The 61,710-nt window shown below is 36.5% G+C and overlaps 7 protein-coding genes and 2 long non-coding RNA genes across 12 annotated transcripts in view; 1 reads left to right on the forward strand and 8 right to left on the reverse strand.

The window, feature by feature from the left end:
- Positions 1-2,462, forward strand: part of LOC104815727 (CDPK-related kinase 1) — a 3,723-nt gene extending 1,261 nt beyond the window's left edge. Inside the window, exons 4-11 of the mRNA XM_010544302.2 lie at positions 1-23; positions 223-301; positions 401-697; positions 882-994; positions 1,085-1,192; positions 1,291-1,353; positions 1,448-1,615; positions 1,858-2,462. The exon at positions 1-23 is cut by the window's left edge and continues 86 nt beyond it. Of these exons, the coding sequence (XP_010542604.1) occupies positions 1-23; positions 223-301; positions 401-697; positions 882-994; positions 1,085-1,192; positions 1,291-1,353; positions 1,448-1,615; positions 1,858-1,995 (989 nt within the window). The 3' untranslated portion in view covers positions 1,996-2,462. The remainder of the gene's footprint in view (positions 24-222; positions 302-400; positions 698-881; positions 995-1,084; positions 1,193-1,290; positions 1,354-1,447; positions 1,616-1,857) is intronic.
- Positions 2,463-2,543: 81 nt separating this feature from the next.
- Positions 2,544-3,723, reverse strand: LOC104815815. 2 transcript variants are annotated; one of them, XR_772199.1, is made up of 4 exons: positions 3,628-3,723; positions 3,420-3,535; positions 3,181-3,286; positions 2,544-3,079 (listed from the first exon to the last, which is right to left on the reverse strand). It is a non-coding gene; the product is annotated as an uncharacterized LOC104815815 (long non-coding RNA). The 2 variants fall into 2 exon arrangements; XR_772193.1 differs by having other exon boundaries at positions 2,544-3,286.
- A 6,440-nt stretch (positions 3,724-10,163) lies between these two features.
- LOC104815890 (arginine/serine-rich coiled-coil protein 2) lies at positions 10,164-12,994 on the reverse strand. 2 transcript variants are annotated; one of them, XM_010544526.2, is made up of 7 exons: positions 12,827-12,994; positions 12,499-12,646; positions 11,500-12,207; positions 11,233-11,376; positions 10,923-11,014; positions 10,740-10,808; positions 10,164-10,530 (listed from the first exon to the last, which is right to left on the reverse strand). In XM_010544526.2, the coding sequence occupies exons 2-7, from the start codon at positions 12,632-12,634 to the stop codon at positions 10,204-10,206; spliced, it is 1,476 nt and encodes a 491-aa protein (XP_010542828.1). In that variant the 5' UTR covers positions 12,635-12,646; positions 12,827-12,994; the 3' UTR covers positions 10,164-10,203. The 2 variants fall into 2 exon arrangements, with proteins under 2 accessions (XP_010542828.1, XP_010542901.1); XM_010544599.2 differs by having other exon boundaries at positions 10,253-10,493; positions 12,827-12,993.
- A 6,096-nt stretch (positions 12,995-19,090) lies between these two features.
- LOC104816020 (sigma factor binding protein 2, chloroplastic-like) lies at positions 19,091-19,947 on the reverse strand. The gene has a single exon (XM_010544716.2). The coding sequence runs from the start codon at positions 19,762-19,764 to the stop codon at positions 19,327-19,329; it is 438 nt and encodes a 145-aa protein (XP_010543018.1). The 5' UTR covers positions 19,765-19,947; the 3' UTR covers positions 19,091-19,326.
- A 14,069-nt stretch (positions 19,948-34,016) lies between these two features.
- Positions 34,017-35,583, reverse strand: LOC104816108 (transcription factor ORG3-like). 2 transcript variants are annotated; one of them, XM_010544862.1, is made up of 2 exons: positions 35,230-35,583; positions 34,017-34,557 (listed from the first exon to the last, which is right to left on the reverse strand). In XM_010544862.1, exons 1-2 carry the CDS (start codon positions 35,515-35,517, stop codon positions 34,078-34,080), a joined length of 768 nt encoding a protein of 255 aa, XP_010543164.1. In that variant the 5' UTR covers positions 35,518-35,583; the 3' UTR covers positions 34,017-34,077. The 2 variants fall into 2 exon arrangements, with proteins under 2 accessions (XP_010543164.1, XP_010543098.1); XM_010544796.1 differs by having other exon boundaries at positions 34,017-34,560.
- Positions 35,584-37,071: 1,488 nt separating this feature from the next.
- On the reverse strand, positions 37,072-39,094 carry LOC104816223 (haloacid dehalogenase-like hydrolase domain-containing protein 3). The gene is made up of 6 exons (XM_010544971.2): positions 38,715-39,094; positions 38,249-38,355; positions 37,919-38,027; positions 37,652-37,813; positions 37,372-37,545; positions 37,072-37,285 (listed from the first exon to the last, which is right to left on the reverse strand). The coding sequence occupies exons 1-6, from the start codon at positions 39,018-39,020 to the stop codon at positions 37,256-37,258; spliced, it is 888 nt and encodes a 295-aa protein (XP_010543273.1). The 5' UTR covers positions 39,021-39,094; the 3' UTR covers positions 37,072-37,255.
- Positions 39,095-42,633: 3,539 nt separating this feature from the next.
- On the reverse strand, positions 42,634-43,740 carry LOC104816308 (keratin-associated protein 5-9). The gene is made up of 2 exons (XM_010545090.1): positions 43,554-43,740; positions 42,634-43,065 (listed from the first exon to the last, which is right to left on the reverse strand). The coding sequence occupies exons 1-2, from the start codon at positions 43,642-43,644 to the stop codon at positions 42,824-42,826; spliced, it is 333 nt and encodes a 110-aa protein (XP_010543392.1). The 5' UTR covers positions 43,645-43,740; the 3' UTR covers positions 42,634-42,823.
- A 9,367-nt stretch (positions 43,741-53,107) lies between these two features.
- Positions 53,108-53,886, reverse strand: LOC104816379. The gene is made up of 2 exons (XM_010545215.2): positions 53,703-53,886; positions 53,108-53,559 (listed from the first exon to the last, which is right to left on the reverse strand). Exons 1-2 carry the CDS (start codon positions 53,791-53,793, stop codon positions 53,345-53,347), a joined length of 306 nt encoding a protein of 101 aa, XP_010543517.1. The 5' UTR covers positions 53,794-53,886; the 3' UTR covers positions 53,108-53,344.
- Positions 53,887-60,378: 6,492 nt separating this feature from the next.
- On the reverse strand, positions 60,379-60,720 carry LOC109116794. The gene is made up of 2 exons (XR_002024357.1): positions 60,571-60,720; positions 60,379-60,463 (listed from the first exon to the last, which is right to left on the reverse strand). It is a non-coding gene; the product is annotated as an uncharacterized LOC109116794 (long non-coding RNA).
- Positions 60,721-61,710: the final 990 nt, after the last annotated feature.

Below are 61,710 nucleotides of genomic sequence, written 5' to 3' on the forward strand. Positions count from 1 at the left end.
TTCACCGTGACCTTAAGCCCGAGGTAATGTCCCATTCCAGATTGTTCTCTCACTGGTTTTGTTGCTTCCATCCCTGCTTTTGATGACCCTTCTCTTTCTTAGGGGCCCCATCACATTTTCAGAGCCTTGTGTGCACAAAATGAGTTCCACTAACTTGTGAAAAAAATGCTTCTTTTTTTGTGATAGGGATGTTCATGTTGCTATTATCTTCTTCTTTTGCAGAATTTTCTGTTCACTACTAAAGATGAAGGTTCTCCTTTGAAGGCGATTGATTTTGGTCTCTCCGACTATGTGAAGCCAGGTCAGAGACTGTTATGTTAATTTACCCAAGTTTTCTCCTCTGTATCCCCATCCCGATGTTAGGAAAAAAAAAAGTTGACATTTTTACACGTTTGTGCAGATGAGAGGTTGAATGATATTGTAGGAAGCGCTTATTATGTGGCACCGGAGGTTCTACACCGGACATATGGGACTGAGGCGGATATGTGGAGTATTGGAGTGATAGCTTATATTCTTCTCTGTGGCAGCCGACCCTTCTGGGCCCGCACTGAATCCGGAATCTTCCGAGCTGTCCTTAAAGCAGAACCTAATTTCGAAGAAGCTCCTTGGCCATCACTCTCACCTGATGCCATAGATTTTGTGAAAAGATTGTTGAACAAAGATTACCGGAAAAGACTAACTGCCGCCCAGGCTTTATGTAAGTCTCTATAACATTCTTGATCTTTCCTTTTCTTCAAGCCGGGGGAAACTTTATTTTTAATGTAATGTGAAAGTTCCAGCTATATCCGCTTTTTCTTTGCTTCTGAATTCGTGATATATGAATATGAGTTATTATTTGCTCCTTTTTTGACATATATGGCAATGATTGTTCTTATGGTTAGGTCACCCCTGGCTGGTTGGTTCCCATGATGTAAAGATACCATCCGATATGATCATATACAAGCTCGTTAAGGCATACATAATGTCGTCTTCTTTAAGGAAATCGGCTTTACAGGTGAGTTGGATTCCACATTAGCTACCATATAGAATATAACTTTGATGCTATTTTCGAGATAATTACAATGACTTTGTTATGTTGTTCCAGGCTCTTGCCAAAACGTTAACTGTACCACAGCTGGCTTATCTCCGGGAGCAATTCACATTACTGGGACCGAGCAAAAATGGATATATCTCAATGCAGAACTACAAAACTGTAAGCACTCTGCTTTATTCTCCCGGTTTCCACATTATTTGGAATTTCCTACGATTCTGATAGAATCCACTCATCTCTTAATGTCACGGGATTTTCAGGCGGTCTTGAAGAGCTCTACTGAGGCTACGAAGGATTCACGGGTCTTGGATTATGTAAACATGGTAATAATGGATGTGACATTGTTATATGATGAGATATCCATATCATTATGGCTGGTGATTTGATGTATGCTAAGCTTTGTTTTTGGATGCACAGATTAGTTGCCTTCAATACAAGAAATTGGACTTTGAAGAGTTTTGTGCTTCGGCCTTGAGTGTTTATCAGCTGGAAGCCATGGAAACATGGGAACAGCATGCACGGCGTGCTTATGAGTTGTTTGAGAAGGATGGCAATAGGCCTATTATGATCGAGGAACTTGCATCGGTATGCTCTGCCTCTTTCCCATGGATCTACATGCATGGAGCTGTGATATTTACATGAATAGGGCCGAAAAATAGAATCACGGGGAGGGGTTTTGGTTTCAGTTTTTCACAGGATGCCTGAGGCATTGAGTCCTAATAAGGGATTATTGTGAGAAAAAAGCAGTTCTTCATAGTGCTGATCGATTTTCATTATTCAAGTGAGAACAGGTCTTGTAAAAATGTTGTTTCTGATGTTGTTGGCAGGAACTTGGACTCGGACCATCAGTCCCGGTTCACGTGGTGCTACAGGACTGGATAAGACATTCCGACGGTAAGCTTAGTTTCTTGGGTTTCGTCAGACTCCTCCATGGCGTGTCCTCCCGGACACTTCATAAAGCTTAGAGAGCTCTCTCTCTCTATCTATCATCAGTTACAGTTCAGACACAGGCTGAAACCTTTTGTCATCTACTTCCTCGGTGCAAAAGGACAAGAACCCTGCTTCTCAAAAGCCCTTTCGATTCTGAAACGCCTAAGGAAACCGTTAGACAAACTTATCATCACATTGTTAGATGAAAGCTCTGAGACTTATGGCAGGAAAAAATCGGGTTCTGTCTGGGTTTCCCGTGGTTTGCTTTTTCTTTTCTAGTTTTGTTTTTTCCTTTTTATGTTCTCTTAATGATCAGCAAGAGTTGAGTCTGTGGAGATGAGAGAAGAAAGGGAGGGAGAGGGGAAGTTTCAAGAGCTGATTTGTACAGAAGAGACATAATCCATAACAAGGAAGAAGACAGACATTCCCTTGTGAATGCTGTCAGTGATGATGTTTTAATTTCCCTGTTGTAATAATAAACGCAAACACCCACTTCCTGTTCTCTCCTTAGTGTGATAACTGAGTGGCGATACATCTGTGTGTATGCATATCTATGTGTTCCATGTGTGTGACCACAGCAGAGTTACAGAATCCAGAGCATCGTAGTGTAAGATTCGATCACAGTATAAGATTCACAATCTATCTTCCAACTCCGAAGGGGAAGACTCTGAACAATGTGGCTACACAAGCTATACACTCTGTCCAAACACTTAAGAAGACAAAAGGAAGAGAGACCGCAAATCATTTGCCCCGGATCATATATGGTGTGGACATATCAGCTTTTCATTGATGCAGAACCATGTGGGTCGGTGGTAGATCATCAGTCTTCGTTGCTCTCGCATCAGAAATATTCCATACCAGATAGTAGAACAGTCCCTTTCATTGGATTCTTTGGCATTGAAGTTAGATCCACCTTTCTAGTTAGTGGGACTGTGCTTCGAGGAGGATGTTGGTGGCTGCATTGATATTGTTTCTGGCGTGAACCAGAGCCTGTCTAGCTGCATTCAGGTCGAAACCCATTGAGACCAGCGTGTTTATGGCTTCCTCGGATGGCTCGACACTTGATGGCATTGGGGCCGGGGCTGGGGCTGGGGCCAGGGCTGGGGCTGGGTAAGATCTCTGAAACTCAAAAAACATTGAAGGCCAATGACGAAGAGGCGGTGAGGATATAAGAGCCGAAAACAGATGGCAGCAGTGGAAAGGAGAGCAACGAGACTTACCTCTGGCTGGCGATGGGTTGACGAATTTCCGAGGACATTCCCGCTAGGAGCTGGAGGAGAGCTCCCAATGGATGAGGTAAAGAATGAAGTCAATAAACTCAGGAAACTGAAACATAATTCAGAGAAGCTTGTTTAGTTTTTGGATTGGAATGTCACTTTGAAGATTATAAGCTAAGATGTTCAGACTTGAGAGTTGATATCCCAAACAAAAGTCACAAAGGTGTGTATATATATATAACCTTTGCCTTGCGGATGCCAAGGATATTCAGCCAAGGATATTCAACCGATATAAAGAACCAGCAAGTATGCCACAAAGGCCTGGAAATATGGATATTTTCCAAGATGATAGTAGAAGCTGCACATCGGAACCATGACAATTACGTCTCTTGGACTGAAAAAGATTCTACGTGCAAGTAACAGACAACTAAACACGCGGATTTTTTTTACCTGGAGACCTGACAGGTATATGAAGGACTTGTTGAAAACTTGTTGAAGCAAATATGAGGCCATATGGTCCACAGGTAAGTAGGTTTGGTGTCGGATCTGCAAATATTAAAAAACAAATTACTACAACCTCAGAAACTTAAAAACCAAAAAACAATACTTGTAAGCTAATTTAAGCTAAATGACATTTTATAATCTCTTACAATGGCTGACCCTAGAGGAGAACAGAAGAACCAGCAAAAAAAAGCATAGATTTTGAAGAGGCCCTATGGTAAAAATAAGATGTATTACCTTTAAGCAGATATAACAAAAGGGTTTCCAGTAGTAGTGAAAAAGTCACTAAGAACAAAGATAAAGACCTGCAGAGAAAGCCCTTTCGAATTACCCTCACATAAGCAGAGTAAGAGAACTGAAAACCTATAAGAAATGCTCACTAACAATGTGCAGAAATAATATCAGGTGGACCTTCCTCGTCACCCATTTACCAAGATGATTATAAGAATGGAAAACTTGGAAGAAACGATGGCGAATAGAAACATAGTGGCCACCACAAGGAAAGAACCGAGCTTAACCATAACTTACCCAGTATTCATTTGGACCTATCTGTCTCTCAAAAACCCGGAAGTACTGTACTAAATATAATCCGAACATCAGCTCTGGAGTGGAAGAGAATGCAGAAACCAAAACGATTAACTTCCAGATCCGAAACTTCTCAAAAATATCCTGCAATGAGTTTTGAAAAAAGGATTATATAACGGTATCCATTGACCCTACCTCAGACAGGTTCCTAAGGCTTTTACCATCACTTCATACAATCAAACATCTTTCAGGTGCATCGAAAAAGAGATGATTTGGAAGTGAGATACGGCATGACTCAGCTGATAAACAATCACAAGCATAAGCTTGGCAGAGCACTAACTAAGACTGAAAGCATTTAGCTTTAGCTGCTTCATTTCGATCAAACAAGACAAGACCCAGATTGCGTCTGAGGAAGAAGATTACTGCTTAATCACACGGGAGAATCAAACATTGCCCACATTGAGAAACCCACGGAAAACCAATTCTGCAAGCCAAAGTTGGCGACTTCAACACAGTAAGGCAGATCCTAGAACGGAAAACCTAACAGTTCACCATAATCGAATCCTAATTTCAACCCGAATTTTCCTGAATACAGAGGAACCGAACTAAAAAACAAAGCGGGAAATTACACAATAACGCATCAAATGGGAGTACCTGGTAAGACAATCCGAGCTTGGAAGAACGGCCTCGGATCCCGAAGAAGACGGTGAAAAGGGCATACGCGATGACGAAGGCTTTCGTGGCCGGAGCATTATCTGCGGCATCGGTAACTCACACACATCAATCAAATGCAAATCGAGAGAGCGAGAGGAATTCAGAAACCGATACACCATGACGGGGGGAAACCGAACAGAATTCAAAAAATGCTCGATCAAAGGGGACGATGATGGGTATGTATACGTACTAAAACCGGAGGGACCGCCGTTCATCTTCCTCGGATGAACAGAGGGAGCAGAGCAATCAGAGAGCTGAGTTCTTGAACGATTCAATCAGGGAAATCGAGATCGATAAGACACCCTTTTCTGTCTTTGAAGTCAAGAAGTGTTTTTTTTTTTTTGCTGCTTAAACCTTTTTTTTTACGCGTCTCGAATTTCAATTCTTCTTTCCTTTTTGCGAATGCAAAACTGTCAGCCATGAGATTGATGCGGAATGAGAAGATGTATATTCACAAGTGTTGAATCTTTCATGTTTTACTTGTTCATGAGGGGGATTATCTCTTTTACCCTCAATGTGCTAAATGGACTTCTACATCTACCCTCCTCCTATCCAAAAAAAAAATTTACTTCCAAAATACCCTCTCAAATGTACATTGACCAAAATAACCTTATAATATTATTTTATATTTATTTTTTAAAATAAAAATCAGTATTCTCTCTCCTCAAAACTAGGATTTCTCTCTCCTCCATTCTTCTCTTTCGATTGAAGCTTTCTCTCTCTACATTATTTTCTCTCTCCTCTGAAATTGGGATTTTTTCCTCAAATTTTGACAAAATCATAGCAAAATCTGTATGAAATCAAACATAAACTTAGAAATATATAAGCGGCAGTCGAAAATCCCCGTCTTTTTATGAATATTGATGGTTTTAACGTTTTTTTGTATATATTTTTTTTATTATTTACTAAGCTTTGTCATAGATCCATATCAAATCTGTGTTTAAGTGTTTTTAGAATATAATTGAGTCATGGATCACACAGTTATCTATCACAATAGTCAAAGTGGACATATAGAGCACAAAGGTAACAATGTGCATATCGTTCATGGATTACAACAATAATACGGATCACAATAGATAGGTCATAAAGGTTACATACGGGCACATAGTCATATGGGTCACGAGCCATTAGGATAATGATTGACATAGATCATTAGGGTGATAAGGTCATATGGTCACACGGTCCCATGGTCACGTGGTCACACGGTCTCATGGTCACATAGTCACATAGTCACATGGTCTTTAAAGCCTAACATCGTATATTGACAAAGTGTTACGTGAATGGTAGGAGAACGTCTACAACAGGAGGAGAGAGAAACCGCAAAATGATAACGGTTGTGAATGTGGTATTTTTGCAATAAAGTATATTGATGCAATTTATCTTGGTAAACAACAAACGTTATGTCCCTTGATATGTGCGATAATGTCTCCATGATTCATGAGTAGTTGGCAGCCACAATATTTGTTCATGGCAAGGTGACGAAAAAAAGGGAGTCATAGTTAATGTCCAAACACAAAAAATAAGTCACTTGGTAAAAAAAAAATTCACGTTTTTTTCGTCACCTTGCCATGAACAAATATTGTGGCTGCCAACTACTCATGAATCATGGAGACATTATCGCACATATCAAGGGACATAACGTTTGTTGTTTACCAAGATAAATTGCATCAATATACTTTATTGCAAAAATACCACATTCACAACCGTTATCATTTTGCGGTTTCTCTCTCCTCCTGTTGTAGACGTTCTCCTACCATTCACGTAACACTTTGTCAATATACGATGTTAGGCTTTAAAGACCATGTGACTATGTGACTATGTGACCATGAGACCGTGTGACCACGTGACCATGGGACCGTGTGACCATATGACCTTATCACCCTAATGATCTATGTCAATCATTATCCTAATGGCTCGTGACCCATATGACTATGTGCCCGTATGTAACCTTTATGACCTATCTATTGTGATCCGTATTATTGTTGTAATCCATGAACGATATGCACATTGTTACCTTTGTTCTATGAATTCATTTCCAATGATCATAATATAGAAATAGTAATGTGTGTGTATATATATATATTTAGAGTTATAACTATCTATAAATATATTTGTAATTCATTAAAATACTAATCCACCAAGTTTTTCTCTATAAAAAAATGTAATATAAAAGTCACTTTATTTGCTGTCATTTCGACCCTATAAAAAAAGAAAATATTAAATTAGCTCTGCAATATACACATATATATACTTAAACCAAAAAAAAAATATACACATATATAATATATCTATATCATGTCATGTTCATGTTTATTTCCGCTAGACATGCCTCCCCTGTCCAGCTGGGGAAATAGCTGATATACCCTCTTGTTGCTATTTGTACTTCTGATGATACCCTCAAAACAAAAAATTAAACAAAAAACACTCTTTCACATGTCAAAGACACAAACACCCTCAAATATTTATGAAAAGACCAAAAACCCTTCTTTTTTTTAATTTAAAAAATTCAAAATAAAAAAATAAAAGTAACAACTTCATTATCTTCTCTCGTGGTTCTTCTCTCTCTCCTACCTTTCACCATTTTTATTCTCTCTCTAAAAAAATCACAGATTTTTATTGTTAAATCTCAATTTTCCTTCAGTTTTCTTTAAAAAATTTCGTTTTCTCTTTAAATCTTAAACTAGATTTGAGATTCAAAGAAGAAAAAATGACGATAACAAAGAACGTAACTTCAAAATCATCTTTATTTTATTTCACTTTTATCATCTTCATCCGTTCCCTCTCTTATTTTCATTTTTTTTTTCAATTTTTCTTTCGTTCTCTCTCTCAAAATCGTCGAACTCTCCTCCCTCTCTCGTCGATTTGTGCCTTAAATCTCGATTTCTCTCATAAATTTCGTTTACCCATCAAAATCTTAGGTTACATCAGAGATTGAAAGAAGAAGTAACGACGAGAGCAAAGAACATGATTCAAGTTCATCTTCCTCGTAATCTTCGAACGAGAATGAGAATTGTATGGTAATTAAATTTTGATTTTTTTTCAGATTTGTTTGATTTTAGATTTCTTTCAATTGAATTGAAGGTGGCTTCGAGATTGATCGATAAAAGTATTAAAGTTTTGGATATTTTTGAAAATTTCGAGATTTTGAAATAAAATGTTGTGTTTGTGGTCAAAATTGAGTGAAATTGATGAATTTCGATCACATGAGGATTCGAAGGATAAGGTCACACGGTCAGAGTCATAAAGCATTTGAGAAAGTCAGGACTGGATACATAAAAAAAATCATAATTAGGGTTCAAAACAAAATAAACAAAGCACTTGGTAAAATAAAAGTTAACACTCTGAACTTTACCACGGATAAATATTGTAGCCATCACCTGCTCACGGATCAGGATGACGTTGTCGTCCCCTAGCAAGGGGCCCCACGTATGTTCTTTACCTCTATAAATCGCTTCAACATAGTTGATTGCAAAAACACTATATTCACAATCGTTATCATTTTGCGGTAGTCCCTCCATATACTAAATGTCGAGTACATCACCATCAGATAAAGATTTTGATCCACCCAAGAGACACGCCGTCGGAACGAGATGACATAACATATGTCAGCAATATTATCCAGATATCACTGTGTGACATTGTGACCATGTGACCGTGTGACCGTGTGACCGTGTGACCATGTGACTATGTGACTGTGTGATCATGTGACCGTGTGACCATGTGACCGTATAAACTTACAATATTTGTAATCCATATTCCGTGTGACAAAAGCTCTTTCTCGAAACTTGGACTCCGTAATGTATCCAGTCCTGACTTTCTCAAATGCTTTATGGTCTGACCGTGTGACCTTATCCTTCGAATCCTCATGTGATCGAAATTCATCAATTTCACTCAATTTTGACCACAAACACAACATTTTATTTCAAAATCTCGAAATTTTCAAAAATATCCAAAACTTTAATACTTTTATCGATCAATCTCGAAGCCACCTTCAATTCAATTGAAAGAAATCTAAAATCAAACAAATCTGAAAAAAAATCAAAATTTAATTACCATACAATTCTCATTCTCGTTCGAAGATTACGAGGAAGATGAACTTGAATCATGTTCTTTGCTCTCGTCGTTACTTCTTCTTTCAATCTCTGATGTAACCTAAGATTTTGATGGGTAAACGAAATTTATGAGAGAAATCGAGATTTAAGGCACAAATCGACGAGAGAGGGAGGAGAGTTCGACGATTTTGAGAGAGAGAACGAAAGAAAAATTGAAAAAAAAAATGAAAATAAGAGAGGGAACGGATGAAGATGATAAAAGTGAAATAAAATAAAGATGATTTTGAAGTTACGTTCTTTGTTATCGTCATTTTTTCTTCTTTGAATCTCAAATCTAGTTTAAGATTTAAAGAGAAAACGAAATTTTTTAAAGAAAACTGAAGGAAAATTGAGATTTAACAATAAAAATCTGTGATTTTTTTAGAGAGAGAATAAAAATGGTGAAAGGTAGGAGAGAGAGAAGAACCACGAGAGAAGATAATGAAGTTGTTACTTTTATTTTTTATTTTGAATTTTTTAAATTAAAAAAAAAAAAGAAGGGTTTTTGGTCTTTTCATAAATATTTGAGGGTTTTTGTGTTTTAACTGTCGACAAAGAGTGTTTTTTGTTTAATTTTTTGTTTTGAGGGTATCATCAGAAGTACAAATAGCAGCAAGAGGGTATATCAGCTATTTCCCCTGTTCATGACCTCGCACAGTACTTACTACTGACTCACGCTGTTAAATCATCCGAATTTTGGCTAAGGGTTCTCTACCCATTGCGCAGAATTATCCAAACCCAATTTCAAAATATGCATTCATTACAAAAACAAGAGACCATTAGCAGTATCCATTGAAGCCCGAATCCAAACCCAAAAATCGAGTTTTTGCTCGTCACTTGTACTATCGATAGGCGGATACCCGAATTAGAATACCCGATCTGCGAATCAAGTACTGGAAATTTCGGAATCACATTCCCATCCCTACATTATTGGGGGGAGAGATAAGGAAATGGTGAAACTCCAAAGGTTAAAAGACAAGAGATCTGAGTCCGTTTGGTTTGGTTTGGTTCGAGAGTTCCATCAAAAGCAAAACGCCCTAAAAACAAGGTCCCCCCTATTAACTTATGTCGCCTCCCCGACCAACCTTATTATGCCCACATCCCAAAAACGTGTTCAATCCAATCCAAGACTAATCAAAACCCGACAAGAGGGCAAAGCACAAAATCATCGACACGAAAAAACATACCGTGAATATCATACCGAGATAAATGGCAAACTGAGTTTCTCAAACCACGGTTGGTTACTTGTTACACGCATCGAGTGTAGAGTTATGGTAATTAAGGGCTTAGCGAAAAACCCGTTACGTAAAAAACAAGAGGAGAGTGGTTTAAGGATCAAAGACCTAATCCGACAGTACGTCCATCTCTTCGGCGAAGTCCAGCTGTGTACTGCTTCTCCAGATCCATCTGCATTTCCTTCTGCTTCTCTGCACGGACTCCGTGCTCGTTCGGGTCCTCCTCTGTTTTTGTGTTGCCCTTCACACCCTACAATTGGCCATATGTACCAAGGCAACCTCAGGCTCTAAAAAATGTGTTAGTATGATGTTTTAATGGGGGAATCTTTAATCAAATTGTACAAATCTGTGACAGAGAAGAGTTTGAAATTCAGTAATATGCCTTATTAGAGATGCCCTTTCATCGGTTTGTGGTCGAAAAAGGGAAAAGGGCCATCAATGTAGCACATGGAGAGGCAATACAAATGAAGCATGGAAGGGGAGATGAGAGATTTACCATTAGCTTGTTGAACTTCTCTTGCCGTTCTCGATCACCGATTAGTGCAGAATCCCAACGATGCGCAGTCTAACCGGAAAAAAGAACAAAAGTACAAATAAGCCAAACAAATAAGGCTTTTATATATACCTTTATTAGGCTATTAGCTAAATTCTAGTAATCCCCAAAGTTCATTACAGTTACCTCTTCTGCAGCCTCGCTTTTCTTATTTCCCCACAACAGCTTCTTCTTTTGATCTGTGGTTAGGTAACCCGTCCCAACAAGGTTTTTATTCACTGCATAATAAAGGAAAAACCGTAAACTAAAAAAAAAACAGAAGCAGACATGATGGAACTTTGATCTCTAACTATACTTTCTTAACAGCAGAATGCTTGCATGTCCATACCAGAACATGAAGCATGACAATGAATTTCTTGACAAAACTAATTGAAACGATAAACAGATCATAAGAAATTAGAGGAAGCCATAAACCAAGGGCATATTTGATAATTACCCATTTCAGCAGCTTTCATCGCGGCAACTTTAGCAGCATCTATGTCACCAGAAAGTCCAGGTTCTTTAGAAGATGATTGCCCGGTCGATTTCTTCTCACAAACAACTATAGCTGGCTTTGAGCTTGGCAGCAGTTTTTCTTCAGCTGCAGCAATAAATCTATCAGCATGGAGCTTAAAAATGGTAATGTGTAGAACACAGAAATTGAATAAGCATAGAATATAACAGCGAGTCACAAAGAACAGGACAAAAACAAAAGAAGAATCACCGTCAGACTTTCCATCAGCAAACTTTTCAGAACAAAAACCCTTCAGTTTCTTAGACTGCGTATCTAATTTCTCACTTGCAAAACCACTTTTATCTTCAAAGCGATCTCTTGGACTTTTGAAACGAGTGTCCTTCTCCTTGTTCATGTCAGAGTCCTCATATTTTCTTTTGTCATCACGGAATTGGCGATCACTGGAACTCCGAAGGTAATCTCTTTTCTCGTTCAAACGATCTCTGCTCCCTGCATAATCCTTCTCTTTCTCTGAGGATCTTGAGTCTGCATGTTTCCTACCAGATCCTGCCCTATTGGATGATTGCTCTTCACCTTTCTCGAGATCCTTGCTTCTATGTCCAGAGCTGCTATACTTGTCTCGAGAATGGCGATCCGAATCACTTCTTGACCTGCTATGTTCAGGTTCTACTCTTCTACGATCAGAGTGATGGCCACCCCTCGAATCACGGCTGGAGCGAGAAGGTGATGATCGATACTTTCTACTGTTTTCATCTGCATCCTTCTCATGTTTGTTATCCTCATGCTTAGAGTACCTGTCATGTCTATATGAGTCATCGCCTCTACCATGACGAGTACGGCCATAATCCCTGTCTGACTCTCTCCTATCATCTTTCCTTGCATTATTTGGCTCAGACACTTTTCTAACATCTCCCCTAGAATGGTTCGGGCTAGAGTTCCGATACCACTCAGGGCTTCCTACAAAAAGGAAGCAACAGATCTATCTCAGTCATGGCAAGGAACGGAACAAAGGTTTTGGTGACTCGAGGATACGTACGTCAAAAGGAAACCACAAATAAGCATCATACTGTAAACTTTTACTTGTTGGATAATCATGAGATAAGGCTACTTTCTCTCAGTTAACTCAGAGCATAAGTGTTGATACTAACCCATCATTCTACAAGGCTTACTATCCAATCCATATACTTAGATCCTCGGATATGCTACAATCTCAAGCTAGACATTGAAGACCAAAAGATACGAACTAACCATCAGATGAAGTGGACCCATCATTAACTTGAGAACGGCGACGATACTTCCTGTTAGCTGAATCGTTCGAAGGCTTACGAAACGCAGTTCTACTATCGCCAATATCATGCGCGGGAGAATCCATTTCGGTGTCCATGAAGGATGGCAACTGAAACGCAGCCAAAATAAACTACAAAAGGTCAATTTTCGAAAATGGTGTGAGCAAATGAATCCCAGAAAGTATGCCCAGATAAGACAACGCCTACAAGCGAACCAAATCCATGGCCTCGCAAAAACAAGTAAAATGTGTAAAAATCGAAATCGAAATGAACAGATGATATTCGCTCACCGTCGCGTGAACGACCACTCGAGGAGATTCAGCCAGTAAAATAGCTTCACCAAAAAAAAAAACGGATTTGGAAATCGATTCCAGAATCAGGAACCAGTGTCAAACAAGGGAAGCGTTTGATGTATTCTATCAGACCCTCTACGAAAAATTTCCCCCCTTCTTAGAAATTAGGGTTCGTAGGAAGATATTTTTCTGTGCGGCTTTCTCCATTGAGGACAGCTTAGATGGGCTTCAAAAGCCCAACTAGATGCCTGCTTTGGCCCAATGAGCTTCTCTCGAAGAATATGAATATTCGCCCGTTATTTACGGTTTTATTTTTAAGCAGATGGAAAAATATATTCTGCAAAAATTAATAATTAAAGAATTAGAGAAAGATAACAAGAAATCCATACAAACTCTGTGGTGATTTGGAAAAATAATAATTGCTTGACTTACAAATGAGAGAGTACATGGTGCTATATACAGTTTACGTGAGAGGAGAAATAGGAAATAGAATGATACACCAAATCACAATTATGAAAGTATCCCTGATTATATGCTAACTGCTAACATGCCCCCGCAAGATCGGTGGCGGTGGCGAGTCCGATCTTGTTCCGAAGATCTTCGAAGCGTCCCCGAGGTAGAGGCTTGGTTAGAGCATCGGCTAGCTGGTCCATGGAGGAAACATGCGAAACACGGAGCTTTCGAGCTTGGACAAGACCACGGATATAGTGGTAGTCAATTGCAACGTGTTTCATTCGCGAATGAAAGACCGGATTGGCCGCAAGATAGGTGGCTCCGACGTTGTCGCAATAGATGACCGGTATAGAGGGGAGTGTGATGCCAAGTTCCATGAGCAAGGATGTGAGCCATTGTACTTCAGATGCAGTGGATGAGACCGACTTATACTCAGCTTCCGTTGATGATTTAGCCGCAAACCTTTGCTTCTTTGACGACCAAGAGATTGGATTGCGACCGAGGTAAACAATATGTGCTCCCGTAGACGTGAAGTCATCGGGATCGCCTCCCCAGTCGGCATCCGAAAATGCATGTAGTGTCAGAGGAGATGATATGGATAAAAGTGTACCGTGAGATCTCGTGCCATTGAGGTATCGAAGGATACGCTTCAATGCTTGCCAATGATCTGTGGTGGGGCTATGCATGTATTGAGACAACTTGTTAACCGCATAAGCAAGGTCGGGTCGAGTAAAGAGCAAATATTGGAGGCTCCCCAAGACTTGTCGGAACTCCGATGGATCATCTAGTGTTGATCCCGAGGTACGGCTCAGCTTTGATGATGATGGCAGCGGTGTGGTCACTGGTTTCGCTGCGGACATAGAGTGACGAGAGAGAATGTCGGAGATGTACCTCTTTTGTGTAAGGAGAATTCCACTCTTTGTCCGAGTTACTTCCACTCCAAGGAAGTAAGTTAGTGTCCCAAGATCCTTGATAGAAAACCGGCGAGCAAGAGCATCAATAACAGTTTGAACAACCGTCGTGTTGTTCCCTGTGACGATGATATCGTCAACGTAGACCAAAACATATATGGTTACTCCATCACGGTTGAGAATGAATAAGGACGTGTCGGATAAGGCATTGATGAATCCTGAGTTAAGGAGAAATCGGCAAAGTTCATTGTACCACGCCCTTGGAGCTTGTTTGAGTCCATAGAGTGCTTTGTGAAGTTTGCACACATATGACGGTTTATCCCGATCAACGAAGCCTGGCGGTTGAGAGAGATAGACATCCTCATCGAGCGTTCCTTGTAAGAAGGCATTGTTGACGTCAAGTTGACGGAGGGTCCATCCTCGGGTTACTGCAATGCTAAGGACAACACGTATAGTAGCATGCTTGATGACGGGGCTGAATGTGTCGTTGTAATCGATGCCCGGACGTTGATGGAATCCCTTTGCAACAAGCCTCGCTTTATACCTGTCAAGAGAACCATCAGGTAAGCGTTTAATTCGGTACACCCATTTGCATCCGATAACGTTATAGGATGTGTCCGGTGGCACAAGACTCCATGTCCCATTGCGTATGAGAGCGTTAAACTCATCAGCCATTGCACTCCGCCATTTTGGATTTTTCAGGGCTTGAGAGACACACGTCGGTTCCAAGTTGGTGGTTGGGTCAATTATGGCCGAGAGGTTGAATTTGGTGGTTGGTTTCGAAATCTGATTTTTCGATCTCGTAACCATAGGATGTGTGTTTCGGTTAGGTTGTGTGGATTGTGTTTCGGTAGTGGTTGATGGGGAATGCAATGTGGTAGGTGAGGGATCAGGTGATGGGTTCGGTAGTGATGCAGCCGAAAGAGGAGAATGTTGCTGTGGAACCTCATCGCTTATTGGTGTTGAATCACAACGGGGGTGCAACTCCGGTGTGGGCGTGGTGTGATGAATGGCGGGTTGATATGGTATACATGTTGATAATGGTGGTGATGGAGAAGTGTTTTCGGAGGAAGAGGAAGAGTCCAAGAGATGACATGAGTATGGGAATTTGTTTTCAATGAATTCGACATGTCGAGAAACATACACACGAGATGTGGGTACATGGAGACAAAGAAAGGCACTTTGGGTAAGTGAGTACCCAACGAATACACACGCAGCCGACCGAGAATGAAGTTTGTGTGGTGAATAAGGGCGTAGCCAAGGGAAGCACAAACAACCGAAAGTTCTAAGCTTGGAATAGTTGGGACTTTCGGTAAACAGAGATTCATAGGGTGACCGATTTTGGGTAGTAGGTGACGGTAGACGATTTATGAGGTAAACCGCCGTTGGTAAGGCAAAGGTCCAAAGTTCGGTGGGCATGGATGCTTTTGTAAGAAGAGTGAGTCCGGTTTCCACAATGTGTCGGTGTTTGCGTTCCGATATTCCATTGTGTTCCGGTGTATGTGGTGGAGATGTATGGTGAGAAATTCCATGAGTGGATAAAAATTCTTTAAGGGCTATGTATTCTCCACCATTGTCAGAAAAGAGGGTGACGATTTTGGTTTGAAAACGATTTTCGACAAGTGATTTGAACCGAGGGAAAATGGTCGAGACGTGTGATTTTTGGCGGAGAGGGAAAAACCAAGTATATCGGGTGTAGTGATCAACAAAGATCACGTAGTATTTGAACCCGTCAAAAGAAGAGATTGGCGAGGTCCAAACATCCGAATAGACAAGTTCTAGTGGTCGGGAAGAAGTGGCCGAAGACAAGGAGAAAGGAATTTTATGGCTTTTATTGATATGACAAGACTCACAAGACAATGGACGACGAGGACTACATGATAGCGGAAGAGAAAACTTGGAAACAATAAAATCAAGAACTTGACGAGACGGATGGCCTAATCTAGCGTGCCACTCGAAGATGGACGTCTTAGCACTCGATAATGCAAGACTCAATGGCTTATTCGGGGAAGGATGGGACAGGGAAGAGGCTGGCCATTCATACACACCATTTTTAAGTGGCCCGGTTGCTAGTGTTGCCCCCGTGTTGAGATCCTTCACCTGAAAGAAATGAGAGAAGAATTCCACAGAAACGTTATTCGAATTACAAAGTTGATGAATGGATAAAAGGTTACGATGCATGGTTGGGACATAAAGTATGTTATGTAGTTTAAGAGGAGATGAATGAGAAGGGAGCAACGAGGAACCGGTGTGTGTTATAGCAAGCCCCGAGCCATCGCCAATGACGACCTCGTCTCCTCCAGTGTACGGGGCGTGTAGTGAAAGATTGGCCAAGTCAGATGTTACGTGGTGAGAAGCACCGGAGTCGAGTAACCAAGGTGACGAGGGCTGAGAAATAGGTACAACCGCATGATTTGCAGCAGGACGCCATGGAGAGTAGCCAGGTGAAGGGGCCGAGAACTGATCTGATGGACGAGGAATAGGCGAGGGCAACAGATGACAGTTGCGTGCACTATGGCCTTGGACGCCACAGAGTTGGCATTTTCCAAGATATGGACGAGGTGAACCTCGTGCATATGTCTGCGTCTGATGCTCCGGTCGAGCAGAGGGAGCCGAGTTGTGTCGGCCACCTCTCGGACGCCAAGGAGGGCGGCTGCCTGTGTGAGCGACATTCGCCGACATCGGGATCTCCGAGGGACTTGAGACAACCAAGTCTGCATCGAGTGTGAGTAATCGTTCGTGTAATTCGATGAACGAGATCGATGTGTCTCGTGCATGAACTGCATCTTTGACCGATTTGTATTCATCTCCGAGACCCGCGAGGATGAGATCAATTAGATCTTCATGATCTAGTGGCTTCCCCAGCAAGGCCAACTCGTCCGCTTTGATTTTGAAGAATCTCATGTATTCGTCAATGGATTTGGAGCCTTTGGTGTGGCGACGCAATTGCTCTTTGATTTGCTTGACGTGGCCACGACTCGAACGACCGTAGGTGTCGGCAAGGGACTTCCAGGCAGCAGCAGATGACGGGGAAGTCGCAACCAACGGTTGGCAAGAGGCTGCGATGGAGCCTAAGGGGCCCCCCCCCTGCCGATACCATGGGGTATAGGCGGGATTCGATGTGATGGTGTCGTTGGCAATGACTGTCGGTGGAGGAGCGGACGTCAGGTCGAGATAACTCTCGAGATTGTAGCCAGCCAACAATGCTTGAAGTTGAATGCTCCAAGTGATGTAGTTAGTCCCATTGAGTTTAGAGACATTTGAAACATTGATATTAATCAATGTTGATCCAGGATCTGCCGGATTATGAGGAGTGACATTGTCACTAGGAAGGGTGCCAGAACCGGAGCCAGAGTTGGAAGCCATGGCTGTGTGCGGCGGCTAGGGTAGGTGAGAAAAGAGAAGGAAAAAAAAATCTGGGTTTTTGTCGTGAGACAATATCAGGCTCTTGATACCATGTGGTGATTTGGAAAAATAATAATTGCTTGACTTACAAATGAGAGAGTACATGGTGCTATATACAGTTTACGTGAGAGGAGAAATAGGAAATAGAATGATACACCAAATCACAATTATGAAAGTATCCCTGATTATATGCTAACTGCTAACAAACTCTTTGACTGAAATATCGGCATATTTTGTAAGATAAGTTTTTTTTTTAATATAAAACTAGGGTTTATTTTTTGCTATTAAAGGTATTCACACTCATACATACACACATTAAAAAAAATTGTAATCTAAACTCGAGATTTTTTTAATGTGAAAACAAAAATCCGAACTAATATTTTTGTATCAAAATGGGTCTCGCATATGTTGTTCGATCAAAAGGGCATCGTTTTTTTTATTTAATAAATCTCATCTGATCCGTCCAAAGAATAAAGTGATAAATTGTGTTATGATGCTTTTTTTTGTGTCAAAACGTGTTCCACTATATATATATATATATATATATAATATGAGGGTTATTAGATAAAAGTAGAGTTGTTGTGTAAAAATGATGCAACATAAGTTTGATATAACAAAAGGGGGGATGTCGGCTGAGAAACAGTAGTCGAAAGATGCCTTTTGGCCTAATATGGTACCAAGTGGACGCTTTCAATTCTCCAAACGGTCGAATAATTCCAAAAGGCTCGTAAAGGCACGATTAAAAAAAATAATGGATAGAAACGATATAATTTTAAAATTAATATGGCATTATCTTCTAATCTAACTATTAGGACCAAACATATCATGGAGGGTGTGTTCTCTGTTCTCAAAGAGCCACACCGAGTTTTAACATATTATCTTTAGAGACTAAATTAAATGTGTTACTCATAGATTCTAATTATGTAATTAATTAAAAGTTACCATTAACCAAAAAAGCTCCCGTTATCACAGAAGTTATTCAGTAATCAATATTATTTTTTTCACACATTTTTTATTTTAAAAAACTTATATTTATTAATTTTGTATCAATTTTCGACAAATCTATTTAAAAAAATAAGTATTTTTTAAATATATTATCGTTTTTATTTTTATAATCAGCCTACATTCGGTTATTTTAATTTAAAAAATTATAACCAACAAATGTTTAAATCTAAAACCTTTTAAAATAGAAATTACACGGATAAGTAATTCTGAGAGCTAAATTTAGGTAACTATCATCGAATATTTATCAAGTTGTAATGGTTATGAGTTAAAACTAATATTATGAATCTTGCGAGCTATATAGAATCAGATTGAACTTATATAGATCTAAACCCACACAAAACTGATATAGATACAGGTTAAACTGTCAACATGTATGTATGTATATATACATACATATATATATATATATATGTATATACGCATATTTATCAAGCAAAACTGAAATCGAGGACTGCAGAATATGTACTTGAGAGGATGAAACATGTGCTAACTTGCAGATGCAGACACACCAAAGAATCCCTAAGCATTCTCTGGCGTTCAGTATTCTTACAAAATTTTATTGTTATATTTACTATTTCGTTATATCTATTGTAATCTCATGTTACATAAAAATGGAAAACGTACACAATATATACATACATATGTATATGTATATACTGTCACGTATTTTGCTTCATGTAAAAAAGGCTATAGGTTTTGTTGATGAAACCCTAATCCAACCCATTAAACCGAGTCGATGCTTCCTAGCGCGTTCACAGTACAAAACCCATTTGTAAAACACCCAGAAAAACTTTCCGACACGTAAGGCACGAACACATCGCCATCCAACGGCTCAAAATAGTTAAGCACACGATCCGCCCCATCGTACGGCTCCTGATCGTCCTGAAACTCCGGCACCGGATTCTCCGCCACGACGGATGCGGTGACCGGATATAAGGCGTCCGCCGCGAAAATCGGCTGCCCCGGTGGAAGATCGGCGGCGTCTTGGCCGGTGAGCTCCTGCACAAGCTCTCTGAACTTGGAGGCACAAGTCTCCACCTTCATTGGATTTGATATGTACTTCACTTTGATGGGTTTCGTCTTCTTCTTCGCCTGCTTCGCCGGTTTCTTCGCTGTCGATTTCCTCTGCATGTGTAAGGCCGTGACCGCTCTCGCCTCCATTTTTTCCGGCGATAAGCTAAGGGTAGTTCCTGTCGTGGGAAGGGGGAGAGCGGGAAATAAGGGGAGAGAGGAGAAACAAGAAGAACGAGAGAGGTGAGGATTTGAAGATGCAGCAATGTAAGGGGGAAAGGAACAAATTTATGACAGGACTTGATTAAGTCTTCGAAGTCTTCTGTGTGTGTTTTTTGTTATCGGCGCGTCGGTCCCACGCGCTTATACGCCGGATGGCTGCTGCGAAATAAATTATAATACCCCTCCGGGTCAAATTTCGTTTTAAAGAATATTTTTTATTATTCATTAGATGCTTGTTTTAGATTTTTTAGGTGATTTTATAAGAAAATTTGCAATTCTATTCTTAATTAAAAAAAACTTAACTTCAATAAAATTAATGAGAATGCCATTTAATACTCTATGATTTTTTTTTATATTTCTTTAATAATCGTGAAAAAATCTAAAACGATATTTTTTTAAAAGTACAGATAGTATATTAAATTATAGATTTTGTTTAGTAAGATCAAATATCTTATATTATATACTAGAAATTATGATAATTACGTTTTTAATATTCAAATTTAAGTAGTCTAAAAGAGCATATACAGTATATTTTTATTTCGAATTCAAATCCAAATGTGGAAGAGTGTATTCATGTGGACTTCTCTAGTTATTTGAGAGATGTAGTTGGATTAAAGGTGTAGTCAATTTTCGGATTAAAAAAATTATGCTGTTTATTAGCATAAGATTTGATGAAATATAGTTTTTATATTTTATTTTAGCTATATGTGTAATGATTCAATGGACCGTGACAGGTCAGCTATATGTGTGACAAGTTTACAACTCGTGTTATATCAATGACTCAATGTATATCAACCCCTTTCGCCCAAAAAGAAAATGCTATAATGTATCCAACACCAAAAAAAAAGGGAACTTCATGACGGGTACGCGCGTGTTTCGCACCCGGGAAAAGTAGAGCGTGAGGAAAAGGAATCAGGATACAGAGGAGAAGCCGGCGGCGATGGCGCTCATCGGAGGAATCTATAAAAGGTAGCCACGTCCCACGTGAATCCGGGTGAACCAAATGGTCGACGCCATGACGTCATCAAACCAACGGTGACGACGTCACCATCGTGTAAGCGAAAGTTAATAAAAAAAAAAAGGAAAATAAATCCGGAGATAAATGTGTTTTTCCTTGGGAAAATCCAAAGATCTCAATCAAAATTATTAAAACATTTCGTTTTATAAGTATCGAACATTTTTTTTTCTCAAATTAGTTATTAAATCAAAATAAAAAATATTCTAATATATTATATCTAACTGTGGACATGTTAATTAATAAAAATACACAATTTGAATAGGAACTCGAATCTACCACTTCACACTTCCTTTTGATCTGTTTTAATTCACGTAAACACTTTTCATATAGATCAATGTGACGATATGATCTAATTGTAATTATCTGTATCTAATTAAATTCATCCAATTGTACACTCTAATATACATACATATATACACACACACACACACAAAAGAAAGAGATAATGTTGAGATGTGAAGAAATATAGGAGAGGAGGTCCATGTGGGCAAGTGGGGGAAAAGCAAAGTCTCGCAATCACAATCAGTCTGCTAAATCTGTCGAATTGGATTCCTTAACCACATTGTGGGCCATATACGTGTAATATTACGGTCCATTATACCATAAATTATACATGGGATCGGATGAAATATGGTATTGGGAGTGAATGGAATGCTATTATACAAAAACCTATTCCAACATAGAATCCATGGTGTTTTTTTTTTTCGTGAACAACGTTGAATCCATGTTGCATCTCCAATGTTTTAAAACCCCCATCTACCTGAATGCTAACTGGTTGTATATTTTATAGTGTACTTAAAATTAAATCAACATCATCTTAAAAGCGCAGTGGCCGGATTATTAGAAATTATAAAAATTTGTGAATAATAATACGTAAAATTTAATATTAGGTAAATTTCCATTATTCTCGAATCTAAATTCGGTTAATAAGATTTTGACTGACAATGAGTAGAATATTCATAGTAGGATTAAAAACATCGCTTTAATCTTAGTTTGGTTAGCTCGAGAAACTAGTCACGGGTGCGTACAGATATTATACATATATATATATATACACACACACATATATGTCCCCATTCATTCCCTTCGCCATTAATAATAACTATTCTATCCATCCAAAAGCCAAGAGCCTAGGGTTGGGTTTTTCGGGTTTCGGTTCGGTATTCAAGCGGTTCGGTTCGGGAACGATATTTTCGGTTTTATAAAAAGTGTACCAAACTAGAACCGAATGTTAAACGGTTCGGTTTTAGAATCGATTCGGTTCGGAACGGTACCATTATATGAATACCAAATAAGTACCGAACTATAATATTTACACATATATTAGTGGAATATTCGAATTTTAGTTCGGTATTCAAACAGTTCGGTTCGGTATTTATACGGTTCGGTTCGGAAACGGTTCATTCGATTCCATAAAAAGTGTACCAGATGAGAACCAAACGTTATTTGGTTCGGTTCGATTTTGGGACGGATCAGATCGGTACTAAATTCCCGAACCGAAGTGCTCACCAAGAGCCTCGTCCATTACATAACAAAAAATAAAATAAAAAGCTTTTAATTTCCTTTTTCTATTTTCAATTTGATCGATCCATTTTTTTAATCTTTATGAGAAGTAGAGGTGAGTGTTTCGACGTTCGATTTGATAATTATTCGGTTTTATATAAATATAGAGAGAGAATTGTTCGACACGTAAACTAAGTTTTGCATTTCGGAAAAGAAAAAAAAACAGGAGAAAATTGCTCGACACGTAAATTGACGAAATTGAATTAAAAAAAAGGAGTGATGTGATATGACAAAAAAAAAAGATCGACACGTAATTTAATATATTAAATTATTAATCAGACTCGAGAGAAAAAAACCCTCTTTTGTTGCTTTTATTAAAGTTTTAATTTTAAAAAGTATGGATGTAAAACGAGTCCGAACTCAAACTATTGTTTCGAGCCGATCTCAAAATACTTGAGCAAAATTTTATTACATATTTTGTTTATTTTGTTTAAAATTTTAATTTTTTATTATATTTTAAATATTTTAAAAAAATTAAAATTTTTAAGTCAAAAATAAATCCGAATTTTATAATCTTTGTCATTTTTAACTCTATTGCTGCTGATATATCGTTCCGATATCGTAATATGTAGACGATGATGTGTCAAATACAGTCAAAGTGTTGACTTATCACGTAGGATGTCGGAATGTCACATCAGCCATAGGATTAAAATGATAAAGATTATAAAATTCGGATTTATTTTTGACAGAAAATGAAGTTATTATTTTATGAAAAATGATAAATTCAGATTATTATTTTCAAAATAAAATATCATTACGTCATCAATAGAGCACGTGTGTTGACTTTCTACGAGACGATCCAAAAGATCTTCAAAAAAATCCATCTCCGCTTCAGGTGGAGAAATCTCCTGCGGATATGATCACCTCTCTTACTGTACACTCTCTCTGATATTTTTGTTTTTTGGAAATTTTGCTCGATAACCCACGCAACAAAATCAACCACAATACTCAACATGCAAAAACACCGGAAATATACATTATGCACCAAATATTTATAATTTATAATCCCAATACTATTATTTCTTCTGATATATATGAGTTGCACATAGAATATCAGTTTATAGATTGGTCACGGGGAAGTCTCACAAAACTTGACCGCACGTATAAAATTTAGTGTTAATTATGTTAATTTAGAAAATCTAATTAAGTTTAAAACTTCAATCATCCAGTCTTAAATTCGGTTAACTAAAGTTTTTTCAAATTTATGTATTGACATGGAACATTATTTATATAACTAACTTCATAAATAATCTTTTATAAAACAAAAACTTCATAAATAATCATCGCTGGGAAAGCCCATTGGGCTTTGGGCTATAAAACTGAACTACTGACGACTGGATCATTTTGTATGTAAGATTTATTTATGAATGAACGATTTTAAAAAGTATTTAAAAAATAAATAAAATTAAGGAAAACACCTAAATTCGATACTACAAAGCCATGGGTGGCCATTTCGGTTATTAACCGAATAATCAAACCGAACCGAACCAAATAAGATATAACCGTATTCGAACCGAATCCGATATCAAAACCGAATGGTTATGATTTTCTTAAATCCGAAAAAACCGAAACCGAACCGAACCGAACCGAATAAAAAAATAACTGAAAAACCGACGATTTCTTTGAAAAAAATGAATTTTTTACCGAATCCGAACCGAACTGAACCGAAATGAACCGGAATTTATGTAAAAATCGAATGGTTATAGTTTTTTTTATAATCGAAATAACCGAACCCGAATATAACCGAATCGAACTCAAACCGAAACCCGAAATGGTCACCCTAAAAGCCAGTATTATATCGTGTGTATATATATATATATATATATATATATATATGTACATAATTTGTTTTCATTATATTCAATTTTCTCATATTCAGAGTTTTAAAAAGATGAAAATCCAATTTAGATTTTATTTCATGTGCATTAATATTCCCTTCTAGTCCACCGTGTGTGTATATATATATAACAATATCGTTTGAAATTTAAAAGTTGAAATCACTCGATGTAAACTTCTGATGAAAGAACCTCTGAATTTTGATTTGTTCCGATGTCTTGTGCTTCTGGCTCTTCTACGTACATCGTAGGGTTATTATTATTATTTTTTTCTACTCATCACCGGGTAAAAAATAGCGAATGGTAAAAAACTAAAAAAAAAAAATAACAGTCGGAACAAGAAAAAGTGAAATGGCCGTATCGTTTTTCCAGTGTGTCTCACGTGGTGGTCAAGTGCCCTATACAGCTGACACGTGTTAGCGTGCATGTCTTCCGACACCTTCTCTTGTCCTTTTGGCGTTTTAAATGTTCATGCATCGTACGACCACGAGATATTGAATGCCAAAAAAGGAGGGTACGTTCGATGCATTTTCTCGAGACATTCGCGACGGGTTTCCTCGGTCATCCTAGTGGGGCTGCCGTGAAAATTTGACCCTTTACTGTCCCGGACAAAACCGATACATCGGAAACTAGGGTTTGGCTTGGGTTATCCCTTCTTTCCCTTTCAGAAAAAAAAATTATAATCACTAGGTTTTTATATTGAATTAAGTTTGGGTTAAATTGGTAAAAGTATTCATTTTTAAAAAGAAATCGATTTCAGATAAATCATCATTTTATATCGGTTAACGGTTCATTTGAATTATTATTTTTTTGTTAGATCCAATTTCAGTTTTTAGTAAAAATGATTATTTTCCTAAATAGATTCCGGTTTTTTTTTTGTTGCTTTTTGGATTACCATTGAGGTTTAACTTGGATTTGAGTTAATTTGATTTAAAAGAATTCTACCGGATCAGGTTTTAGATCATATTAATTTGAATACGATTACATTTTATCGCCTTCTTGCACATAACATACCATCCGCGACCGGAATGTATACATCCAAATTTCGAGACATTTTCCTTTTTATATATTTTAAATAAAATACGAAGATGAATGTTACATATCCTTATCCCTCGCATCGCTTCCTCAATCCATTAGCTAATGATTCATATATATATATATATATATATATGATACCATCTCTTTTCCCAATAGATGGATGGCTAAACTTTTTTCATGTACTTTTTTTTTGTTAAAAAAACTAGTTATCTTTTAAATTGAAAGCTCGAAAATGGAATTTATTAAACAAATAATTTTGAATATTTGAAATTGTAAAATTATACGTTTTTTTACAAAAACAAATATAGTTTTAAAAGGATATATAGTATACATTTTGTCAGAATTCATTATTATGTTAATATATACATCATTGGATTCATATAAACAAACGACTGTCTCAATTGTTTGTGTGAAGCGGATCAAAGTTTGGTAATTCAAATTTGTTTGCAGATGGTTATAATTTATATCATATTTTTCCATTAATTTTTGCTACCATCATATATCGATGTGATTTATATCATAGAGCATGAAATTACTTAATCCACGTAAAATAAAATAAAAAGAGAGAAAAATCATAACTTGGTTAAGTAGTATCCATATATTATACGTTGGGAAGATTGAAATGGAAGTAAATAATGGTAAATTAAAAAAAAAAAACAAAGGAAAGAACATCACTAACACTAACAAAACATATTGAAATTGTTTGGATTCCACAAAAGGGAACAAGAGAAACCAAAACCATTACACATCCCGTTTGATACGACAATGATTAATAATTTAATACACAAACTAAACTTCAGCTCTCGATCTCTCTATGATTTGTATATATATACACACACATACACAGACATATATATATGTATGTATGTATATTAACAAACGACGGTGTCAAAAGGATGAAGGGAAGAAGAGAGATGACTATGAGGAGGACGATACAAAGCCAAGTAAACGAGCAAGAGCATAAGCACCAACGGAACGGCCATCAATATCATCGGCGGTGGCGGAAGCGGCGGAAGAACCGCCGGAAGAATAACCAGAAGCACCGTAACCATCCCTGTCATCACCATCATCATAGTGTACATCTATACTTGTTGATCTCTAGCTTCTGCCTTTGTCTCTGTATCTATGCTTCGGTTTTGTAATAAACTAATCTCTCTCTCTCTCTCTCTGTGTAATCTCCAAGATTCCAAAGTGAGGAAGCGAAGAGGGTGGGGTTGACCTAGTATTGTTTTCTTCTCTTTCGTCTTGTGTGTTGAGTTGTGTTTTGGGAATTTGATGAAATCACGAGACTGGTTTTTATATTTATGGAGAGAGAGAGAGAGAGAGAGAGAGAGAGAGAGAGAGAGGTCATGCAGAGAGATCAGATGGCCAGATTCACCCAATCACAGACTTACCCTTTTGGTCTTTTTACCAATGAGTTCAATGACTTTATCATCTTTCACCTTTTTTTTTATTCAGTTAGCTTTTAATTTTTAACCTCCCTTAATTAATTTAATTCTCTTTCTTACAAATACCGATTTATATATAAACCTAAAAGTTGAAAATACGCTTCAAATTGATTCTATTAATTTTTGTTCGGTTAAAATGGTTTTTGTATGACAGTTTTTTTTAATTCTGTACCAAATGAATTCCAACTTTGCATTGAATTAATCTTTTACCGTGTATATATATATATATATATATAGTTTCTATCTAAAAGTTTATAAATTGTATCTTTTAGACTAAGACAGTTCATTTTAAAAATAAATCTAATAATTATAAAGAAAAATATTAATACTTTTAATTAAAAATATACGTTGAATAATTATTGTAACTAAATCTGAGAAAATACAAAAATGTGTGTCTCCTATGATGTCTCACTTTTATTTTTTGTTTAAATTAAAATCAAAATTGGCTGACATTTGTCGGCTCGGTACACCGTTTTCACTTGCTTTCAGATGTCTTTTATTTAATATGAATAACTAAAATAATATAACTATTTCGATTCAGATATAAAAATCAGAAGAAATAACTATAACGGTTTTAGAAACGAGTTTTGAACCAAAATAATCTACAAGATATAACATTTTTAAATTAATAAATTTGAAAAATCTTTATATAAGTATTTTTTTTTAAAAAAATTTGAATTCAAATACAATGGATATGACATTTTTAAAACTAAAAAAAAAACAAAATAATAAAAAAATAACCCTTAAAGATTTGGTCATAAATTTAGTTTTACTTTTAAATAAAAAATTAAAGTAGAGAGTTTTGAACACTGAAAAATTATCTCATTCGTCTGACGGTTTTCTAATTCTGATTGATTATAAAAATCTTCATTAACTATAGAAATGGATGTTAAGATATAATTAATAATTTCTAGCACTATGTTTTCACGACTGTAATTTTCGATTATATTTATATACATATGTAATTGATGTTTAGTGGAATAAAAATTTTAAAACAAAGGGTAATCAAGATGAATGTCGTATCTCATTAAAAATAATATTCAAAACAAATAATTGATACCAAACCTATATAACGCCTTCAATTTTTAGTATTGTTTTTATACATACAATATAACAATAAATTCATAATAATTTAATTTTATATGTATACTTTTTTACACTAAACGCCTTCAACTTTTAGTGTTTTTTATACATACAATATAACAATAAATTTTTTAATAATTTAATTTTATATGCATACTTTTTTTACACTAATCAAATAATCTGTATTATATTATATTTATATTATTCTATAAAAAAAATAATCTATATTATTTTATTTACCATGATTGATAGAAATGTTATAATAAGATAGGGGATAAAAACTCAGTATGGCGTGCGTTACTCACCTGTTATTTTCTTCCGCTCGCAGGGCATATGATACCAAGTAATTATTATCAGTCTGAAAATCTCACCCTTATCCTATGCTTTTCCAAAAGTACCCCTGAATTTACAATTTAAACCCTAGATTAGTAGATTTCCATACACACACGCATATACGTTTATATATATATATGCGTAGATGCATTGGATCTCATTTTTTGTCTACAAATTGAAGTCTTTTCTCTCCTGCTTTTGTCGGAAGATGGGGACTCGATAAAGCAGTCTTAAAATTCTGGTTTTTTTTTAAACCTAGTTTTATAATTTGATTTCATTATTAATTTCAGTTCCGTTTCCAATTCCATATTTTCAATAATAATAATAATATGTTATTATATATATTTTTGGCAGTTCCTTTTAAGATAAATATGATATATATATATATATTAAAAATTACATTGCATGGCATGGTAGATGTAAAATGACATGTAAAAATATTAAAAATTAAAATATTTTTTAATTGAAATGAAACATATTAGTTATCAAAACAAAACGTTCAATATTATGTATATCAGTAAATTTTTATGAAACGAACTTTAAATTAATTCAAAAAATTGAACTGGATTCATTTTTGATAAAAGAATTCTTATTCTTTAATTTTTATTTTTATAATTTTTATTCTTTAACTTTGCGAATCGACTGTGTTGTAAGGTTTTTTAAAAATATTTTGAATTTTGAATTATATATTTATGAAAGAAATATTGAAATTTGAAAACCCACTTATTAAAAAAATATCTTGTAAACTTATTATATGACAATTGATTTCTACGTGTTTTTATCATGTTTGTATTCAGATCTTTTGAATTATGAGGTCAAAATAAATCCACGAGGTTAGTACATTCATATGGTATAATTGAAATTAATTGCATAATTTTCAACCACTCGTCTCGTTAGAAAAGAAGGTTTCAACTAATTAATGGGTATAGATGCATGCATGAACATGTGGAGTAGCGGTCAATGGATGTTTGTTTTGAAATGAACTTGGCTCCTTTGATAATCAATTGGACCGACAATATTCATCCATAAATTCTATTAAGAACATATAGTTTTGATGATAATAGATAATTGTAATCATGATAAAAAGTCACATCTAACGTTTGACTTTCTTTGGTGGAATATGTCAATCAATTATTTTGTATGACCATTTTTTCATATATTTATAATAATATAATATTTATAAATGATAATATCTACGAAAATACAATTAACATATTTGTTGAGATAATAATATTGCATTAAGATTTCGATATAATTAAAATCTGGGTTTGTTTTTAATTTTAGAGTTCATCATGGATGGTAGAAAACATATTTTGCTCTTCTCATTTTTTGTCTTCGTATAATTTTTTTGTGTGAGATTATCTTAAAAAATAATAAAAAAAAATGAGCAGAATAGTAAATTGATTCTAAATATTTTTCTTTGTAAAATCGTACCTGTATTAGAGTTTAGTACATTATATGCTCCTCGTTGGGAAGCTAAAAATATATTCTTTATTGTGTTAATATATATATTGTGAAATTTTGAGAGAATACAAATATATAAGGAGTCAAGTATCTTTAATTTATAAAACAAAAAATTCATGATATATGGAGATATATTTAATTAGAATAAAATATAAATATGTAATTGTAGTATTCTTCGAATGGAATCTAAATATATATTCAAACAAAATTTAACTTCATATATATATTGACGTTTCGTAAAGAAAAATCTTCTCTAAATTTAAAAAATCCTTCTTCTCAGTTCTTCCAAATTGACCAAACAAATGGAAAAGCAATAGACACCATTTATCTTCTTGCAAATAAATTTTTTTTTATGGTTATTTTTTTTATAAATTACAATATGATTTGGATAATTTGGGTGTCAATGTTAAAATCTTCTTGTGTTGTTACAATTTCGAACATTGAAAAAACCGTTTCTTCAACTGTCCCGTGATTCTTCCATGAGGCAAGAATGTTGGAGTTAATCTTGTTACAAACCGACGGCGTCCCCCTTGTTCTACTTCGTCATCTAATAAAACCGTCCTCGCTTTTTGGGTTTATTGGTCCAACTCCCGTTTCTCCTTTTCTTTCTCGTGTACCGTCATTCGGCTTTGTTCGAGGAATCCTGCGCAACCCGAGTTGTTCGCCCGAGGATTCCCGCACACCGTTTGTACCGAGAAATGCATCTGTCTGAGAAACTTCGGTCTCGTCCAAATTCCCACTCGCCTCGACTCGCATCCTTGTCCGAGATTCCTCGGCCAAGTCTACTTAGTTCCACACTGGAACTCGGCCCATTATAGACCAAGGCCCGCACTCATCCCACCTCGACCTTGACTAGTCCGGATCCTAGTCTCGGTTCCCCTCAAGAATCCCGGATTTTCCCAGCAAGTCCGAGGTTCTCGACACATTCGGTCCGCTATATTCCGCACCCCTCAGCGACCGAACGAGTGTCACGTACCACCCGTCGAACCCAGCGACTAGGCTAGCTTTAGTTACATGAAATCCATCAAAACTAGAGAGAGATCTACCCCAAGATTTACACATACACATACATATACATACTTATATGTGTGTGTGTGTGAATGGATTTCAGATGGAGGCTACGGGGAGGTTTGGTTCTTGAGAAGGAGAAAAGGCCAAGTAAAGGAGGAGGAGCATGAGGAGGAGCGGAAGGAAGAGGAGCGGCGGAGGAGGAGGCGGCGGCGGCGGAAGAAGCGGCGGCAGAATCAGAAGGGACAGAGACAAAAGTACCATCAGAACGACGGATCTTGCGGTGAAGGAGCCGACCATCAAAGTTGTCTGCTTTTGCGTAACTTCGAATCTCAACCGTTGATTCAGCTCATGATCACGCTTGCTCGTCATCTTCCATGCCCATATATAGATGTAGCATCAAATAGAAAACACTGTTTTCTGGTCATAGTAACGTATCTCTGTATATGTGTGTGTCTCTCCCTGTGTTTGTGGTGTATATATAGCCGGAGCGGGAGAGAGAGAGGATATATATATATATATATATATATATATATATATATATAATATAATATATGATTAAGGGACGATATTTTTATTGACAAAAAAGGACATGTTGAGAAATATCCAACAGGGAATTCCAATGTGCCCGTACAACTACAAGGGTCAGGCACAGCTGTGCTTATGTCTTTATTCAACTAACTAAATCAGAAAACAGCACTTCGCCCAATGTTTTAATCAAATCTCTCGCATGGTTTTATTTAGTTTTTTAGCTGTATTTGTAATTAGCATATTGGGAATTATTTTAATGTATTGAATAAAATTGTTACTTTTAATTATTGATAATCATTATTTTGGAGCAACGTCGCAATATAGTTTTAGTGTGAAACAAGGGAAATTATTAAAGATTGCATAAAAAAAAGGTAATAACAAGGTTACATACCTTATTAGTTGTTACAAAGTAATTATAATGCATATATATGGATATATAGTAAAGAGAATACCTCTGGCATATTACTGATCTGTCCATGATTTTTTAGGAAAATTTCATAATAATAATGTCATTTCAGTTTTAAACTAATATATTTTTTTTTTCAAACTAAACTAAATTAAATTAAATCTCAAAATAAGTAAAACGATTTTACTAAATAAAATCATTCACATGTCTCTACAACTAATGTATCTAAAATCTTTACAATTAATATAGTTAAAATTATTTCATATATAGAATTTGTTAGTTACTATATATTATATATATATATATATATATATTCTTTGTCGAATAATTCATTCGTTGAACTAATCATTCAAATAGGTTCATAGAGCCTATATATTTTTGTTATTTTTTTTTTTTGTGGGATTGCGTTTCTTCCAATATTTATACGCAAGAAGAATAAAACCTTTACCAATATTTATACGCAAGTAACCACGCATACACAGAGAGATGCAATGAACATTCCACATCTTTAGATTTTGTAGGTCAAATGATAACGACCGGATTCTCTATCATATATATTCCTATGTATACACATTATTATTTTGTATTTTTCCTTCTAGTGGTCGACACTTCTCTTCAACTTCCATTCGGTCAAATCAAATACGTTGCAGGAGTATATTAGACCCAATTTCAATCTAAAAATTAATTATTTGAATAATTATAGAAATAATAAAAACATTGAATGAAAAATTAAAAAAAATATAGCCAAACACAAGGATGAGTGAAACATAAAATATCAATCTCTATTTCCCCTTATTTTTGAAAAATATCGAAAAAAGAAATTACTCACCAAGAATATTTTCATATGGGTAAACCACATTTAATAAAAGTCATTCTTATAATAATATTAATAGATATATATATATATATATATATGAAACATTAAAAAAAAAGAAGTCGTTTGACAAATTATGAGATGAGAAAGCAAGTTGTGTGGTGCCTGCAAAAGGTGAGAAATATAATTAACTTCTAAATTGGGAAAGTGAATACATTGCATCTGTCTTCGGTCTCATGTACTTTGCCTTCCATTTGTCTTTCTTATTGTCTTATTATTATTTCACCCATTTTCGTTTTTTTTAATATAAAATATTCTCCTTTTATTCTCAACTCGTTTGGCTTTTACAGCTTCACCTCTGCAGCTGTTTTATTTTGGACTGCCCTTATTCATTATTTTTATTTTTAATTTTGTAATTTTTTTGCTGTTAATAGGGTAGATAATCAAAATTGTGCCGAGTGACTTTTTTTTTTTGTCGATTTTCTTCTGTTAACGTCACCTTCAGATTCCACTAATCTGAAGAGATATAAAATTCTGTCTTTTTTAGCCTAAATGATATATATATCATTTTCAAAAATTCTAATGTTATAAAAATAAAAATCTAGCAAAAGCTAAGAGGCCCAAAGTATGCATTTTAAGAAGCAAGAATGAGGGAGCCATACAATACCTCAATAACTCGCAGAGAGGATGCCAATTTAGATTCGAAATCCGAAAGTTTAATTCGAACCCATCCGAAAAATTATCAGATTTCGAGTCCAAATTTTTTTACATGAAAAAATTTAGATTTTCGCATCGAACTCAAAACGGATTTCAGATCGGCCTAAAAATCTGATATAGTATTTTTGAAAAAACAATTAATGCTTAAAAAAGTGAAAAAAAAAACATTAATAAGGAAAGAATTGAACAAATCGGCCAACCTCAGCCCACCCAACCCAAACCCGAGTTTTATAGAATCTGATTTTGGACTTGATTGTTTTTTCAGGCGAACCCAAATCCGAGTCTGAAACCTTCGGGTCGAGAGCGAATTTGGATCAGACCGTCCTGTTTGACACCTCAACACACATATGAATCTGTGTTGCTAATGCCGAAATGATTTACGGAATTCTTCCTTTGATAACCAAAATATTGTGCAGACTTTGACATAATTTTTGTAGTATATTGGGGAAACCCCAAGTGAGTTGGCAAGTAGCATGGTCAACATACCAAGAGGTTGGGCGTTCGACTCCTTACCGCTTATCTATCGTCTGTCGGTTATGGCTAATTTATCTCTCACGTGTGTGTTGCAGGCTTGTGCGCATAGGAGTAGGGTTTTACTGTCCGCGATGCTGTTTTGGTCGACCCACTGAGATGAAAGCCGCTACGATATCCGGTGTCCGATCCGAACGGCTGTAGGGCAGATTGCCCCACTGTACAAAAAGAAAATTGTAGTATATATATATATATATATATATATATTAGTGTTTAGTAGGTCGTTCACTAAATTCTCTTTTCTTGTCGTTATTTAATATTCAGACAACTAATTTGTAAACAATTAGGTAGAACGAGGATTCGTAAGTAAATTAATTTTGTAAGTCATTTTTTTAATTAAACAATCGTATAGACAAAATCTTCCAGCATGTTTAATTAAGAACGAAGAAACTTAGATTTCTAATTCATGAGATTATGGAACGTACGGACACAGATATATATATGTACGTAAATCATCTGAACTCGTACAAAGACAACAACTTGTCACTCAAATCTTGGACGTTCAACTTGTAATTATCACCAACCTCAGCCTGAAAGTGTAAGGTATAAAACAGCCTATCTCCTCGAGACAGTGAAGAAGAAGCATCTATAAGAACGAAACCATCCTCTTCAAGACCGGTTAAGACATTCGAAAACGAACATTTCACGGTCTTAGGCGATGAGATTTGGACCATCAACTCGGTTTCGCCGAGCCTTGTCGCCGAAACAATGGACGCAAACCCGACATTCATCGCCTTTACTGGCGTGTCATGATCATGACCATGATCATCGTCATCATCATCATCCCTACCTTTGTGGGATGTTATGATGTCTGTCTGTCTTGATAGACCTAGCAGGAGCTCTTCCTTCTTCTGAATAAGCTTCTTGATCTGCTCTTGCAGCTCCCCTATGTAATTCAAGGCGTGTGAAACCGTGGCTGGAAGACTTAGCTTCTTCTGCATCGAAAAGGGTTTCGAAATTGATTTAGGTCTGGCTCTGTATATACATGTGTGTGTATATATATATATATATACTGTTATAATATACTTCTGCATTTAATCCATTATTATACGATCTAATTAATCACGTGAGAAAGGAAATTGAGGCATTTCTATAGTCGAGATTGATGATTAATTGGTGCATTCAATGGAGTTGAGAACGATCCAATATGGGCACGAGTCTATAAATATTGTTACTATGTACACAACATTAACAATCATCTTGGAATATATTATGATTTTGATCATTACTTTGAATTACCGGGTTATAAAATATCATTGGTCTACGCTCTATTATATCTGGATCCGATGAGAATAAAATCTCTATCTAAATCATAGATAAATAGGGTGATCAATTTGGTTAATAATTGAATAATTAAGACGAATTAATCTAAATCACATATTATTGTAATCGAGTTGATTATGGTATAAAAAACCAATAGTCCTTACTTATCTAAAATTGAAAAAGTCAAAAATTTCTTTAAAGATTTAGTACTTAAAAACGTATTTCCGAATCGAACTAAATCGAAATTAACATAAAAATTAATCGAATAGTTATAATTTTTCTAAAAACGAAATAAACAGACCCAAACATAAAAAAACTGAACCGAAACCTGGGATGATTACCGAATGGTCGGAGGAGGGGAGGAGAGAACGGAGGGATGAGAACAAGGCGTTGATCTTCTTGCGTCGGTCGCGTTCGCTGGCGTTGTGGCCAAGCTTCTTCGCCGCCGTCTTGTCGCTCTTCCCTTTCCCCGCCGATGAATTGGACAGTATTCTCAGACTCTCCGGAGCATCCGCCTCCGGAAAATCAAGAAACCCGCCGTCGTTAATATCTCCGCTGCCGTAGATTTGCACCTCCGACGTCGAAGGCCATCCGAAGTTAGGGAACAGCGGTGGCACCAATGCACACATTTTTTTTTTGTCCTCTTTCCTGTTTTTCGTTTCTCGAAACTGTTGGTTAATTAGGAGTTAGTTGGAATGTTCATGTCTCATGCCAGTTCATATATATATATATATATATATATAATATATATATATATAAACTGTTTTTTTTGGTTTATATATATATATAAACTATATGTTACTATAAAGAGAAATGTATGTCTGAAAAGAGCGTGTGTCGGCACGTGTTGCGCATATGCTATGTTTTGTCTGTATTTAGTTTTATATGTTTCAAGAATTAAAAAATAAAAATAAAAAACTCGGGAGACGTAGTCTATAGTCTAAACCACGAGCCTTGCATGGACTTGCTCGAGATGGAACCGAGGAGACACGTGCAAAGCACGTGGAAGATGTCTGCTTTTCCTCACACAGAGAACATTCACGTAAGCCTGTGCATAAGCATTTGCCCTTCAATTAAAAATAAATAAACGAATAATTAATTTCCTCTCGTTGCTGTAATATCGGTGAGCTTCCGAATTTAAAAGGTTATCTCACTCAACAGCTATATGCCGACTTACGAGGTTATAGAATGGAATTCTTGAGATTCCAAAATTGCAAGTGGATCGATATTGGATATATATGGTTTGGTGGTATCATACTTTTTCGATACATCCGATTTTGGACAAAGACTCCAATTCAGGCAGAAGTTCCGAAGACACTCTAAGCAATGGAAGACTCAGATTCAAGTGGAGGCTTTGGAGAGGACGAGATTCGGGTACAAACAAATGAAGACTTGGACTCAAGTGGAGGCTTTGGAGGATCAAGACAGAGATCTCCTTTCTTGTTGCGTGATCGATCAAATGGGGACCGGAGGAGTGAAGAAGCCGCGCAGATTCAGGCGGGGAACTGTGTGTGGCGCCCATCTTCTGTTGGATTTGAATTCGCCATAAGGGCCGAGTCTTTAGGAATTTGCAAATCTCGGGGGATTTCCCTGAAATATTGGATATTTGTTATGTTTTACTTCATTCCTTTGATCTGTAAATGAAACAAAAGCAAGAACCCCATCTCTCTCTTTCCATTATAATGTCTGCTCTCTTCTCGATGTTACCTTTAAGACCCCAAAACATATGCTAAGGCTCTCGTTATTAAATTGTGTGAAGCCGATATCAGAGCCTGGCTACCGGTGCAAGCGTGTGGGAAGCCGTGGAGTCGCAAGGTTCAGTTGATATACAACTCCATGGTTTCTCACACGCCTTGGACTTTCATATTTATCGCTCACACGGCGAAATTGGTTTCTGATAAGATAGGATACTGAAGGGTTACACTGCCCTCTCTTATCGATGATCTCACTTCCGCCGCACTCTGAAGGGATTACGATTGAAGGAAAGTGAATCATTCGTCGAATACACGGGTCTGAAATTGCTATTCCAGAGACTGGTGAGAGAGATCGCTCAGGACTTCAAGACGGATCTGATGAGGTTCCAGAGCTCTAGAGGAAGCCGCCGAGGCTGTCCTCGTCGGTTTGTTCCACGACACGAATCTGCGCAAACGAGATTCATGCCCAAAAAGATACTCAGCTCGCCATACACTCTGAATCTTCAAGTCTTCGTTCGAAGCTTCTTTTTATTATTACATTTACAATCTTTTTATGTTCTTCGTACGGTCGTCAAGAGACAGAACTCAGATAAAAAGCTAACACAAACCTATACACATTTCCGAAAACAAGCATCTCTCTTCTTCTTCCTGTTTGTTGGTCTCGGCAGACTTCTCAAATCTTCAATCCAATCCGTTGAGCCACCTGCATCATCAGAAAAATTTCCATCATTTCCGAAGTCTTGACGGTGATGAGTTGATGATGATCATGTTCATGTGTTCATGTACTACCTCCTTGAAGGAAGCAACATCACTTCCCCACAGCCATGCATCGCATCCGGCATCTCTCGCTCCCCATATATCATTCCGGCGATCATCTCCCACATGAACCGCATCCTCCGGATTCACTCCCAACAGCTCGCATGCTTTCAAGAAGATTGTCGGGTTTGGTTTCTCTGCTTCAACCTGTAAAAACACGCAAAATCCTCTGCTTCAGTCAGATCATTCAACCAAGAATTCGACGAGAGATGCAAACTCCGAGCCGAGGAGGGAAGAAGCAAGCGTTTGTTACTTCTGCTGAAACAGTGACAGCATCGAACCAGTCTTCGCATCTCAGGGCCCGTAACAGAGGCCTTAACCGGGTGTCAAAGTTGGAGACGATAGCCACCTTCACGCCCGTCTCTCTCAGTGCCTTGAACACCGTCTCTGCTTTCGGATCACACAGCTGCCATGCCTGGAGGAAAGTAAATCGAACGTATATACATACACAGATATTCGAGAAGAAACAAACCAGATACAAAGAGATAAGGGGTGAAGAAGTGATTGGGCATAATCGCACATGTTCTGTAGTGTAGTAGTTGTAAAGCTCTTCAAAGTACTGTGAATCCGAGCAGCCGGTCGAAGCTCTCACGATATACTGCCAAAAGGGTCTTGCGTCGTCCACGTACCTGACAACACCAATACAGGTATCGCTCGTTCATAATCCAAAATTCTATCGGACGAGATTGTTTTGATGAAAAGTTCTTTCTCCAAAGCGCATTCTCATCTCATCAAGAGATGGGGAAACACAACGAGAAAACACTCTTAAGCCCATGAATCAAACAGGAAATGATTTTCTGGGAAAAGAAAAGATCTCTGAGGAGCGAAACAAGAGAAAAACGAGATTGACCTGAGACGAGATCCACCCCATGGTTTCTCGTAAGCCCTTCTGTATCTTCTAAGTATCTCGTCTTCCGAGTACTGAACTCCATATTTCTCTCCAATCGTCCTGTATATCTACAGAAAAGAATCGACCACGAATCAGAACTTGCGCGTATGTTTCCACATTTTATTAGGACAACAGTAAAGACCTACAGAAGGCAGTACGAGAATCAAAGCATCTGCTCCCTCCCATACAGAAAAAAAATCAACAGTACGCATCGATCGTTGTCGAACAGAAATCTAGAAAAAGTGGGAATCACTATTAAAACATACGAAACAGTTTAGTTTAACCATCTGGAAATTCCCAGTTGCAGATTACGCTCAGACACCACAACAACGAAAAACATGTGAAGCAACTGTATCATTGGAATCTTCCCAGGAAATATAATGATTCATAACAGATACCCATTTCACAGGGAGAGAGAGAGAGAGACCTGGGCCGTGGATTGGGCGGGAACGAGGAGAGTGCCAACGGCGTCGACGAGCAACGCCTTGTGAGTGATTTCACCGTAGAGAGATCTCCGGTAATCTTCGTAGTCCTTAAGTCCGCGTCCAAGCCCGTACATCTCTGGTTCATCCTCCATCACAGCAGCGGCCGACGACGAAGCGGAGGAGAACAAACGGCTGGTCACTGACCCGATCAGGGTCGACCCGCGAGGAACCCGAGCCGGTTTCATCACCTGGGTCTTGCCGAAAATGGAGAATAGATGCGTAGTTAGCCTCATCCTTCTCATCGCCATGACTCTCTCTCTCTCTCTCTCTCTCCTTTCTGTTCTCAGTTTTCTTCTTTCCTCTGCTTTATGAGTCCGATTGAAGAGGAAGACTGCGAGGGAGGAGGATCTTAAAGAATGCCCAGAAACGCCAGTGTTATTACGATCGTGCCCTTCTTTTTATCCGTTTATAACTATAAGCAGAAGGATGACGTGGCATTTCAATGGGGTCGTAATCAAAATGCATTTCAGCTAATTCACTTGCCTAATGATCCTTTTAAACATAATATCATCGTCAGGCCAATTCAGGCCACATTCGAACATAATAGGTTTATAAAACTTATAACTCGAATTAAAAAAATACTTTGTAGATTCGAAATTCTTCTATGTAATCAGAAATCTATGTATATTTTATTTTATGAACACATCAAATTTTTTTTTGTAAGAGTTTTGCGGATATACATACATAGATATAGGGATATTTTATGAGATGTTTTTCTATTTTTATTACTTTTTAGAAATCTATTAGGAAAATAATTATAATTGATGCTCTAAAGGTTATAGATTGAATATTAAATTCTTTTTAAAATAATTGAAATTTATATTTTATTATCTAAATATGTGGATTATGGTATACCGCAAAAATTCTAAATGTATTACCTTAATACAAAGATAAAATAGTTATTTTTTTTTATAACGGATAGTTGAAATAAAAATAGATCATTTTCGTCTCGGTTCACAAATTTCTAGAAAATTTATGCTATTTTTAAATATAATTTTCCTTTACTTAACCTATAACCGGTTTACTGTATAAAAAATTATCATATACGTAACTTTATATATATATATATATATATGTATATATAATAAGTCATGTTTCTTTATTTTGTGTGGTTCAAACATTTTCTAAAGAAAAACACTTCAAAACAAATAATTATCATAGATTGCACCATTTACTATATACACATCTTTATTAAAGCTACCTTCTATGGCTATGATTTCTTTAGCCATCTTTAATTGGACCTGCATGTTCCCCTTTTCGGCCATCAACCTCTGAATATTGAATGCATAATATCCACACTTTGCATACATTATAGAAATTATGTTCATTAGATTCATTTTTTTTTTATAATCTGAAAATTCAACGTATTTTTCGATCTAATTATATTTGTCGAAAAATCGAAAAAAGCTTAGATGAATATCCCTTTTCAAATAAAAACTTGAATCTAAATTTAGAAAGAAAAAAAAATTAACACATCGTTAAACCACCTTTCAACATTCAAAACATTAAAAATAGTCCAAATAAAAAGAAAATATGCCGCGAAATAAGTGGAAGATTTGGGACACTTGAATGGGTCCACGTGGAATTTGCGCCATGCAAATGAATACAAGGACGCCAATTGAGGAACGGTCGACTCGGGGGATGTCCCTAGTGAAAAAACGTGGCTTAGAATAATAGTTAGATAAAGAAGATGGGCCCACATACGGAACCATTTGGGCCACATATAGATTTGGGCCCATCCAGAGAATTTGATTGCATGTCCACTAATTTCTGAAAATTGGGCCCCACCCTGTTGACAATATCTCTGATTTTGTTGATTTTGATCTCGTTTTTAAACTATGGTTTGATTCAGATCAACTGGTTATTTATTTCTATTATTTTTATTGTACTTGATTACCATCAATTTCACATTCAACAATTTTTTCGATTTTTTTTATTTAAAAAAATATATATATCCAGTTTTTGTTAAAAGAGTACACCACTATCAGATTGTTTTATGTTTAATTCGTATTTATTTAATTTGATTTAAAAAAAATAATAGTACATGGATTTTAAAATAATTTTTTTCGTTGGTATATTCGATTCAATCATCTTTATTATTTGAAATATCCACTCCTACTCCTTACTTTCCTTATTTGACAGTATATACCTACTTGTTTTTTGCTGGATAACCTTTTTCCCAATAAAAATGTTATATAGCTAATTCTTGTAATTTGGAGCGGAGAAAAAATCGGTGATAATTGTATGTTTTTTATTGAACAGATGTTTAGATTCATACGATTAAACCGAAATATATATATATATATGTACATATATATATATATATATATATATATATTGTTTTTGTTTACAGATATTGACGCGACAAAAGAATCGTCAAGAAAGAGAACCCAGAAGAAAATCAGTCGAACTTCTCTCTCTTCTTCATACATTATTAGTCTTGCAAATGACGTTTTTGCCCTCCCGCTGAACAACCATAACAACCGTGTCTGAGTCAATTACCGAACTGTCCTCACGAAGCCTCCAACTCGTCCAGAGTCTTTCTTCATTCTGAGGTTATTTCAACTGTTCTTCGTAGGTTCGAGCCATTCTTCACATATATAATTGAATTTATTAAATGATTAGGGATATGAATCAATATAATTTTCGAAATGTCTAATCTCTCCGATGTTTTAGAATATTTTTTTTGTTTTAAAACAGGTGCAGTTTTAAGATTTTGTATGTAAACTTTTGTAAACACTGTTTGTAAGTGCAACAACTTTAAATAGTATAATCCAAGTTTGGGTGGCCTAGTGGTGAGAGAACATGCAAAGTCCGGTGAACTTTCGGATTATCAAAAAAAAAAATAGTATGTAATTATTTGTAAATAAAATTATATAAATTATATACATATTTTTCAAAAAGAAAAAAAAATCCAAATAGAGTATGAAAATATTTAACAAATTTGATAAAAAAAAATGAAGTTAAAAAATAATATGTTTTTATTAAAATGAAATTCAAATCAAAATTTTGCCTTTAACGTTTTAATATTTCGTATAGAAATTCATGATTGGTATGAAATTGACGTTCCAAAAATGCCAAAACTTTAAAACATTCATAAACATTATTTACTTCCGTTTTTATATATATATATTTTTTTTTGATACATTGGGGAACCCCTGTGACTACCTACCCTTACCAACGGAGACGAACTGGCCACCACCCACGCCTAACAGTCTCCATGGACCTCAGTCCGCCGGACCTGGCCACCAGGCGCGCCTAACGTTCAGGCCGTAGTTGGGCTTAGGCGCCTGCAGGTCAAACCCCAAGCCCACGCAAATTTGATAAAAAAAAATGAAGTTAAAAAATAATATGTTTTTATTAAAATGAAATTCAAATCAAAATTTTGCCTTTAACGTTTTAATATTTCGTATAGAAATTCATGATTGGTATGAAATTGACGTTCCAAAAATGCCAAAACTTTAAAACATTCATAAACATTATTTACTTCCGTTTTTATATATATATATTTTTTTTTGATACATTGGGGAACCCCTGTGACTACCTACCCTTACCAACGGAGACGAACTGGCCACCACCCACGCCTAACAGTCTCCATGGACCTCAGTCCGCCGGACCTGGCCACCAGGCGCGCCTAACGTTCAGGCCGTAGTTGGGCTTAGGCGCCTGCAGGTCAAACCCCAAGCCCACGCACGGGAGCCTCGACACACACGTAGGAGGTAAATCAGCCCGTTATGACAGGCTGGCAGGCGAACAGGTCACATGGAAGAAGGAGCGGCGGAAGGAATCGATCCCTACTTCCGTTTTTATATTAGTACTATGTCAACGAGTATATAGTTATAACTATGACATTGGAAGGCATAAACACAAAGTGCAATATGCGAACTAAGTTTATTCAACACATGATCATGGCACGTACGTTACAAGGCAGTAAAATTTCTTATTCAACCCCATAAGAGTGGCCATGCACGCATATATTACGTACTATATATTACATAACATTACATTATACGTTGCATGGGTTTTATGCCAAACTTTCTTGTTTTATCTTTCACGCGGGGCAGCAAGCGCTGCAACGGCCGAAAGCGCATGGACCGCAGCAACCGCGCCATCCGCAGCCGCCCTGTTGCGGCTCCACCACGGTCTCGCCGGACTCCTCTGCACCGGCCATCTTCCTCGGACAACATGCGCTGCACTGTCCGAAGGCGCATGAACCACAGCATCCTCGCCTCCCGCAACCGCAGCCCACCTGCTGCGGCTCCACCGCTGTGTCCGTCGGGTTCACCTTTTGTACTATAGTAACATTATCCACACGGGTTAACGTTATTACACCATATATATGACACGTGGGTATGATATCATCTAGATGGTTATAACTAGGGCTGGCCGTTTCGGTTCGGTTCTTCAGAACCGGACCGAACCGAACCGTTTAAACGGTATTTTTCCCGAACGGTACCATTTTTAGAGAACCGAATTTTTCCGGAACCGAACCGAACCGAACCGAACTTTAAAAATCCCGAAAAACCGAATATTTTTAAAGGAAATCTATCATTTTTTTAATAAAATCCGGAACCGAACCGAACCGATACCGAAACCGAACCGAATACAATAAATAACCCGATTGGTACCTATTTTTGTAAAACCGAAAGAATCGAACCGAGTTATTCCGTCCCGAATCCGAACCGTTTCCCGAAACGCCCACCCCTAGTTATAACAATATACAAGACTCAATAAAAAAAATGCAATGATTATATAGCCTATATATATATATACATACCGACCTTGAGTCTCATATTTGGAAGTTTCGGACAAAACAGCTACGGAGAGGGTGAAGAGCAGACCCAAGACGACAACAAACTTAAGATTTGCCATTTTTGCAAAATCAACAAATACTGAGAGAGAAATCAAAGTTTTTTTTTTTATGTAAAGATCGATGTCTAAGGGTGTTGTGTAGGAGAAAGGACTTATATGGGTGGATGTATTTATAGTCGCGGATCTAGGAAATGTGACAAGATATTGCTTGACAGAAGATGCTATCGATATATACACACACTCATCGATTCAATGTGTGGAAAAAGTCTACGAAATGCAACGGATGGTTCAATGTGTAATTACTAGTGCTACTAATCCACATTAATTATTATCTTAATTTGAAATAAACCCATTTTTTTTTTTGGGTTATCACGTTTATATAGTGCCCCCAAAAAAATCTACAAATAATTTTCGGATTGAAGTCGTTAATCTGAAAATGGGATAAGTAAGGAATCAAACCATGACTTAATTAGAACAAAGCTCACTCAATCTTTGATTTTACTTTTTGACACGTGTAAGCATCACAGTGAAGGTAGAGATCGGCTGTATAACACGTGGAACCACGAGGCCATTCCATGCATGCATGTAGACTTTTCCACGTCCGACACAGATTACGTTACAGTATCGAAGATCGATTGTTGCTCCTCTTGCCGCTTGACCTGTCTCTCGTCTTAATATGTTTTGCTCGGAAACTATGTAATGTACACAGCCGTTTAAAAGCCTGTGCTAAAATAATAAATTAGGTCGTATAATATTTTTTAGAAAAATGTAAAAAAATAATATAAATTTAAATATATCTAATATGATAGCATTATACGTGTGGATTTTACATCATAAGATCATTCAGTATTAACAAATCAACAATTATTTTATAATCATAATTTTATTTTTATTTGAAATATTTATCAATATTTTCTAATTAATCTACCAAAAATGTTATCAAAATGGTTAATTTGAATATAATTAAAAGCTAGGTATTAAATCAGTTTAAAAAATAAAATAGTATAAAGTTTTAAAAAAACTTAAAATTATTGACAAATTTACATGTATCTCTCATTTAGAAAAATAGACATAATAGACATTTTTCTTTTAAACATTATAAATCTTATTTTGATATAATTTTTAAATTTATTTGAGATATTTATTTTAATTTTTCTTATTAATTCATTATATAATAATAATAATTTTAATTCGTATGTATAAATAAATTGAATAAGAGACTATTTCATCTTATGGAAAATTTGATGGTATTGACTGATCTATATAATCGATACTTGAAATTAAAAATCTTCATAGATTAAAAATGTAAAATAATTAATAATATAAAAATCTAAAACTTGAAAGACAAAAAACCTTGGATGTGGGCGCTTTGGAATGTTGAATTAGTGATGTAAAATAAAATAAATCGGTCCAAACCAGCTTATTTTCGATTCAATTAGTTCGATTCATTTTTTTACTAGTCAGTAAAACTCTGATTCGATCTAAACCGTCGAATTAATGAATCTATTCGTGAACCAAATAAAAATAAAAAAATAATAATACTAAATATAATATGTATATGCGGCAAACAGTGCTCTTATATATATATATATATCACTTCATATTCACTCTGTAAAATTTGAAGAAGCTGCAAATAATTTACTAGATTAAGTTAAATTGGAGTAGCCCACCCAACCTGGGTAGTTCAACCGGTGAAACGGGGGCGCAGAGCGTCTGTCCCGTCCCGAGTTCGAATCTCAGGCTGGGGAGGGAGCGCATAATTCAAATCACATGGCTGGCTCCCAGCTCCGGGATTAGTCTGGGCTTCGGCCCAGAAAACCCGGTTACCCAAAAAAAAATAAAATTGGAGTAGCCTGTTTTTATTGGCCCGAGTCGTATCTAATATATGATAATTAATTTCCCGTTAGGGCTTCATTGGAGTAGCAAATTTGATGTCGATACAGAAGTCCAGCCTCCGGAGAGCCACACTGTTCAAAGCCCAGTTATAGAATTTTCATTGTTATTACAATTTTGTTTATAATGTTCAATGTTTTTGTCCCGCAACTTTCTAATATGTCATATCATGGAATCAAATGGTCTAAATTCATTCAAAATTCCAAAACACAAGCTATGGCAAATTCTCCATATATCCTCGCTAACTTTTTTCCTTGGCTATAAGATAGAGTGTCAAATGATCCAACTCGGTTCAACTCAGATCGAAACGAGTCGACTCGTTTTGGGTTAAAGTAGGATGAATAGTCGGGAGTTGTGGTTTGTATATAAAACGGATAGCCACCTTATTAAGTTATGACTTTGTTATTCGTCACATTCCACGTGTACCCTTTACAAACCCATGCATGCAGATGTTGTTTATATGATGCAATTAACGTCTTTGAATGCAAAATCGACGATGAAATATGAGTGTATACATATGTATATGGTTTCTTATAGGTAGAATAAATTGTGTGTATCGCCTTTTGGGGCCAGGTCAAGTGGCAGAAGGCAGGGGGCAACTCCTTGAGGTGGGGGGTTCGATTCCTCCCGCCGCTCCTTCTTCCATCTGACCTGCTCGCCTGCCAGTCCAACTACGGCCCGAGCGTTTGGCGCGCCTGATGGCCAGGTCCGGCGGACTGAGGTCCATGGGGACTGTTAGGCGCAGGTGGTGGCCAGTTCGTCTCCGTTTGTAAGGGTAGGTAGTCACAGGGGTTCCCCAATGTATCAAAAAAAAAAAAAAAAAAAAAAAAAAAAAATAAAAAAAAAAAAAAAAAAAAAAAAATAAATTGTGTGTATATATATATTTATATCTTTTGAAAACACGTGGCGTGGAAAAAATCAGACGATGAGTAGACAATCCCATTCAATTGATGCCACTTCACCCAGTAAGCTTTGGATAATTACCGAACGAAGTTATCCTAAAACCAAAAGTACCTTTCGCTTTTTTAACACCATTTTCCATACTCTTTTCTATAAACAAAATTATCCATGACTTTTTTTTTTGCCTGAAATCAAATTACAGGAGTCCTATATGTATAGTTTATAATTTTTTGCCACCTATACGTTAAATGACCGAAACTCATGTTAGATATATGGATAGATAACCGGGATTCTATACGAAAACTCAGTCAAAATATATAATACATAATTGTATTCAACCGCATATCCGATATAAAAACCGACTGGATACCATTTCTTTAAAATCAATTAGTTGAATCTTAAACGAACCGAATTTTAAAATAACACAAAAAACGAATTAAAGTCAAAGTTCATATTTACATCAGGTAAGAGATATATTAAATTCCGGAATAACTCGGTGTGGAACCAATCATCATGCATACCACACAAAGAATTACTCTGAAATTTAGAACATACATAAATCCATGATAACTGGACAAATGACAGAATAGATAAAAAGCCTTCTAGTCTAAAATGTAAGAAAAATTATTCTGACAACAAATGAGTGCTATCAGATTTCAATACGTTTAGTCTAGGGACCACTACCACTATTTATAGTAATAGGTTTGTGTAATTTCCAAATCCACCTACAAAGAATTAGGAAATTACACTTCATGCTATATGTATAATTATTTGGCTCCTATATTTTTCTGTATTTGCATATGTGACCACACATAATTAGTGGTCATAATCTTCACATTAAACAACAATTATATCAGATATTGATTATGACATTAAAACCAAAATACAGTTGTTAGAAAATTTCTAACAGCCGCTTCATACAGCCGCTTCATACAGAGAAAGATTCGGATAATTAAATTACGAAACCAATTATTTAACCCCCAAATCGTAGCAAAATCCATTCGGGCAACTCTTCTTAAAACGATGTCTTCCAAACTTTTGTTTACCTTTTACATTTACTTTATAGTTTTTACGACAAACTTTGAAATAAACTATAGTTTTTAATCAGGGAGTAGGTTAAATGTCGATCTTCTCCAGATGGTTTGTTCGGATTCAATTCCGGTAAATTTATTTGTTTTTATATCAGTTGATCTTTGGGTTTATTTAATATTCAGAGTAAAAAAGAAAAACGCTGATTTATATCGAACATTTAAATAATAATTATGAAATCTTTTTTAAATATAAACTATGGAGATAAATTACAAGTTGCCAGTTAAGTAGGCCAGGTCGTGTTTATCGGTCTTTTGCAACGATGCCTTGTATGAGAACTTATAATAAATTGTAACAATTCTCAAAGACGTTGTGGAGACACAGGAGGAAGAGACTAAACCCAAGTGTTCTAATCTATAGAACACGTGTTACATAATCACGTGTAAATAAACGCTCGAGTTCTACGTATGCATTTTTACGGAGTTAAATAAGATGATATATACTTTTTTTTTGTTAAAGGTTGTATATGTATTAAATTAAACAAAAAACCTTATACATAAAGAGTATGTAAAGTAGGCGTATTGGAGGCTAAATCCCAAAATGAATTTTAGAAAAATACATGGTTATTAAGACCCAACGAAACTGATAAGCATATCATAAATTCCAAGTCAAGGAGAAGAGAACCACAGTTGCAACAGAGAGCTCGCCAATGCTTGATCGGATAATCGTACCGCAGCCGCTTTATTTCTAATAGCTCGATCTATCTCCTTCCGGATTACAGATGAATCCTTGAAAGTAGCCCTATGAATCCTAGCGTTTCTTTCCATCCAAATAGTGTAAATAAAGAGTTGCCAAGTAATACATGCACCCAAGTGTCGTACCTTGCAAGACCAATTCCGCAGTAGCCATGTTATGATATCTTCCCAAGAGGTGTTGGCCGGGAGAAGGCCCCATTTCGACATGATCTGTCGGAATAAGGTCTGCGTTATATGGCATTGAAAAAGTAGATGAGATCTACTCTCAGATGAATGATCGCAGAATAGGCAGTTCAGAGGGGTAGAGATCCCCCCAACTTGACATCCGCTCCCTCGTAGGACATCGGTCAAGGGCAAAGAGCTAGGTGATGAAAGCATGCTTAGGGGTGTAAAATCTGTACCAAACAATCTTGTGCCATTCCACTAAGGGAATAGTAGGAGAAATAATCGATATGACCTGTTTAGTCACGAAGGAGTTTGAGGCTTTGTCCCTGATGGACCAGACATTAGCATATTCTCTATCAGAGAGAGTCAAACCGGAGAGATGAACACTTAGAGAGAGGGCTCGGTCAGATCGTGTCTGGGGAAGGGACCATGCACCAGCCTGGAAAAGGTCCCCTACCTTGGCATGAAGGGGTATGCCCATCACTCTAGGACCTAAAACACCAAGATACTCAATCAAAGGGCCTAGAGGAGTCCAATTATCATACCAAAACCATGTATTTTTTCCATCCCCAACAGCCTTAGAGATAAACATTCGAGCGGTTCCCCGTTCTTTTAGCAGTTTCCTAAAGCACCATGAGTGACTAGCGTTAGGCTTGATACTCTAGAAACTACCTCGACCTAGATACTTTGTGTTTATCCAAGCAACCCATAACGAACCACTACGAAAGAAAAGGGACCACATAAGTTTCAGGAGACTGATCCCATTCCATGATAGCAAATCTCGGAGCCCAAGTCCTCCTTACTGCTTAGGAGTGGTGACCTTGGACCAGCTCAATTTAGCACCCCCTGCAACATCAGGCGATCCTTTCCACAAAAATCTGGAACACATAGTATTAAGCCTTCTTATACATGCTTTCGGTAAAACAAAGACTTGCAGCCAATATCCAACAATTCCAGCAATAACCGAGTCAAGTAGTCTTAGCCTGCGAGCAAAAGAGAGGCTTCTAACAGTCCAAGAGGAAAAACGAGATCTGATACGCTCGACTAAAGGCAGACAGTCGGACATACTCAATCTCTTGGAAATCAGGGGAATACCGAGGTACCTCAAGGGGAGAGACTCAGTGCGTATCCCTGTAGAGATCTGCAGAGTGTTCATGTCGGCTTCCGCAAAGCCACCCAATATGAAGCAGGATTTGTTCCTATTAATAGTGAGGCCTGATACAGTAGAGAAATTGTGTAAGACAGCAAGAACTCCTTTAATCGACCGTAGATCACCTTTCACAAAGATGAGGAGGTCATCGGTAAAACTTAAGTGAGTTATTCTGTTTCTTTTGCATCCGGGGTGGTAGTCGAAAACACCTGAATCTGCAGCTGCATCTAGCATGAGAGAGAGTACGTTCATGCATAGTACAAATAAGTAAGGAGAAAGCGGACAACCCTGCCTTAATCCTCTCATACCATTAAAGTAACCAAATTGACAACAATTAATTCCAATTGAGTAGGCAGGGGTCGTAATACAAGCTTCAATAAGAGAGACCAGCCTGCTAGGAAGGCCTATGGATCGAAGAACCATCAGGATGAAATCCCATCTAATGGTATCAAAAGCTTTCGCTATATCCACTTTGATGGTGGCTCTAGGAGATACACCACATCGTTGGTAACCCCGAACTATCTCATTGGCTAGCAAACAATTTTCTGATATCAGGCGCCCCTTAATAAAAGCCGACTGATTCGGCTTGACAATGTCTGATATAACCGACTTGATCTTATTGGTTAGGATCTTTGCAATAATCTTATACAAGGAGTTGCAACAAGCAATAGGTCTAAAGTCTGAAAGACAGTCCGCTCCATTGCGTTTCGGAATGAGGACCAACAATGTCGAATTGACAGATCTAGGCATCCGCATGTCGTTAAAAAAGTTCCCAATGCAATAAATCAGCTCTTCACCTACAACACTCCAAGACTTTCGATAGAATTCCACCGTGAAGCCATCGGGACCCGGAGATTTGTTGGAAGCCATTTTGGACAGGGTGCTAAAGATCTCTTCCAGAGAAGTAGTAACAGAAAGCATACCAATAGAGCTGTCAGATCTGATGGAGGAGGTCAGTAGGTGGCTAAGCTCAGTTGTGGCCGTGATTGACACATCAGAAGGACTCGTTCCGATTCCTCGTTGAAAAACGTCCACTGCTTCTTGAGCTATATCCTCTAAGGCTGTGAGAGTGTTGTTGTTGGCGTCGACTATGTGGTGGATAAAATTCCTGCCCCGCCTCGCTGTTAAGGTTAGGTAGAAAAAACGGTTGTTCTGATCCCCTACATTCAACCAACGAATCCTCGACTTCTGCTTAAGGTATTCCTCCTCAATGTTGGAGAGATGATTCCAAGTTTCAGCACATTTTTGCTCCTCCTTGAAGCTAGCTTCTGAAGGGTTTCTTAGTGCATCTTCCTGCATCAAAAGAAGAGTAGTGTGAGCTTCGACAACCCGCCTATTGATGTCACTATAGTTCTCTTTGCATAGAGTTTTTATCGGGATTTTTAGAAGCCTCTGTTTTCGAACAAAAGCCCCGAGAGTAGAGGCCGTCCTACCCGCCATTGTCCACGAGGTTTGGATAATAGGTAAGAATTTGGGGTGAGAAGAGATGAAGTTGAAAATTTTGAAAGGTTTAGGCTTAGGGTGCATATACGGGAGTCCCGAATGATACACGGGCTATGGTCCGAAGGATGAGGGAGTCGGAAGACAGCTTAGCTGTCCGGGAATTGAGAGAACCAAGTTTTTTTTTTGGTTTTAATGTGATTGTATTAAAAGTTCCAAAAATACATCAGTACATATGACATGATAAACGATTTACAAAAATTCAGATTCCCATTTGCAAATGGTAAAAGATCTATCTGGATGAGCTCCATTCTTCTATCGTAGGCCTTCCGTCAAGTAATACCAATCCTTGAGTAAATGTTGGTGTTTTGAGTTGATTCTCAACCGAGCTGAAAATAGTAAGGTTCGCATCCTCCGGTCCAGCTTGAGCCGAGCGTCTCGAATGGTTTTGTCTGTGCCCCTGAACATTCGGTCATTCCTCTCTTTCCAAATCAGATCCACCGTGAGGTGACATAGAATCCTTACGAGCAGTCCTCTGTTTCTGCTCGTAACAGTGTCGGCCCTACGTCGCCAGTCTCGAACCTGTCCCAAATCAGAAGGTGGAGAATCCCAGCAGCATCTAGCATAATGACTCCATACCGCGAAACTATAGGGACAATCAAAGAAAAGATGAAGATGACTTTCCGTGCCAAGACCACAAAGACAACATACAGTATTCACTTGGATTCCCCATCGTTGTAATCGGTCTGTCGTGGGTAATCTTTGCAGCTTCACTTGCCACATAAGGAGAGCCATTCTCGGTGTCGTAACCGGAGGCCATACCTCAGAACACCAGTCTACCTGAGGAGATCGAGTCCGGATCAAGCTCCAAGTCTGAGCCGAGGAGAACAACGCTTGAAACTCTCCATTTGCCTGCTTCCATAGAGTGATGTCTCAGCCTTCTGATTCATTAGGGGGATCAATGGCTGCGATTACAATTTGAAGTTGTTGTATGACTTTAGATCGTGCCCCGGGAAAATACCAGGCAGCGTCAGGTGCAGCCTGTGCAACTGTGGCTTCGAGAGGCACTCGGAGGAGGCGAGGGCCTGTGGCTCCAGCTAGCGCTAGCAAAGGTCCGACGCCTGCCCAGTTTTCAAACTAGAACCTGGTACCCTTGCCATCTTTTATCTGCTTCTTCAATAAGCCTCTAGCCTTTTCCTTGATGGCGATGAGTTTCCTGAGGATCCAAGAAAATCTGTTTGTCAATTTACAATTCCAGAAGCAAGAGATACAATGGCTGAAGGTTGTCATGGCTGGTGTTTGGTGGTTGAAGGTGGTAGAAGAGTGTTCAGTTGGAAGGAGGATTTCATTGAAGTCACCTCCCACCAACCAGGGTGAGGAAGTCGGAACGATACTGGTATGGATCTGCTGGAGGCGTTGCCATAGAACTTCCCTTTCAGCTTGAGTGTTCGGGGCGTATACGGCAGTGAAGAAAAATGGCAGTGACCCAGGGACATTGATCAGAACAGTGATAGTATGTTGGCTAATGTGTAGGACAGAGACTGCATTGGGGAACTTGTAAAGGAACCATATTCGACCACTATCATCAAACTGATAATTATCCAAACGAATCCAATCTTCTCCAAGATTTTGTAGTATCTGATTTGCTTTAGGTTGTCTTACATGAGTCTCCAAAAGGGCTCCAAAAGAGAGTGGATTGTGCTTGAGAAACTCACGAACTGCCTTTTGTTTCCGCCGGTCATTAAGACCTCTGACGTTCCAAAAAAACTCTTCCATAAAAAGTTTTAGGCGGAAGAGAGTGCCCCTGCAGGAGAGGAGATGTCTAAAGGCCAAGCTGAGTCCTTGGTGAAATCAGATAAGGAAACCGGGGGTGGTGGGTTTGTGGTTGGGTTAGGAAGGGGTTCTGCAGGCTGGCAATTTAGGGGAGGATTAAAGTTGCTGGTGTTTTGTGGGTAAGTGGATGGGGATTGGGGTAAAGTATTTGTGGGAGGGGTGTTGGTCGTGGAGGATGAGTTTAATCTTAATATTTTTTACGGTTATAAGTTTTAATCTGATTTCTGTAGCTTTTAAAAAAACAGTACCAAGTGATAGTTGAACAAGTTTAACGATTTTTTTGGTGTGTATGTATAACATAGATAGAGTAATACTGTGGAATATATGGTTATAACCATGACATTGGAGAATAGCACAATTTCAAAGTAAAAAATATATGGCCACTAAGTTTATTCAACACGAGTATGGTATCATATTACAAGGTAGTACGTACGTACCGTTCCTTATTCAACCCCCACAGAGAGTCCATAAAACCCTAGTGGTATATAGTGGCCATGCATGCGCATGCATGCATGCGTTATAGTCACAACACGTACACGCATCACACATATTACTGCTATATTACATAACCATCACATTATTTCGTACGCTCGGTTCATATATATGTTTTGTCATCTTTAACAACAAGTACTGCAGCGTCTGGCTCGACCACGATGGCCTCTTCCTCCGCCTCGGCCAACTTGCTCGCACAGCACGCGCTGCACTGCGTTCCGAACGCGCATGCGCCGCAGCATCGCCTTCGCCTCCCGCAGCCGCAGTTCGCCTGCTGCGGCTCCACTTGAGTAGTTTCTGTCGGGTTCATCTTTTGCACTGCAGTAACATCACCCACACGAGTTATTACACAATATATATATATATAGAGAGAGAGAGAGTAAAATGATTACATAACCTAAAGTTAGGAGATGGGATTCAACCAAAAAAAAAAAGTTAGGAGATGGGAAAATTGTACTAACCATGAGTCTCATCTTTGGAAGTTTCGGCCAAAACAGCGGCGGAGATGGCGAAGAGCATACCCAAGACGATAACGAACTTAAGATTTGCCATTTTTTTTCCTTAATCAACGAACGCTGATTTTGAAACCGATTTTTTTTTTTGTTGGGTGAAAGGTGTTTAAGAGATTTGTGTAGGAGAATGGACATATGAGTGGGTGTATTTATAGTCAGGGAGCTAAGCAAGAGGACAAGAGTGATGGCTCTATAGAAGACGCTAGATACACTCACTCGTTGATAATTCAAAGATTGGAAAAGTCTAGTAAATGGAATTATGGACGGTTCAATTCAATTATTAAATTATGCTGCTAATCGACATTAGCTTTGATGTGACGTGCACTCCTCAACACAATTCTCTCCTGATTTTTCCAAATTATCGCCTAATGATACAAGGCAACGCGATTAAGTTTGATAATTAACACAGTAACGTGGCCTATATAAGATAAGGCCGCATCCATATATGCAACGTGGCCTAGGATGGTAAAGAATTGGCGCGGAGAAGTCAAGGATGTAAGAAAATGGCGGATTTCATTTGCCGACAGTTCACTGAGAGTCACTGATTGGGCTCCTCGTTTCAAAGATGAAGCAAAATTCCTTTTGAGTTTTGGAAAGAAATGATTCATTTTAAAATAACTTTACCATTTAAATAATAGATATCTAGAACTGAACAATATATTATACATAGTTTATTTGTTAATTCTATATATTGGAGCGGAAGAAATGAAAAAAAAAAAAGTAAACTATTCAAAGGGCAAGATATCAAAAAATACATTCATTGTGATTACGTGACCAAAATAACTGTATGGTTACATGATCACAACATTAAATTTATGATAATTTCATCAAATGATTAGTATGATATGTATAAGGTATGACCACGATGAATCACCATAACGTTATGACCAATGTGATCATATAGTTATTTTAATCATATATTTATATCTCGAAGAGGTTATATGTAAAAATAGTTTTAACAAAAGGAGATTATTTTAGATAATACAAAATCCTTATATTTACCGGTTCTTATACCGGAACGATGGTTAAAAAAAATCTATGCAAAATCATGCGTATCGATCCACTATATATCGGTTATGGTAAATTAGGCAGGTCTATTTTTTTATCGGCTATTATTAATTTAATATGATTAGTGGCAACAGTTTCAAGAAAAAATAATAATTAGATTATAATTATATTATAATCAAAAGTTATCTCAAAATTTTAATCTCCAACCGCACTTACGTCCAATTACTTTTTAATCTCATAACCCATTTGAATTTTCTATTCTGATATATATTTTATCTTATATTACACTTCGATTTGTTTTTTTTATAGTTTTGTCATTGGCCATGCATAAATTTAAATAATGTGTAAAATTAAGTAGCTTGGAAATGTCTCACGATAAGTGTTATATGGACCCGCTGATTGATACAAAGTTATCACCACTAATGTGGTGTTCCGTTATGACCATTGGTAATTAACGAACCAATAGAATTTTTTTTATATAATTCGAAAATTTACAGAATCAAACTTATTCTTAATTATTATTTTAGATTGCGTTTAAGATTCGAACATATCTGATTGTTTGATTAATTTTGTCGACCCGCCGCATGAACCCGCAGGGTTTGCACGTGTGCACTGCACCCTATGTCGTGTAATGTGATGTCCCCTTATGACCATTAATGGCGTTGTTTATTTATTTTATTTTATTTATATAAAGTGTAATAACGTTTATATATGATATATGTCCGTATATATGGTTGAAATGGATTTTCATACGTACGAACCACATATCCAGTATTTGTTTTTCGGAAAAAATTATATATTATCGGAACAAAGAAAAAGAATTACCTTGCATTTAACAAATTCGAATTTTTCCCATTGTCTTAGAAATATCTTAACATTTACTACAAAATTTTCCATTTTAAATTATAATAGAACAATTTTCTCAGACAAAAACGTACCGACTCATAATGATTCATATATAATTACTGAAAACAAAATTTCATGAAAATAGATAAAACAAATTTTCTATCGTCTTATTGTGAATTGTGGAGAATTCATATAATATAAGAATTTGTATAGTACTATATTTTTTTAGTCAAAATTTGAATTTTGTTTTCTTCCGTGTTTTAAAGGAAACTATTCTAACAGTTGGTCAGTGACGCGGTGCCCCGGGTGAATCAATGTCCAATGCATCTTCAACACGTGTCAAAAAATCTTACTGGCTAAATAATCTTGTGGGCCTACCATAAGAAGGCCCATATAAGCGTCGGCAATATAGAGAGGACTATTACTTTTGTCGAAGCCCAAGCCCAATGAACTCCCACACACGTCTTCCGTACGGTCCATGTACACGATGCGGCCCCCTCCGCGTTAATTAGTAAACTAATAAAAATTTCATAAATTGAATTTTTTAAGTTTATATATTAAAAATTATTTAAAGAAATAATTCATTACTAAATAACCTGGATATATATTTTCTTACCTTTCATTTCCAAATATATATTTGGAATTATTTAAAGAAATACTTCTTAACTATATAATTTGGATATATCATTTTTTACCTTTGATTTCCAAATATATATTTGGAATTATATGCATGTGGAAACATAAACTGGGAAACTTAACGACATTGTCGTGAAGTTTGATTTATATGGCATTTGGAAATATGGGACAAATCTTGACAAATGGTTTTCCATAAAAAGGAATAAATTAGATTTCGGAGTATTGCAATAATTAATTAACAAATCCCACATCGGTCATTTTGTGATATTATTGTCTGAATATAGGGAAGTGAAACCCAATGGTTGGTCATGACCTTACTTGAACAGGATCTGTTCTATAGGCTCGTACATCTGTATCCTTGAGTTCAAAGGAGACAGGACTTCAAACCTGGTGGATGAATGTTGGGCCGTGCGATCGGAGCGTGATTGACGGCTGCGATTGATCCTTTCGGATCCATCTCCCTGGCTGTAGAGGATCGTTACTCAGCCCGGGTCTCACTCTGCTGGGGTGGTCGCTCGGCGATCTGACAGGTTTCCTTTTTTGTTTTTTTTTTCTCTTTTGAACTTCGTTTTTTTTTTCATTACTGAATCTGTGCATGTGATGTTTGGTTGCTATTTGGACATGGGCTTTGTTTTTTTTTTTCCAAGATGTTGATATTTTTAAAATCTTGATTTATGAACTTGAAGTTCAACGTCATCAAATTCACTAATAAATATAATAGCCAACTAAAACATACTACATTAAAATTATACAAGACAAACCAATATGCATAAACCTTTTTCATGCATGTTTTATGTATAATCTTATGTGTTATCTATCTTCTTATTGATGATCCATATCCATATATATCTATGTTTCTCCCATACATATCCAAATCCTTTGAAAATTTATGTTTCTGTTGTTAAATAAATTATTCGATCAAAGGTGTAAAAACAAGACTATTCATCCTCGTTTGGAGATATTCACATGGGTTTGCTCAATCAGGTTAAAGAATCGACGAATTTTAAGATTATAAAAAAAACAAAACTATTTATAAAAAATGAGAATGTCTAAGACACGTCAAAATAGAGGTATTATCGACAAATGAAATTGAATCAAAATGAAGGACATAATTCGAGGCTAACATGTAATCGTAGATTCGTAGAGGTTATAAAATCAAATCTAATCAGTACAACAATATTATCAGGTTGTTACTCTTTAAACATATCCGCAGATTTTAGGAGATGAAAACTAATAATTATATCACAGTAATTGTTTAGACAGATTTCGGACAATATATATATATATAGAAGAAATATAATCATAGTATACAAGTTTGGTTTGAGTCTCTTATTATACGGTCCACTGTCATCTCACTTATGTTTTAATTATATGCATTGGTATTTAGGGCTTAGGTAGGGTAATTGAATTTTCACGAAATGATGAAACCATTGTCAAAGTAGAATGAATAGCGGGGAGTACTTGTGCTTTTGTATATAAAACGGATAGCCACCTTATTACGTCACGACTTGTCGCTCGTCGCATTTCACGTCTTGTTTTTTTTTTTTTTATAATACGTGATTTGTCAATAGTGGGGTTCGAACCTGGGTGGAGCACTCTTTGCGCATACCCACTTATCAGTTGAACCAACCACTCTTGGCCATGCAGATGTTGTTGATATGATGTAATTATAACGTCTTTGAATGCACAATCCACGATTAAATATAACTGTATGTGTATATATATTGCGCGCACACACACACAAACATATATATATATATATATATATATATATATATATATATATATATAAAATACGTGGCGTGGGAGAATCAGACGATGAGTAGAAAATCCTAGTCATTTGATGCCACTTCGTCAAGTAAGCTTTGGATAATTACCGAACGAGTTTTTGCTATAAACAAAATTATCCATGACTCTTTTTTTAAAATCGATTTAAACAACTCCTCTATATATATATAGTTTATAATTTTTAGTCACTTATACGTAAAATGACCGTAACTCATGTTAGATATAAGGATAGATAACCGGAATCTATACGAAAACTCAATCAAATCATATAATACAAATTGTTTTCAACTACATCCGGTTTAAAAACTGATTGGATATGGTTTTTTTTAAAATCAATTAGTTGAACCTAAAACGAACCGAATTTAAAAATAACACAAAAAAGGAATAAAAATATTTTTTTAGAAAATAAATATTTTCTTGAACAACGAAGTGAAAACGATTTAAAAACCAATATAAAAAAAACAAATTGGTATAACTTTTACAAAAGTGAAATATCGAACCTAAAAATAAATGAAACCCAAAATTTGTATCCCAAATTTTAGATAATAAACGAATAGTTTTTTTTTTTGGTTAATTTTGTACCCTTGTTACTAGTTGTGAGTATTACCCTAACTCTTTCAATGCTTCAATAAGCCTTTTTCATAAGACCATTTATATAAAAGAAAGATATCAGAGAAAATGTGAATAAATTAATTTATACCCAACCTAAGTTTTCGTTGCATCATACCATGATGGTTATTAAACAAAAATAAAATTTATTAGAGCTTCTATATTTAAATATGAAAATGTGAAAAATAAATTAAAATAATATATAGACCTTCTATATACTTCATGGAAAGTATCGCTAGTAGAATTGTAAACTTTATATGGATCGATTTATAACCCATGCAAAAATTATTTATACGACGTAATTAATGTTTACGAATGTTAAAATCGAGAATTAAGCGTGTATTTATACATATACGATTTATAAGTTGCATAAATTGCGTAAGATAAGAGAGATATATATGCCCATTTCATTTGATGCCACCTCATTACAGAGTAAGATTCGGATAATTAAATTACTGAACCAATTAACCCCCAAATTAAATCGAAGCAAAATCCATTCGGGCAACTCTTCTGAAAACGATGTCTTCCAAACTTTTGTTTACTTTTACATTTACTTTATAGTTTTTATGACAAACTTTGAAATAAACTATAGTTTTTAATCGGGGGAGTAGGTTAAGTGTCGATCTTCTCCCGATTTTGTTCGGATGGTAAATTTATTTGCTTTTTATATCAGTTGATCTTTGGATTTATTTAATATTCAGAGTAAAAAGGGAAAACGCTGATTTATATCGAATATTTAAATGATAAATATCTAAATTAATTATGAAATATTTTTTATATCAAGTGTGCAGATAAATTACAACTTGCCACTTAAGTGGCCCAGGTCGTGTTTATCGGTCGTTTTCAACCGTGTTATATGTGAACTTATAATAAATTGTAACAATTCTACCAAAAAAAAATCTGCCCAAACTTTAGTTCAACCGGTATAGATATCGTATATTCCAAATCACAACAAAATTAGTTTGAATCTTGGTATATTTGGTTAAAAAAAAATTTGTAACAATTCTCAAAGAAGTCGTGGGGACGCAGAAGAAGAAGAGGCCAAAGTCATGAAAGTGTTTTAAACTATAGAACATGTGTTACATATATAATCGCGTGTAAATAAATGCATGTTATTCTACATATGCATTTTTACGGCGTTAAATAAAATTATATTTTTTTTTTACCGAAAAAACAAAATAAAATGGTATATACTTTAACCTTAATATAATTTTTATGGTCATAAGTTTGAACCTGATATCTGTCGCTTTAAAAAAAAATCAATTTGTTCATATGTTATTTTAGTTTTGGCCGGACTGGTATTTTAACAAGTTTAACGATTTTTTTTTGTGCATATATAATATAGATAGAGTAATACTGTGGAATATATAGTTATAACCATGACATTGAAGATCGCAATTTCAAAGTACAAATGCATGGCCACTAAGTTTATTCAACACACGACCATGGTATCATATTACAAGGTAATATGTACCATCCCTTATTCAACCCCCACAAGAGTCCATAAAACCCTAACGGTATATAGTGGCCATGCACGCACGCACGCACGCACGCACGCACGCATGCATGCTAACAGACACAACACGTACACGCGTCACACATATTACTACTACATTACATATTATTTCGTACGTTCGTTCATATGCATGTTGTCATTTTTAACGTGGGCAACATGCGGCGCACTGCGGCCAACTTGCTCGCACAGCACGCGCTGCACTGCGTTCCGAACGCGCATGCGCCGCAGCATCGCCTTCGCGGCCCGCAGCCGCAGTTCGCCTGCTGCGGCTTCACTTCAGTAGTTTCTGTCGGGTTCATCTTTTGCACTACAGTAACATAACCCACACGGGTTATTACACAACATATATATATATATATATATAGTATAGTGATTATATAGCCTAAAGTTAGGAGAAGGGGAAATTATACTAACCCTGAGTCTCGGCCAAAACAGCGGCGGAGATGGCGAAGAGCAGACCCAAGACGACGACAAACTTAAGATTTGCCATTTTTTTTTTTGCTTAATCAACAAACGTTGATAGAAACCCAAGTTTTTTTTTTGGTGAAAGGAGTCTAAGAGATTTGTGTAGGAGAATGGACACAGAGTGGGTGTATTTATAGCCATACGTACACACTCGTTGACAATTCAACGATCGGAAAAGTCTACGAAATTGTAATGGATGGTTCGATTCAATTATTAAATTATGCTACTAATCGGCATTAGCTTTGATGTGACGTGCACTCCTCAACATAATTCTCTCCTGATTTTTCCAAATAATCGCCTAACGATAGAACGGAACCGATTGATGCGATTTTTTTATTATATTTGTTTTATGGAAACAAACTAAAAATTTCAAAAATGTGTACAAGGCAACGCAATTAAGTTTGATACTTAACACAGTAACACGACCTAAGGTAAGGCGGCATCCATATGTAGCGTGGCCTATGCCCTTATTGTTTTTTTTTAATAAAAAAAATCTATCTGTGACAGACTGATTCTTCAATATATATATATATATATACACACAATAATAATACAAATTAAAAAATGTGACAAATATGTCACATCATTAAAAATCTATATTTTTTTTGTAAAAAAATATTTTTTTAAATTTTTTTTACAAAAATACCCTTACAAAACTACCTTTACTTTTCATGATTTCCAAAAAAAAATCTGTTTTTAATACTGTACATTTTTCGAAACGATAAATGACAGTATTGAAAATAGATAATAAAGTAAAGATATTTTTGTTAAAAATATATATAAAAAATATAACTTACAAAGAAAAGAAAAAAAAGTATAGATTTACATTATATATTTGGCAGATTCATAATAATAAGGGATAATTCCATATTCCCCCACAAATTTTCGAAAAATTATCGGAAGAATGATAGAAACCTCGGACAAACCAAGGGTAATCTCGGACATACCAAGATAGGGTTCTCGGACACACCAAGAGAGACAATCGGACAAACCGAAAGGAGAGCAAACTTTAGCTCGAAAATAAACTCTTTTGATTAAGCAAATCTGATCTCAAATGAGCTCTTACAACATATTTATAGAGGATTAAGT

Source organism: Tarenaya hassleriana, unplaced genomic scaffold, assembly GCF_000463585.1.
Source record: "Tarenaya hassleriana unplaced genomic scaffold, ASM46358v1 Cleome1, whole genome shotgun sequence".
Classification (NCBI taxonomy): Eukaryota; Viridiplantae; Streptophyta; class Magnoliopsida; order Brassicales; family Cleomaceae; genus Tarenaya; species Tarenaya hassleriana.

Coding starts and splice junctions, on each gene's coding strand:
- LOC104815890 (XM_010544526.2), bottom strand. CDS start 12,634: ATGGACACCGAAATGGATTCTCCCGCGCATGATATTGGCGATAGTAGA. Junction 11,015..11,232: donor GATGAAAGCTGCTGAAATGG/GTAATTATCAAA, acceptor TTTATTATGCAG/TGAATAAAAACCTTGTTGGG. Junction 10,531..10,739: donor AGAAGTTCAACAAGCTAATG/GTAAATCTCTCA, acceptor CACATTTTTTAG/AGCCTGAGGTTGCCTTGGTA.
- LOC104816020 (XM_010544716.2), bottom strand. CDS start 19,764: ATGGAGGCGAGAGCGGTCACGGCCTTACACATGCAGAGGAAATCGACA.
- LOC104816108 (XM_010544796.1), bottom strand. CDS start 35,517: ATGTGTGCATTGGTGCCACCGCTGTTCCCTAACTTCGGATGGCCTTCG. Junction 34,561..35,229: donor TCCCCTCCTCCGACCATTCG/GTAATCATCCCA, acceptor TTTTCGATGCAG/AAGAAGCTAAGTCTTCCAGC.
- LOC104816223 (XM_010544971.2), bottom strand. CDS start 39,020: ATGGCGATGAGAAGGATGAGGCTAACTACGCATCTATTCTCCATTTTC. Junction 38,028..38,248: donor TGGGGTGGATCTCGTCTCAG/GTCAATCTCGTT, acceptor TGGTGTTGTCAG/GTACGTGGACGACGCAAGAC. Junction 37,286..37,371: donor ATGTTGCTTCCTTCAAGGAG/GTAGTACATGAA, acceptor CTGATGATGCAG/GTGGCTCAACGGATTGGATT.
- LOC104816308 (XM_010545090.1), bottom strand. CDS start 43,644: ATGGCAAATCTTAAGTTTGTTGTCGTCTTGGGTCTGCTCTTCACCCTC. Junction 43,066..43,553: donor TTCCAAATATGAGACTCAAG/GTCGGTATGTAT, acceptor ATGTTACTATAG/TACAAAAGGTGAACCCGACG.
- LOC104816379 (XM_010545215.2), bottom strand. CDS start 53,793: ATGGCAAATCTTAAGTTCGTTATCGTCTTGGGTATGCTCTTCGCCATC. Junction 53,560..53,702: donor TTCCAAAGATGAGACTCATG/GTTAGTACAATT, acceptor ATGTTACTGCAG/TGCAAAAGATGAACCCGACA.